The sequence below is a fragment of the Salmo trutta genome, chromosome 38 (genome assembly GCF_901001165.1).
Source record: "Salmo trutta chromosome 38, fSalTru1.1, whole genome shotgun sequence".
In the NCBI taxonomy this organism is placed as follows: domain Eukaryota; kingdom Metazoa; phylum Chordata; class Actinopteri; order Salmoniformes; family Salmonidae; genus Salmo; species Salmo trutta.
Genome location: NC_042994.1, coordinates 2,557,531 through 2,626,767, shown reverse-complemented (window position 1 = coordinate 2,626,767; position 69,237 = coordinate 2,557,531). Strand labels below are relative to the sequence as shown.

At 42.1% G+C, this 69,237-nt stretch overlaps 3 protein-coding genes and 2 long non-coding RNA genes across 16 annotated transcripts in view; 4 read left to right on the top strand and 1 right to left on the bottom strand.

Annotated features, from left to right (window-relative positions):
• LOC115177755 (zinc finger protein 239-like) overlaps positions 1–1,592 on the top strand; it is a 3,966-nt gene extending 2,374 nt beyond the window's left edge. Inside the window, exon 3 of the mRNA XM_029738727.1 lies at positions 161–1,592. Within this exon, the coding sequence (XP_029594587.1) occupies positions 161–1,143 (983 nt within the window). The 3' untranslated portion in view covers positions 1,144–1,592. The remainder of the gene's footprint in view (positions 1–160) is intronic.
• A 12,124-nt stretch (positions 1,593–13,716) lies between these two features.
• Positions 13,717–56,166, top strand: LOC115177750 (zinc finger protein 883-like). 3 transcript variants are annotated; one of them, XM_029738718.1, is made up of 3 exons: positions 13,717–13,739; positions 46,360–46,525; positions 54,457–56,166. In XM_029738718.1, exons 1-3 carry the CDS (start codon positions 13,731–13,733, stop codon positions 55,938–55,940), a joined length of 1,659 nt encoding a protein of 552 aa, XP_029594578.1. In that variant the 5' UTR covers positions 13,717–13,730; the 3' UTR covers positions 55,941–56,166. The 3 variants fall into 3 exon arrangements, with proteins under 3 accessions (XP_029594578.1, XP_029594579.1, XP_029594577.1); XM_029738719.1 differs by lacking the exon at positions 13,717–13,739 and adding an exon at positions 46,054–46,137 and having other exon boundaries at positions 46,360–46,513; positions 54,457–56,160; XM_029738717.1 differs by lacking the exon at positions 13,717–13,739 and adding an exon at positions 46,054–46,137 and having other exon boundaries at positions 54,457–56,160.
• On the top strand, positions 14,157–17,704 carry LOC115177764 (uncharacterized). 8 transcript variants are annotated; one of them, XR_003872475.1, is made up of 9 exons: positions 14,157–14,394; positions 14,513–14,560; positions 15,016–15,828; positions 15,922–16,058; positions 16,144–16,237; positions 16,376–16,714; positions 16,802–16,985; positions 17,224–17,346; positions 17,568–17,704. It is a non-coding gene; the product is annotated as an uncharacterized LOC115177764 (long non-coding RNA). The 8 variants fall into 8 exon arrangements; XR_003872480.1 differs by having other exon boundaries at positions 14,164–14,394; positions 15,686–15,828; XR_003872474.1 differs by having other exon boundaries at positions 14,157–14,560.
• On the top strand, positions 22,079–28,604 carry LOC115177749 (sialoadhesin). Of its 3 annotated transcripts, none has more exons than XM_029738716.1 (8): positions 22,079–22,098; positions 23,831–24,085; positions 25,682–26,026; positions 26,151–26,360; positions 26,744–27,085; positions 27,187–27,517; positions 27,630–27,693; positions 27,806–28,604. In XM_029738716.1, exons 2-8 carry the CDS (start codon positions 23,872–23,874, stop codon positions 28,031–28,033), a joined length of 1,734 nt encoding a protein of 577 aa, XP_029594576.1. In that variant the 5' UTR covers positions 22,079–22,098; positions 23,831–23,871; the 3' UTR covers positions 28,034–28,604. The 3 variants fall into 3 exon arrangements, with proteins under 3 accessions (XP_029594576.1, XP_029594574.1, XP_029594575.1); XM_029738714.1 differs by having other exon boundaries at positions 26,121–26,360; XM_029738715.1 differs by lacking the exon at positions 22,079–22,098 and having other exon boundaries at positions 23,606–24,085; positions 26,121–26,360.
• On the bottom strand, positions 45,957–47,866 carry LOC115177774 (uncharacterized). The gene is made up of 2 exons (XR_003872491.1): positions 47,815–47,866; positions 45,957–46,471 (listed from the first exon to the last, which is right to left on the bottom strand). It is a non-coding gene; the product is annotated as an uncharacterized LOC115177774 (long non-coding RNA).
• Positions 56,167–69,237: the final 13,071 nt, after the last annotated feature.

Here is a 69,237-nt window from a genome sequence, read left to right as displayed (position 1 = left end):
TCTTTCATAGCATGTCAATGATTTAAAATGTAATACTGGTGCACAATTTATACTGGAAAAATATGAAAGGGAAGCAAAAGGCATTCATTTCATGGAAGGACCCATCTGTTTATGGACCCATATTTGCAAAACCTAACTATTCAATGTCTTTGTTTCACAGGGGACATCCCTAATCGTTGCTCTCTTAGTGGGAAGAGCTTAGCATCTGGGGAGCCTCAACAACATCATGATGCTGACAAGAAAGAGAAGAGTCTCTCCAGATCAGAACACCTCAAGAAACACCAGCATAGAGGTATAGGGAAGAAACCTCACCAATGCTGCTCTGACTGTGGGAAGAGTTTGGCTAAACAAGACTTGACAATTCATGAGCAAATTCACACTCTAGAGCATGCATCTAAAACCTTAACATCTCATCAGAGAATTCATTCAGGGAAGGGACCTTATACCTGCTTTGATTGTGGGAAATACTTAAATCAGTCAGGAGCCCAGACTAAACACAAACACACAGGAGAGAAACCTTATAGCTGTGATCAGTGTGGGAAGAGCTTTGCTCGAGTTTTCACCCTGACTACACACCTGCAAATACACACAGGAGAGAAGCCTTTTAGCTGTGATCAGTGTGGGAAGAGCTTCAATAATTCAGGAGCCTTGACTGCACACCAACGCATACACACAGGAGAGAAGCATTATAGCTGTGATCATTGTGGGAAGAGCTTCAATCATTCAGGATCCCTGATTATACACCAACGCATACACACAGGAGAGAAGCCTTTTAGCTGTGATCAGTGTGGGAAGAGCTTCAATAATTCAGGATCCCTGATTGCACACAAACGCATACACACAGGAGAGAAGCCTTATAGCTGTGATCAGTGTGGGAAGAGCTTCAATCACTCAGGAGACCTGACTAAACACCAACGTATACACACAGGAGAGAAGCCTTATAGCTGTGATCATTGTGGGAAGAGCTTCAATAATTCAGGATCCCTGATTACACACCAACGCATACAAACTGGAGAGAAGCCTTACTCCTGTCTTTGTGGCAAGAGCTTCAATCACTCAGGGTCACTGATAAAACACCAGGAAGCACAAACATGTTTTCTTTATCTACTTCCTCTCCGGCACCAGTTCCAGATCCCTAAATAAAGGTTCAATTGAAAACATCTTGTAAAGAGTCATATATCTTCCATTCTCTAACAGTTTACTAAGTCTGATTACAATGGTAACCTGTGTAGCATAATATGCATGTCTGGATCCACATGTATCAAGTGTGTTGGAGTAGAAGTGCTGATCTAGTGCTATGTGGGATGGGGGTTTTCAGAGCCATTAAATAATGTAGAATAATGTTTCAACAATAGTAGGTGTATAATCATGTGTCGGGGAAATGTTTATTTCTGAGGAGATTCATTTTAAATCTTGTCTTATACAATCATTGGTTCCTGTAGGTGCTGGGTAGAGATATGAGGGGGAGACGGTCATAACCCCCTCAGACCTTGTGGCAGAATGCCCAGAATATGTTCTAGTGCCTAATTCATTTATTTCAATTGACTGATTTCTATATATGAACTGTAAGTCATTAAAATCGTAGAAATTGTTGCATGTTGCGTTAATATTTTTGTTGAGTGCAGTAATAATTGAAGAATCTAATGGAAGAAATGATTGGTCCTACTACTGTTTTAGGTGTTCTGGGTCAGAACTGCTTCAACGTGACTTACACCCATCAGAGTATCTGTGCTATGAAGGGCTCAACAGTGGAACTGCCCTGCACATATCAACATCCAAGTTATCATGTAGTCTCAGAATCAAACTGGTATCTCCAAGAGAAATGTAAAAAATCCTGAGCTCGTTCCAGAGTATGCAGGTCATGCTGAGTACCTTGGGACAAAAGGAAAGACTGCACCCTGAGAATCACAGACCTGAGAGAGAGGTTCAGCTGAGTACAAGTTCAGATTTAAAACACAGTATGCAGAATGGGGGTACAGCTTCCATGGAACAATCCACTGTCACATGTAATATATAATATCAAATTGTAATCAAATCAAATTTATTTATATAGCCCTTCTTACATCAGCTGATATCTCAAAGTGCTGTACAGAAACCCAGCCTAAAACCCCAAACACCAAGCAATGCAGGTTTAGAAGCACGGTGGCTAGGAAAAACTCCCTAGAAAGGCCAAAACCCAGGAAGAAACCTAGAGAGGAACCAGGCTATGAGGGGTGGCCAGCCATCTTCTGGCTGTGCCGGGTGGAGATTATAACAGAACATGGCCAAGATGTTCAAATGTTCATAAATGACCAGCATGGTCAAGTAATAATAATCACAGTAGTTGTCGAGGGTGCATCAAGTCAGCACCTCAAGAGCTTCAAGTTCCTTGGTGTCCACATAACCAACAAACTAACATGGTCCAAGCATACCAAGACAGTCGTGAAGAGGGCACGACAAAACCTATTCCCCCTCAGGAGACTGAAAAGATTTGGCATGGGTTCTCAGATCCTCGAAAGGTTCTACAGCTGCACCATCGAGAGCATCCTGACAGGTTGCATCACTGCCTGGCACGGCAACTGCTCGGCCTCTTTAATTATTCGTTTTTTTAGGTATTTTTTCTACACCTGTTGTATTCGGCACGTGACCAATTACATTTGAGTTGATAAGAGACAGAAGAGACACCGGTGAGTCTGTTGACTGAGAACTACAGCGGTTCTATTTTATTACGAGAGCGAGAAAGAGAGAGAGAATTGCTCCAGAGGTGTCAGGATAGAGGGCTCTCTGTAGAATGGTGTCCAAACCTGTAGTCAGCACAGACACAGTACACAAGGTTGAAGATATCAAAGGATAAGCCAACACAATAATTCAAATGATCTACAGCCACTTTATCACTAGATTTCTTGACCGCTGGTCACATTTTCAATGCTAATCCTGTAGAATCAGCAACGACACTGGTCCAATTAATGTATTTATAATTATTACATTTTCTTAACCTGAATTTTTCATCCTAGCTCAACCCCAGAAACAGGATGTCCAGTACGCTGCTGTGGAATTCAGCCTCCCCATTGCTGCTCCATAGACTGTGTTTGAGTCAAATGAATGGCTGTTGTTGGTTTTAGTGTAGCTGGTGAGACATACGGAAGTACAGAGAAACAATAGGCCTATTAGTATGGTCAAAATATGTTGCATTTACTTTAAAGTATTTTAATGGGGATATTTTCCAACATTCCTTCTATTATAATAAGTGTGCTCCAAAAAGATGTTCACATATTGTTTATAAGCCATTTACTGACGTGTTGGTTGTCAGGAAGAAGCATCATGAGGACAGGAAGCCAGCTGTGCATCAACATCTTAGCCCCTCAGTACATCTAGTTGGTGTCAACCACAGAACAAACACTCTGTTTCACATGGCCAATAAGGTCTCTTACTAAACTCCTTTCTTCACATCACTAGTTATCTTGCATCAAGCCTCTTTGGGTTTTAGAAGTCCCATGTATAGTTATTATTATTATTATAATTAATATAAGTAGACTGAGTCAAAAAAGACAGATTTGCATCACCATCTTAGACCCTCAGTACATCTAGTTGGTGTCAACCACAGAACTCACACTTCTGTTACACACAGCCAGTATAATGTATCCTATCAAACTCCTCTCTTCACTCTGGAAGTACACTTGATATTACCTTTTACATTACAATTCTAATTTGTTCTTGGTGGTTTGTTCTGCAGAATGAATGTCAGCATGTCAGTCTCATAGTAAAACCTTTGTTCTTTGTGATTTGGTCTGCAGAATGAATGTTTGCATGTCAGTCTCATAGTAAAACCTTTGTTTGTTTTGCATCGGTTCTATATTTGTTATGTTTTAGCACGTAATAAAAAAGTAGGTGATTATGTTAATTGCCTAATACCTGACACTGACCTGTAGCACCATCTGTACTCTAAATGACAACCCCAAACTCAACTACATCTGGTATAAGAACGGACAACATCTTACTAATTCAAAGACTCTAGATAACTACCTGATCGTAGATTCAGTCAGCAGTGAGGATGCAGGCAGATACTCCTGATCTGTAGAAGGCTACAAGAATCTCTACTCTCCTGAAGAGACTCACTGTCATTTGTGAGTATTTGTAAATGAATGACAGTTTTAAACTTCACTTGTACTGTGTGTGCTCTTGAATCGAGTTGAGTTCTTTAAACTCCTGAACTTGAAATACCCCCAAACCGCACAATGAATTTCCTCACTTTTTGGTGACAGAGATTGTTAATAGTTTAGAGGGATGTCGCATGTGTTTGCAAGACAGAGAATCTTAGATCTGATCTCCTTGTGATGCAGTGTGATGTTGGTTACACTCTCCTTACCATTTTACCAGCAGCACACCACCCTGCATCCCACTGCTGGCTTGCTTCTGAAGCTAAACAGGGTTAGTCCCAGTTGTTCCCTGGATGGGAGACCAGGAAGTGGTGTTGGAGGGCCAGTAGGAGGCACTCTTTCCTTTGGTCCGAAAAAAATATCCCAATGCCCAGGGCAGTGATTGGGGACATTACCCTGTGTGAGGCGCTGTCTTTCAGATGGGACGTTAAACGGGTGTCCTGACTGTCTGTGGTCACTAAAGATCTATTGGCACTTATTGTAAGAGTAGGGGTGTTAACCCTAGTGTCCTGGCTAAATTCCCATTCTGGCCCTCATACCATCATGTCCACCTAATCATCTCCAGCTTCCTATTGGCTCATTCATCCCTTCTCCCATGTAACTACTCCCTAGGTTGTTGCTAAAAATGAGAATGTAATCTCAGTCAATTTAAATGACAAAAATTAAACCCTCCTTTCATTCTCAACACCAGATCCTCCAAGGAACACCTCAGTTTCAGTCAGTCCTTGTTGTAGTGAAATAGCGGAGGGCAGTTCGGTGACATTGACCTGCACCAGTGATGCCAGCCCACCTGTGGACAAATACACCTGGTACTTCAAAATAGGACTTTACCAAATGGATTTGAACAGATCAACAACATCACCAACTTCAGGTCTGAGGCAGTGGACATTACCACTGTGAGGCCTGGAATAAAATGGCATCTAAGAACTCTACAGCTCTGATGATTATTATAACAGGTACAGTTTAATCAACAATGGTCTGTATTTACATAAAAATAAACATTTCAAGCTCATTATTTGCTCATAGTCATAACATTTAAAGCTCAGTGAGAAACATTTTAAGCATAGTATTTCTAGGCTTATAGCAATGTATTTTTCTTGTTTTAAATTCATTAGAACATCTATGTAGTAATTTCCTCCACATTTTTCTTTAGTGAAACAAACCTCAGTTATGACTGTAGCTGCAGGAATCATAGTGGTTGTTCTGTTTCTCATCCTCTGTCTCTCTGGCTTCATGTGGATCAGGTGAGAATCTTTCTAAGACTTATCTTTCACTTGGTAATTTTCATTCATCCATTCATTCATCCATCCATTCATTAATTCATATAAAACAGGAAGGACTCCAAATCCACCTCTGACATTAAAGACACAGCAGACGAGGCAGGTGAGTTCAGATCAAATAGTATTTGTTTTCTATCAGATTTATTTCATTGGTTGAGTAATCTTGCCTGGTACAATAGAACCAATGGAATAGTCCCCAGGTCTGCTTATCTTGTCTGTCCTCTCTCCATCAGGGAGACTGTAGTCCCATGTATGACAACATCTCAGGCGTGGCCATGACCCCTACTGCAGCACAGAGAGCAGACAGAGGCGAGCAGGATGACAGTCACTACACCAGCGTCCACTTCTCTGGCTCCAATAATCAGGAAGTGCCTCTGTACTCCATTACAACATCTCAGATCATTTCAAAATTAGATGGTTCTAGTGCTTGACAATTAGGAATGTATACAAGACTTGTATGTTAAGCAGACCATTAGTTGTTTAGTTTAAATGTATTAGCATCTATACAGACAGTGCCGGAGGAAGGCCCCATCCTCATCAAGGACCCCACACACCCCAGCCACGAGCTGTTCACACCCTTACCGTCGGGTATCGGAGCATGAGGTCTGATACCAATCGGCTCAGAGACAGTTTCTATCTACAAGCCATCAGACTGCTTAACTCTTGAACTGGACTGACCAGCTGCACTGTTTCTTGGCACCTTAGAACACATGAACTCACTCACTCACGCACACACTCACGCACACACTCATGCACACACACATACATTCATGCTACACATCACAACTGCTGCTACCAGACTCTTATTATGATTGTTAAATACTGCACAATTGAACCACTTGCCCCCCCCTCCCCAAAACAAAAGAAAATATAGGACTATTAATCATCTCCCTGTATTATACTTATGCCACAATGTTTATTCTTCTGAGACATTTTCTTTATGTTCGTATTGTTATCTTTTATGATGTCTTATTGTTGTTGCATTATTGAGAAGGAACCTGCCAGTAAGCATTTAGTTGGACGCTGTATACCATGTGTCTTCTGTACATACGACTAATAAAACTTGAAACTTGACCTTAAATGAGACCCCAGAAGTGAGGATTGATGATGACATGTTGCATCTCCTTTCTCATCAGACCTCTCTCACAGGTAGCTGAGGAGGTCTCCTCTGTGTTCTACAGAACAGTTAACAAACCCAGAACCAAGAAGACCTGAACACAAGATCTTTGTTGCGTCCCAAATGGTACCTTGTTCCCTCTAGTGCACTATGTAGTCGTGGGCTCATGGCTTGAGACTGAGCTTTGCTTTGTATATCTGAAAGGGAACAAGACAATACCAAACTTGTCATTAAGCAGTTTTTCTTTAGCTCTTTGCGTGTGTTTTAGCGAGAGGAAAATGTTGCCCATAATGTTTTAGGTCGTCGTGGGTGATGGCACAACAAATTGGGGAATCATTACTGTAGCTTCAATACTGTTAACGATTAATGTACAAGACTATACAGCCACACTGTTATTCACTTTAGAACCTATTCAGACTTTATTTAAGTTGACTTCACATGGACATAAGTCAGAATATGTTGAGTCTACTTATCTCAAGTCTGAATTGGGCTCTTCATACACATCTTGCTATTAATATTGTTAAAAAAAATGTAAATGATTTTGTAAAATGCTCAATTAAAATGACTTTCATTTAGGGTTGAACTATCCTCTTGAATAAAAGTATATGATAAAACTGGGCTTGATTTCACCCCCCAAAAATGTAACCTTTATTTAAAACCTGTTGGGGGTAGGGGGCAGTATTGACACGGCCGGATAAAAAACGTACCCGATTTAATCTGGTTACTACTCCTGCCCAGTAACTAGAATATGCATATAATTATTGGCTTTGGATAGAAAACACCCTAAAGTTTCTAAAACTGTTTGAATGGTGTCTGTGAGTATAACAGAACTCATATGGCAGGCAAAAACCTGAGAAGATTCCATACAGGAAGTGGCCTGTCTGACAAGTTGTTGTTGATCTTGGCTCTTTTTATTGAAGACTGAGGATCTTTGCTGTAACGTGACACTTCCTACGGCTCCCATAGGCTCTCAGAGCCCGGGAAAAAGCTGAATGATATCGAGGCAGCCCCAGGCTGAAACACATTTACGCTTTTGGCAAGTGGCCGATCAGAGGACAATGGGCTTAGGCGCGTGCCCGAGTCGACCCCATGCTTTATTTTCTTTCGTCTGTTTACCTAAATGCAGATTCCCGGTCGGAATATTATCGCTTTTTTCCAAGAAAAATGGCATAAAAATGGATTTTAAACAGCGGTTGACATGCTTCGAAGTACGGTAATGGAATATTTAGAAATGTTTTGTCACGAAATGCGCCATGCTCGTCACCCTTCTTTACCCTTTCGGATAGTGTCTTGAACGCACGAACAAAACACTGCTATATGGATATAACAATGGATTATTTGGGACCAAACCAACATTTGTTATTGAAGTAGAAGTCCTGGGAGTGCATTCTGACGAAGAACACCAAAGGTAATACAATTTTTCTTATAGTAAATCTGACTTTGGTGAGTGCTAAACTTGCTGGGTGTCTAAATAGCTAGCCCTGTGATGCCGGGCTATCTACTGAGAATATTGCAAAATGTGCTTTCACCGAAAAGCTATTTAAAATTGGACATATCGAGTGCATAGAGGAGTTCTGTATCTATAATTCTTAAAATAATTGTTATGCTTTTTGTGAACGTTTATCGTGAGTAATTTAGTAAATTCACCGGCAGTTTTCGGTGGGAATGCTAGTCACATGCTAGTCACATGCTAATGTAAAAAGCTGTTTTTTGATATAAATATGAACTTGATTGAACAAAACATGCATGTATTGTATAACATAATGTCCTAGGGTTGTCATCTGATGAAGATCATCAAAGGTTAGTGCTACATTTAGCTGTGGTTTGGGTTTATGTGACATTATATGCTAGCTTGAAAAATGGGTGTCTGATTATTTCTGGCTGGGTACTCTGCTGACATAATGGGAGGACCAAGCCTGGCCTGTTGAGGAGTGACGGACTCCATCCTAGCTGGAGGGGTGCTCTCATCTTATCTACGAACATAGACAGGGCTCTAACTCCCCTAGCTCCACAATGAAATAGGGTGCAGGCCAGGCAGCAGGCTGTTAGCCATCCTGCCAGCTTAGTGGAGTCTGCCACTAGCACAGTCAGTGTAGTCAGCTCAGCTATCCCCATTGAGACCATGTCTGCGCCTCGACCTAGGTTGGGCAAAACTAAACATGTCGGTGTTCCCTTTAGCAATCTCACTGGAATAAAGACCTCCACCATTCCTGCCATTATTGAAAGAGATTGTGATACCTCACATGTCAAAATAGGGCTACTTAATGTTAGATCCCTCACTTCCAAGGCAATTACAGTCAATTAACTAATCACTGATCATAATCTTGATGTGATTGGCCTGACTGAAACATGGCTTAAGCCTGTTGAATTAACTGTGTTAAATGAGGCCTCACCTCCTGGTTACACTAGTGACCATATCCCCCGCGCATCCTGCAAAGGCAGAGGTGTTGCTAACATTTATGATTGCAAATTTCAATTTACAAAAAAACTGACGTTTTTGTCTTTTGAGCTTCTAGTCATGAAATATATGCAGCCTACTCAATCACTTTTTATAGCTACTGTTTACAGGCCTCCTGGGTCATATACAGCGTTCCTCACTGAGTTCCCTGAATTCCTATCGGAGCTTGTAGTCATGGCAGATAATATTCTAATTTTTGGTGACTTTAACATTCACATGGACAAGTCCACAGACCCACTCCAAAAGGCTTTCGGAGCCATCATCGACTCAGTGGGTTTTGTCTAACATGTCTCCGGACCTACTCACTGCCACAGTCACACTCTGAACCTAGTTTTGTCCCATGGAATAAATGTTGTGGAGCTTAATGTTTTTCCTCATAATCCTGGACTATCGGACCACCATTTTATTACGTTTGCAATCGCAACAAATAATCTGCTCAGACCCCAACCAAGGATCCTCAAAAGTCGTGCAATAAATTCTCAGACAACCCAAAGATTCCTTGATGCCCTTCCAGACTCCCTCTGCCTACCCAAGGACGTCAGAGGACAAGAATCAGTTAACCACCTAACTGAGGAACTCAATTTAAACTTGCACAATAACCTAGATGCAGTCGCACCCCTAAAAACTAAAAACATTTGTCATAAGAAACTAGCTCCCTGGTATACAGAAAATACCCGAGCTCTGAAGCAAGCGTCCAGACAATTGGAACAGAAATGGCACCACACCAAACTGGAAGTCTTCCGACTAGCTTGGAAAGACATTACCGTGCAGTATCGAAGAGCCCTCACTGCTGCTCGATCATCCTATTTTTCCAACTTAATTGAGGAAAATAAGAACAATCCAACATTTATTTTTGATACTGTCACAAAGCTAACTAAAAAGCAACATTCCCCAAGAGAGGATGGATTTCACTTCAGCAGTGACAAATTCATGAACTTCTTTGAGGAAAAGGTCATGATCATTAGAAAGCAAATTACAGACTCCTCTTAAAATCTGTGTATTCCTCCAAAACTCAGTTGTCCTGAGTCTGCACAACTCTGCCAGGACCTAGGATCAAGGGAGACACTCAAGTGTTTTAGTACTATATCTCTTGACACAATGATGAAAATAATCATGGCCTCTAAACCTTTAAGCTGCATACTGGACCCTATTCCAACAAAACTACTGAAAGAGCTGCTTCCTGTGCTTGGCCCTCCTATGTTGAACATAATAAACGGCTCTCTATCCACCAGATGTGTACCAAACTTACTAAAAGTGGCAGTTATAAAGCCTCTCTTGAAAAAGCCAAACCTTGACCCAGAAAATATAAAAAACTATCGGCCTATATCGAATCTCCCATTCCTCTCAAAAAAAATTGAAAAAGTTGTTGCACAGCAACTCACTGCCTTCCTGAAGACAAACAATGTATACGAAATGCTTCAGTCTGGTTTTAGACCCCATCATAGCACTGAGACTGCACTTGTGAAGGTGGTAAATGACCTTTTAATGGCGTCAGACTGAGGCTCTGCATCTGTCCTCGTGCTCCTAGACCTTAGTGCTGCTTTTGATACTATCAATCACCACATTCTTTTGGCGAGATTGGTCTACACGGACAAGTTCTGGCCTAGTTTAGATCTAATCTGTCGGAAAGATATTAGCTTGTCTCTGTGGATGGTTTGTCCTCTGACAAATCAACTGTAAATTTCAGTGTTCCTCAAGGTTCCGTTTTAGGACCACTATTGTTTTCGATATATATTTTACCTCTTGGGGATGTCATTCGAAAACATAATGTTAACTTTCACTGCTATGCAGATGACAAACAGCTGTACATTTCGATGAAACATGGTGAAGCCCCAGAATTGCCCTCGCTGGAAGCCTGTGTTTCAGACATAAGGAAGTGGATGGCTGCAAATGTTCTACTTTTAAACTCGGACAAAACAGAGATGCTTGTTCAAGGTCCCAAGAAACAAAGAGACCTTCTGTTGAATCTGACAATTAATCTTGATGGTTGTACAGTTGTCTCAAATAAAACTGTGAAGGACCTCGGCGTTACTCTGGACCCTGATCTCTCTTTTGACGAACATATCAAGACTGTTTCAAGGACAGCTTTTTTCCATCTACGTAACATTGCAAAAATCTGACATTTTCTGTCCAAAAATGATGCAGAAAAATGTATCCATGCTTTTGTCACTTCTAGGTTAGACTACTGCAATGCTCTACTTTCCGGCTACCCGGATAAAGCACTAAATAAACTTCAGTTAGTGCTAAATACGGCTGCTAGAATCTTGACTAGAACCAATTTTTTTATCATATTACTCCAGTGCTAGCCTCTCTACACTGGCTTCCTGTTAAGACCAGGGCTGATTTCAAGGTTTTACTGCTAACCTACAAAGCATTACATGGGCTTGCTCCTACCTATCTTTCCAATTTGGTCCTGCCGTACATACCTACACGTACGCTACGGTCACAAGACGCAGGCCTCCTAATTGTTCCTAGAATTTCTAAGCAAACAGCTGGAGGCAGGGCTTTTTCCTATAGAGCTCCATTTTTATGGAATGGTCTGCCTACCCATGTGAGAGACGCAGACTCGGTCTCAACCTTTAAGTCTTTATTGAAGACTCATCTCTTCAGTAGGTCCTATGATTGAGTGTAGTCTGGCCCAGGAGTGTGAAGGTGAACGGAAAGGCACTGGAGCAACGAACTGCCCTTGCTGTCTCTGCCTGGCCGGTTCCCCTCTCTCCACTGGGATTCTCTGCCTCTAACCCTATTACAGGGGCTGAGTCACTGGCTTACTGGTGCTCTTCCATGCCGTCCCTAGGAGGGGTGCGTCACTTGAGTGGGTTGAGTCACTGACGTGATCTTCCTGTCTGGGTTGGCGCCCCTCCTTGCGTTGTGCCGTGGCGGAGATCTTTGTGGGCTATACTCTGCCTTGTCTCAGGATGGTAAGTTGGTGGTTGAAGATATCCCTTTAGTGGTGTGGGGGCTGTGCTTTGGCAAAGTGGGTGGGGTTATATCCTGCCTGTTTGGCCCTGTCCGGGGGAATCATCGGATGGGGCCACAGTGTCTCCTGACCCCTCCTGTCTCAGCCTCTCGTATTTATGCTGCAGTAGTTTATGTGTCGGGGGGCTAGCGTCAGTCTGTTGTATCTGGAGTATTTCTCCTGTCTTATCCGGTGTCCTGTGTGAATTTAAGTGTGCTCTCTCTAATTCTCTCCTTTCTTTCTTTCTTTCTTTCTTTCTTTCTCTTGGAGGACCTGAGCCCTAGGATCATGCCTCACGACTACCTGGCATGATGACTCCTTGGTGTCCCCAGTCCACCTGGCCGGGCTGCTGCTCCAGTTTCAACTGTTCTGCCTGCGGCTATGGAACCCTGACCTGTTCACCGGACGTGCTACCTGTCCCAGACCTGCTGTTTTCAAGTCTCTAGAGACAGCAGGAGCGGTAGAGGTACTCTCAATGATCGGCTATGAAAAGCCAACTGACATTTACTCTTGAGGTGCTGACTTGTTGCACCCTCGACAACTACTGTGATTATTATTATTTGACCATGCTGGTAATTTATGAACATTTGAACATCTTGGCCATGTTCTGTTATAATCTCCACCTGGCACAGCCAGAAGAGGACTGGCCACCCCTCATAGCCTGGTTCCTCTCTAGGTTTCTTCCTAGGTTTTGGCCTTTCTAGGGAGTTTTTCCTAGCTACCGTGCTTCTACACCTGCATTGCTTGCTGTTTGGGGTTTTAGGCTGGGTTTCTGTACAGCACTTTGAGATATCAGCTGATGTAAGAAAGGTTATATAAATACATTTGATTTGATTATAATGCCTAAAGAGTTTACAGTTGTTTTAGTCTCCATTCCCTCAGGTGTTGCTTTATTATTCAGGATCAGACCCTCAGAACCTACCTTCAATTACCCCTGTTGACTCAATAGTAGTAAAGATTTGTTTTTGTTTTGGTCCGTTCAACAACAGAGCGATACTTGCCTTGTATCAACAGGCTTTTGTATCTATCTATATACCTTATGTCATGCCTTATTGGAATCGTTTTATTGACAATATCTGTGTCACAGGTATCTTCGTCTTCTGACGATATAACGAAATCATCGTCGGAAAAGGATGACCAATACGCAGCAGAGTCGATATATTCCATCTTGAACATTTAGTTAAATCAACACGAATACAAAAACAATAAACAAGAAAACGAACGATAAACTGACAGTCTGCAAAGCATAGGCTCAACACAGAACAATCACCCACAAATACCAAACACAAACACACCCTACTATATGGGACTCTCAATCAAAGGCAGATAGACAACACCTGCCTTCAACTGAGAGTCCCAACCCCAATTAACCAAACATAGACATACACTTACTAGACTCCACATAGAAATACTTAAACATAAACCAAAACCCGGAATTACTAAATCAACCACCCTTTTAACAAAACACACCACCCTCAACCACATAAAACAAATACCCTCTGCCACGCCCTGACCAAACTACAAAAACAATTAACCTTATACTGGCCAGGACGTGACAATCTGTTGTCTCACACATACATACTTACTAATACAACTAAGGAAGATTATTATAAAATGTTTCATTAATATTAGCCTGCCAACCATATATGAAGAAGTAAAAAAAATAGGTACATTCAAATTGTACCTTTTGTAATGACCACCCAGAAACAGTGGGTGGTCTTTACTGTACTGTTGTAGCTGAAAACATTTCATAACAGACAAAGAAACAGTAGCTTCCACAATGGATCAGGTAAGTCTGGTTTTAACAGTATAGGTCTGCTGTGTTTTATAAAATGTTTAGGCCTAGTTTTTATCATCTTTTTACCTCCACATTCCTGTGTAGTTCTGTTTGGGGCGGCAGGTAGCCTAGTGGTTAGAGCGTTGGGCCAGTAACTGAATCTCTGAGCTGACAAAGTAAAAATCTGTCGTTCTGTCCCTGAACAAGGCAGTAAACCCACAGTTGATGGGCAGTCATTGTAAATAACTGACTTGCCTAGTTCAATCATTTTTTTTTTTTTTTTAAGTAGCCTACAACTATATCATTTGTATTTATTATGGATCCCCATTAGCTGCCAAGGCAGCAGCTACTCTTCCTGGGGTCCTGCAACATTTAAGGCAGTTCATACAATCATGTTTAGGAATCTGTGACTACACAGCAAAAATTGGAGTGTTGAAATTTCAGGGTTAAACATTTCCGAGTTGATTTTCACTCCCAGAGTGTAATTTTAACACATTCTGATTTAAATGGTGTTCAGTGTTGGAGTTATTTGACAGAGTTGATCCGGTCAGTGTTAACCCAACTCCGCAGAGATGTAATTAAGCTCCGCCCATGCATTTCACTTCGTCGGTTGGAGACAGAGGAGACAAGTCGGCGCCATTTTCTCCCTCCCATGCAGTACTACACGGTAAGTGCAATTAACTCAAACTTACTGAAACAATTATAAATTGATGCTGAGAATTTCAGTATGAACAATGAAACATCTACAGAGAATATATGCCTAACAAAACCGTGTTTGTTGCCAGGTCTGAGCAGCAAATTTGTCCTGGTGATTAGCTAGCTAGAAGTGTATGGTAAGATAGCTAACAGTTTGTTACTTAAACCGTCTCCAACTTTATCAATGATGATTTATTGAAAGGAAAAACAAAGCGTTATGTTTTTTTACTGTATAAAATCTTGTTTGAGGCAGGAGCTAACGTCTTTTCCCCCCCTTCACCAGTTAATTGTACTGAAATTACTAAGTTAAAGCTAAAGTACAAAATTAGCAGAAAATCGGGCTGTGACTGATATTAAACATTTATTAAACATTTAAGTGCTTCATTAAATACTGATGAGTCAATGCATAAGCAGCATTTTAATATCTCAGTCACAGCGCGATTTTCTGAAAATTAGTACTTTTTCCAACAGTGCGGGTCACAGAATCTGATGGGTCACCAAAAATGGTGTAACACTGTCGACTTAGCTTTAATCTTTATCGTTCTTCCTTTAAATGTTTATTTACTTTGTCAAACTTCCTTGCATGTCTCAGTCAAAATGCTGGTCCAGGTGAATTACAGCCAACAGCAGAAATATGTGAAGCTGGATGAGGATGAAGGACGGTTTGACTTTATGCAATTCCATGAAAACGGTTAGCATGGCTTTAAAAACTCGTTGTGCAAGCTCCTTAATGTTGTCGATTCTGATTTTCATTACATGCCTTTATCAGACTCTTTTATACGGTAAATGGGGTTAAATTGCTAATCATTTTCAGTTCTGTAATGTGTGCTTCATAGAGTGTAAAGTATTAATATACACCAAAACAGTCACGAAAAAAAGCCAATCATCAATTTGGACTTAAGAGGGAATGGGTTATGTGAGGGAAAATGCTCTAGGTCTATTTAAGGGTTATACAGTGTGTATTCAACGTGAAGAGTTATTGGCTGTGAGGCAAGAAACAGTGCTGACTTCAAAGGCACATTCAGTTTGACCTTACTATCTTTTCCAGTCATGGAGAGATTTTGCCTGCCACCTGATGCAAAAGTTATATACAAGGATGCAACAGGGACAGAAGTTGATGCAGAAATATTCAGCGACCTCGTTGGACAAGGCAATGTGGTGCTGACACTATTCTCAGATCAGGGTGAGATATCAAGGCAGGTATAATAAAGAACTTTACACCTTACATAATATAATTATTTGCATTTTTTCTATTCCTTTAGAATTCTCTGATTTCTCCTTGTCTTCTGCTTCTGAGACGTCTGACTCAAGCTTCAGCTCAAGTGCATCAACTATAATCCTAGATGATGTCCCTAGCAAGAGACAAAGAATTGAGGATACACATGATGCTGTGTCTGCTGAACAGGTTTCTTAATGCTTTCACATTTTTTCACTCTGAGTCTCTAGAAAAGCTATTTATCACCATGTTTTGTATTGTAATGTTTTTGTTTTGTATTAGTTGATTGAAGCTGTGCTAAGAGGCAAGTCTGGGGGTGAAGAAGTACTACAGGAGTACCAAACAACAGAAACCCTAACAGATGCTGCAAGAAGAAAAATGGTTAACATCCTGGTGGCTTACATGATTGACAATCATGGGTATGTTTGTTTCACATTGTTTTTATTTGTACCAGATAACTGCATGGCCATTGCATAAATGTACTAATTTAATATCTCCTCTCAGGCACTGCCCCACTAAAGCAATCAGAGAAGATTATGCGCGTGGGATAGTGATGTTGTTCCCTTCCCTCAAGGATCCATACTCCAAGAAGGGCTATGTAATAGGCATTATTATTGTTAACTCTTTCATGTCATGTTGTGACACAAAACTGTGGATGACATTGATATTTGAATTCCGTGAGATTTCTCATGAGCCTGGTATGACAACGCATTTATTTTCTTTTTTTCCATTTCAGGAACACTTCTATGATGCTGCAAGCAGCACAGGATACATTTCTGGCATCTGAAAACAGTCCAGAGGAAGATTCGTCGAGGATCTGCACTGCTACCAAATAGCCCAATTGACTTTTCTCCAGGGGGCCCAAATTTCCAAAGGACTGTTAATGTTGAAAGGCAGCTTGATGGTGATGCTTGCCAAGAGGCCATGTCTTTGCTCAACCATACCACAGACAATTCCCTGATTTTTCCAGAAGATGAGAGAGACCTTTCAGCACCGTCAGAATCTCGTTAATGACCCAGGCAGAAGTGTTGATATCCTCTCCAGCTTCCCAAGATTCCTGGATACAAAAGGATTGGTAAGTTTGGGATGAGATGTTTAGAATGGCTTGAAATTTGAAAGTATTTCCTGAAGTAGTAGTAGATGAATATCTTCTTTCTTAAAGGTGGACCAAGACTTCACTCTCCTATTTGATGGCGACACATCCTCCAGGCTTCTTCAGAAATGGGATTTGTTCTTCAAGCCAAATGTCATAAAAGAGGCTAAGCGGCTCACCTCAACACCAGAGTTGCGTCGCTTGGTGCAGTCAGCAGAAAGTCCCCCAGGAAGTGATCTTGATGAGCCAACAAGTGAGTTTTTATTTTATTTTAATAAATTTGCTATAATTGCAGTTAAATTATAACTGCAATAATATTTCATTTGTTTATTCTGTGTATCTCTGAACGTTGATCTGATTTTTGGGATAAATGTGACTAATAGATGGATGACTGTTTAAAACGTTCTCATAATGCCTCCCTGTTCTCATTCAAACTTTAAAAGTATTACATTTGAAGAGTTTTCAGTTAATTCTTGTGAGACTGTCCTCAGCCTACGACCAAGAAATGGCTTCCCTGTTGTTGCTGTTACATCTCCTTCCACCACCTCCAGGGGGACTGAAGTCTCCAAAAATTAGTGCATGTGATGCAGTTGAGACTTGTTGTCTTTCATAAGGTAATTATATTATTAACGTGATTATAATAATTTGTCACGTCACCTTCTTAGCCACATATGTAAATGAGGGTTGTTAAAAAGTGGATGGAATTGTAATTAAGTCTTCATTCCCATCTTGCACTAGCCAATGAAAGCTGTTTGAATAATCACTTCTATAATGTAGTTTTCTCTGGCTGCACATTATTATTGTCTAATTTTCAGTTTTCTGATCTCAACCCTAGTCATGCTGCAGTTTGGAGGAGCATCTCCGCAACCAGCAGGATCGGCAGCCGTACCTCCTCGCTGTTGGGCGTCAGAAGAGCAAGATTGAGAGCTTCTACATCACAATGGATAAGCGTCTCATCCCATTTAAGGCAAACCGTTTAATTCATTGAAGTATTTCCATGTTTGTAATAACTATTCATTTGATATCATGCATGATCTTCTTGAGGGTGTGGTTCAGTGTGAGATCAAATTGCTTTTTGGATATCTCGCGCAACACTATGTCAGAACAGGACTTGCTTTCCAGGATTTATTGTTTTGATTATGGATTTTTAGAATGAAAAAAATCTTCCTACAAAGATTATTTTGGAGAGTTTTGGCAATGGCATTGGTTTGAATTCTATTCAGACATTGTCTTGTGAAAAACATCCCACTGTTTGACATTATTCCTGCAGGAAACAAAAACTGGAATTTGTTACTGTTGTTACTTCAAATAATGAACATAGTTTTTTCACCTTCTCTCACTCTAGGTATGACAATATATTTAAAGCATTTGATTGTTGACCACCACAAACTATTTAAGCACTTGTATCCACATAGAAACTTGATACCTAAGCATCATTTTATGATCCATTACCCATCTTCTATAAGGAAAATTGGCCCCTTATTATATACGTGGTGTATGAGGTTTGAGGCCAAACACAAGCTGTTTAAAGATTGTTTTAAAAATTTCAAAAACATAACCAAATCGCTTGCTAAAAAGCATCAGATGGCCATTGCTTATCACTGGGAAACCTTCACCCTCAAACAAAATGAGTATGGGCCAATTAAATCTTTTCTCTTCAGAGATGAGAATGTCGTCAACAATGAAATGCTTGAAACGATCTTGTCAAAAGATGTTTTCTCAACTAGTTGGGTTAAAGTTGATGGTGTAGAATATAAAGCTGGACTAGTTATTTGCAGTGCAATGGAAGAAGACATGCCAGTCTTTTGTCAAATAAGTGATGTACTTTTGGTTGAAGATCTTTTTTTTTTTTTGACAAACAAGCTATTTACAGAGAATTTTGATGACCATCATCATGCATTCAGAGTATTACGAAGTGTGGAAAGATGTCTACTAAAAATGTCTGAGCTTAAATTTCATAAACCGTTTGATATTCAAAGCTCATACAATGTTTCAGATGAAAGTATGTACATTATACCTTCATCACAATGTTTTAATTCAACTGACTGCAAGGGAGAAGGCACAAATAAATGTTTTTGACAATGATTGTTTATTGTGATTCATTATTATTATTATTATTATTATTATTATTATAAGTATATATTTAATTAAATAATATTGAATAAATTAACAATTCATTTTAACATTTTTTCAGTGTAGATAATTGACACTTTAGGGAGTGAAATTAACACTACCCAAATAGTTAATAAAAATTAACACTACCCAAATAGTTAATAAAAATTAACTCGGAGCAGTGTTACTTTAACTCTGTTTTGCGAGTTAAAGAAGGAACTCTGGCAGAGTGTTAAATCTTTAACTATTTTGAAAGTGTTAATTTAACTCTGGAGAGTGTGGACCTATATAAACCCTCAAAAAGTGTTGAAATCAACTCTGTGGGAGTTAATTCAACACTGGACTTTTTGCTGTGTATAACCTAATTTTCTCTTTCCTCCCGAAGTGTGCACATGTTCACATTCCTTCACTGATATCTTACACATTAGCCATTATTTGACCAGATATTCAAGTGGCCGTTCTAACAAAGAAAAGAAATGGCTGCAGTCCAAATATGTTGTTTTTCCCTCGCGGGGTATCCCCATTGAAACCGGATGTAGTTTGATTGTCATCTTAAGGGAGGTCCAATTCCCTAACGTTGGCCCTCGATTTAGCTTGAAGGAGCGAGTGAACAACTTTGGTCACTTGCGGGGTTGATATGACCCACGTTTCAATGCAAACTGTAGTCACATGTCAAACTCTGGTGGCCGTGAAGTGTCAAATTTAATCAACAACCTGCACTTTCGGCATCTCAGAAAAATACGATTTTAGCTTCGGCAAATTAGCTTAGTTTCATAGTGAGGAGTGCAATTCTGAAATGTAATGGAATAAATTACCAAACTATGGGTAAATGTAGCTAGCTACCTGACAGTGCTAACTCAAGTGAGTGCTGAGTGCTAACTCAAATCAAAGTTTATTTGTCACGTGCGCCGAATACAACAGGTGTAGACCTTACAGTGAAATGCTTACTTTCAGGCTCTAACCAATAGTGCAAAAAAAGGCTGTGTGTGTGTGTGTGTGTGTGTGTGTAGGTTAGTAAAGGTATTAAACAACAGTACAAAGACATTTGAAAATAACAGTAGCAAGGCTTTATACAGACACCGGTTAGTCAGGCATATTGAGGTAGTATGTACATGAATGTATAGTTAAAGTGACTATGCATATAAGATAAACAGAGAGTAGCAGCAGTGTAAAAGAGGGGTTGGGGGGGGGGGGCACACAATGCAAATAGTCCGAGTAACCATTTGGTTACCTGTTCAGGAGTCTTATGGCTTGGGGGTAAAAACTGTTGTGAAGCCTTTTTGTCCTAGACTTGGCATTCCGGTACCACTTGCCATGCGGTAGTAGAGAGAACAGTCTATGACTGGGGTGGCTGGGGTCTTTGACAATTTTTAGGGCCTTCCTCTGACACCGCCTGGTGTAGAGGTCCTGGATGGCAGGCAGCTTTGCCCCAGTGATGCCTTGCGGTCGGAGGCCGAGCAATTGCCGTACCAGGCAGTGATGCAACCAGTCAGGATGCTCTCGATGTTGCAGCTGTAGTACCTTTTGAGGATCTCAGGACCCATGCCTAATCTTTTTAGTTTCCTGAGGGGGAATAAGCTTTGTCTTGCCCTTTTCACGACTGTCTTGGTGTGTTTGGACCATTCTAGTTTGTTGTTGATGTGGACACCAAGGAACTTGAAGCTCTCAACCTGCTCCACTACAGCCCCGTCGATGAGAATGGGGGCATGCTCAGTGCTCCTTTTCCTGTAGTCCACAATCATCTCCTTAGTCTTGGTTACGTTGAGGGAAAGGTTGTTATTCTGGCACCACCCGGCCAGGTTTCTGACCTCATCCCTATAGGCTGTCTTGTTGTTGTCGGTGATCAGGCCTACCCCTGTTGTGTCGTCTGCAAATTTAATGATGGTGTTGGAGTCGTGCCTGGCCATGCAGTCATGGGTGAACAGGGAGTACAGGAGGGGACTGAGCACGCACCCCTGGGGAGCTCCAGTGTTGAGGATCAGCGTGGCAGATGTGTTGCTACCCACCCTCACCACCTGGGGCGGCCCGTCAGGAAGTCCAGGATCCAGTTGCAGAGGGAGGTGTTAAGTACCAGGTTCCTTTGCTTAGTGATGAGCTTTGAGGGTACTATGGTGTTGAACGCTGAGCTGTAGTCAATGAATAGCATTCTCACATAGGTGTTCCACATAGGTGTCCAGGTGGGAAAGGGCAGTGTGGAGTGCAATAGAGATTGCATCATCTGTGGATCTGTTTGGGCGGTATGCAAATACTAGGTACATTAAATGTGCAATAGGTTTTTCAACAGTTTGTCATATGCTTGGTTAGTTTAGAATAAGAGTAGAATAACAGGCTCTAATTTTAACTAGTAACACCAAACCCAACACCAAACTCAATTGGGGAAGGGAAAGTGACAAGAGAAAGTTAGTAAACAGACACTGCATGCTGTCCGGGTCTTCACAATTGATGCATTGCTGAATCTACGACTAGGCCTAGTTCGTTGAGTTGTTGATCTCTAAACACCTGATAAGCCGGACGAGGTCGCCTACTAGCATTAGCTAGCTATCGCGTCCGACGTGTTAGCTACCTTGGCAACAGGCTGTTAAACAACAGTTAATCAACATTTTAATTATGAGGCAAATCTGTCTAAAAAAACTGTTTGTCCCCTTTGCGTCTAAATATTTGATTAAACAAAATCTAATGTGCTGGGGCAAATGTCGCCTTGCCACACGTTTTTTTGTCAGCCGTGATGCAACTTCTGCAATGTGTTCTGCCTGGAAACCGTCCAATCATAGTTGTCTTCTTGCATGAAAAGGAAGGAAATTACAGCAACTTGTGCCCTGACTACATCATGTGTCAACCAGTCACTTACTTCTCGTTTTCATACTGCCAGTGAGTTGTCTTACAAAACCTCTCCACTTTGCTCTGTAAGTACACTTGAAGATACCTTATAAAATAGTGTTTGATAATATGTTTTTAGTGATAAACCATATTCTTCTGGCTAATGATAATAATAGGGACCCATGTCTCAATGCTGTAGGATTGTAAGAATGAAACAGATTTTGAGCAATAAATTGATTATTATGTGTATACAGTGCTATAGACAGGTCTGTTCAATAAGTAATTGTTTACCTCTAAATTGATTTATAAGGAGTAGTTATTCACCAGCTATAGAGTGAGTTGTTGTTTATGTTTCTAAGACTGCAGGGTGGGAGATGCAACAATGGCCTTGAGAACAGCAGGAAGTGTGTTGGTGGTCTTTCTCTGGTCTGTGGCAGGTACTGTATGGTCACGTTCTTAGATTTGTAAGTCTTCTTATGATAGGTATCCTTGTTGCTATTAAATCAACAGACAATTACAAAATGCCATGAGACAGTTCAGGACAACATGATTATGAATATTCTGGTGTGTTCAGGGGTCTTTTAGGCATTCCCATTTCCCTTCAGAAGCTGGGTTGTTCCACCAATTCGGTGCCTTCTGAGAAGTGGATCTTGGTTAAAAGATTATTCAGATTTCACCTAATTTTAACATTCTGTCATAAAGAGCACGTGTTCAACTTAATAAAACATGTGTTTTCCCATCTCAAGAGGTTCAATAAAAAATGACTATAGTAAGTGTCTATTAAGTTCCAAATAAAGTTACAGGGTTGACGATTTCATCTTAAATCCGCCGTTAATCCCCTTGTGATAAAGGGGAATGGAAGGTTGTTGTGTGCAACAGGGAGTTGCATTCGAAAGCAAGCTTCACATAATTGTTTTAATTGTTCAAACATTTCTAGCCTGTCTATCTATGGGTAACAGGGTTGACGTGTTATTCTCGTCCCGCTCAGTTTTCCACCACAAAACACCAGAAAATGGCTAAAAAGTGTAGAACCAGCTCACCTGCTTTTACACGATGATTTAACTATTAGATGTCCGACTTACCTACATGTAATTGTTTTAAGAACGTCATACCAAGGATCATTTTACTACTTGATTTTGAATTCTAAGACCCCTTAAAGCATCCCCCCAAAATTAAATAAATCCCTTACAGCTGTTAGCCCATACAATCGCATTGAATAACAGATTCACTACATAGAACAACAGATCATTTCAAAAACAAATCTAAAGGAAGTTTGTTCTGAAGTATCTGACCTACAGTACCATTCAAAAGGTTGGACACACCTACTCATTCAAGGGTTTTTCTTTATTTGACCTCTTTTCTACATAGTATAATAATAGTGAAGACATCAAAACTATGAAAAAACACATGGAATCATGTAGTGACCAAAAAAGTGTTAAACAAATCCAAATATAGTTTATATTTGAGCTTCTTCAAAGTAGCCACCCTTTGCCTTGATGACAGCATTGCACACTCTCATAGTTTTGATGTCTTCACTATTATTCTACAATGTAGAAAACAGTAAAAATTAAGAAAAATCCTTGAATGAGTAGGTGTGTCCAAACCTTTGACGGGTACTGTATATCTGAGAGATCAGGATTATTATTATTTTTATTTTTTTTACATGTATTTAGCTCCTTATTTTTGGCACTAAACAGTGTCCATATATACTTCCATTCATTTTTAACTGGTACGGGGGACCTTCAGACGAGTCTTGTGAGGCCTGTGGACTTCCTAGACCGTTCGGACGCTACAGACGATTTTGTGAGAAGACACCGCTCTAGCTCGGTCACCTTTCACAGCAGATGCGGAAGTGCGAGATAGGCAGATACGGTGGATTGAGACGCATCCAATGCAAAAAACAGATAGAGATATCTTAAATAGATGGATTTTTGTATTGTGCTAATTAGATTTCCGCAGGGCGCGGACATTGACCTTAGGGGTAATCAGATTTATTGAATTCTTCGTGTTGTCTATATTAAAGGGCACTTCATTTACTATAACAGGCTTTTAAAATTCAATATTGCTACACAAAGGGAAGCAAAAGGCACTCTACGTGGAATGACTCAGCTGTCTCTCACACATCACTAAGTTATACTTATCTACGGTTTTCATTTACACTCAACTCAGCAAATACAGCAACAAAGTGTGGACAACAAAGCCAGGTGATAATGCCTCCCACCAATGCTGCAGAGGGACAGAAGACACTGACCTGTAGCACAACCTGTACTCTGACTGACAACCCCAACCCCACCTACAACTGGTACAAGAATGGACAACGTCTAGATGAGCACATTTCCCAACAATATTCTATCCACATTTACTATTCAGACATTTACTCCTGTGCTGTAAAAGGCTATGAGGATCTCCTCTCTCCTGCAGTGTGTGAGTATGGATTCACAGTTTTAAAGTTTATTAGGTTATTACTAAAGTTGTATTGTTCAGTCCTAAATCAGCTGATAAGAAAATATACTGAACAACAATATAAACGCAACATGTAAAGTGTTGGTCTCATGTTTCATGAGTTAAAATAAATAATCCTAGACATTTTCCATATGCACAAAAAGCTTATTTCTCTTCAATTTTGAGCACACATTTCTTTACATCCCTCTTAATGAGCATTTCTCCTTTGCCAAGATAATCCATCCACCTGACAGGTGTGGCATATCAAGAAGCTGATTAAACAGCATGATCATTACACAGGTGCACCTTGTTCTAGGGACAATAAAAGGGCGCTCTAAAATGAGCTTTTTCACACAAAACAACGCCACAGGTGTCTCAAGTTTTGAAGGAATTGTGCAATTTGCATGCTGACTGCAGGAATGTCCATCAGAGCTGTTGCCAGAGACTTGAATGGTAATTTCTCTACCATAAGCCACCTCCAACAGCGTTTTAAAGAATTTGGTTGTACGTTCAACTGGCCTCACAACCGCACACCACGTGTCACCACCCCAGCCCAGAACCTCCACACCCGGCTTCTTCACCTGTGGGATTGTCTGAGACCAGCAACCCGGACGGCTGATGAAACTGTGGGTTTACTCAACCAAATAATTTCTGCACAAACTGTCAGAAACCATCTCAGGGATACTCATCTGCGTGCTCATCGTCCTGACCAGGGTCTTGACCTGACTGTGTTGTAACAGACTTCAGTGGGCAAATGCTCCCCTTCGATGGCCACTGGCATGCTGGAGAAGTGTGCTCTTCACGGACGAATCCCAATTTCAACTGTACCGGGCAGATGGCAGACATCCATCAGTATTGCGTCATGTGGGCCAGCGGTTTGCTGATATCATCATTGTGAACAGAGTGCCCCATGTTGGCAGTGGGGTTATAGTATGGGCAGACATAAGGTACGGACAACGAACACAATTGCATTTCTATGATGGCAATTTTAATGCACAGAAATACTGTGACGAGATCCTGAGGCCCATTGTCGTGCCATTCATCCGCCGCCCCACCTCATGTTTCAGCATGATAATGCACAGCCCCATGTCGCAAAGAGCTGTACACAAATCCTGGAATCTGAAAAATTTTAATTTCTTCCATGGTCTGCGTACTCACCAGACATGCCACCAATTAAGCATGTTTTGCATGCTTTGTATCGACATGTACGACAGCGTGTTCCAGTTCTCGCCAATATCCAGCAACTTCGCACAGCTACTCCACAGGTCGCAATCAGCAGCCTTATCAACACTATGTGAAGGAGATGTGTCACACAGCATGAGGCAAATGGTGGCCACATCAGGTACTGGGTACCTTTTTAAAGGTATCTGTGACCAACAGATGCATATCTGTATTTCCAGTCATGTGAAATCCATAGATTAGGGCCTAATTCATTTTCTTCAATTGACTTATTTCTTTATATTGACTGTAACTCAGTAAAATCTTAGAAATTGTTGATTGTTGTGTTTCTATTATTGTTCAGTGTAATAATAATAATTGAAACGAATTGAATAAATAATGTGCCTACGACTGTTTTAGGTGTTCTGGGTCAGAACTGCTTCAACGTGACTTACACCCATCAGAGTATCTGTGCTATGAAGGGCTCAACAGTGGAACTGCCCTGCACATATCAACATCCAAGTTATCATGTAGTCTCAGAACCAAACTGGTATATCCAAGAGAAATGTAATGAGGCGCCTAAAATGCTGAGCTCGGTGCCAGAGTATGCAGGTCGTGCTGAGTACCTTGGGACTAAAGAGAAAGATTGCACCCTGAGAATCACAGACCTGAGAGAGAGAGATTCAGCTGAGTACAAGTTCAGATTTAAAACACAGTATGCAGAATGGGGGTACAGCTTCCCTGGAACAACTCTGACTGTCACAGGTAATATATAATATCTACTACAACTACTTATACAAATATATTATTTGTAATCCAGTACAATTTCATATTGCAAGTTCTAATAATTATCATTCAGACCTAGAGGTGAAGGTGTCTTCCTCCACAGAGGAAAAGAAGAGAACACTGACCTGTAGCACCACCTGTCTTCTGACTGACAACCCCAACCCCACCTACATCTGGTACAAGAACGGACAACATCTCCATGACCCTACTTCCCAACAATACTCCTATAATACTCTAGTGGTCTGGCGTTACTCTACAGACAGTTACTCCTGTGCTGTAAAAGACCATGAGGATTTTCTCACTCCTACAGTGTGTGAGTCTTGACTCACCTATAATAATCATCTTAAGTATCAATCATTAAGAGCTGTGGACCAATAGTAGAACATGTGGGAAAAAACAGACAATTCAGTGCACTCTTGGATAGTAACACTAGTAGAAATTATACAGTGTAATATACAAGGTAGAAAATGTTATCTTATTATACTGTTTTAGAATTATAATTTTTTTGATCCATTTTAGAATAAGTCTGTAACATAACAAAATGTGGAAAAGGTCAAGGGGCCTGAATACTTTCCGAATGCACTGTATGTGTCTATATATGTTATTCATGTTACATGAACCAGTCCAATACATCTAAAACACTTGAAAATCATCTCATTATTGTTTGAGGATTTGATCAGATACATTTTGTTTCAGGTGTTTATGGTCAGAGCTGTTTGAATGTGACTTACACCAAGAGGAGTATCTGTGCCTTGAAGGGGTCAACAGTGGACATTACCTGCACGTATAGACATCCCAGCTGGAATAACATCACAGAAGTATCCTGGTTCAACAAATGGGAGTCTGGAGTTACTACAGATCTAAGCCAGGACCCAGAGTATGCAGGTCGTGTGAAGTACCTTCCAACTACAGACAAGGACTCCACCCTGAGAATCACAGACCTGAGAGAGAGTGACTCTGCTGAATACAAGTTTAGATTTACAACAACTGCGGTAAAATGGGGATACAGCTTCCCTGGAATAACTCTTAATGTCACAGGTAATACTGTCCTTACAGTATTATATAATCTAGTCTGTCATTATATTATTGGTAGAAATAATGATGATTGTGTTATTTTGTCTTCATTTACTCCTTTTCAGACATGCAGGTGAAGGAGTCTCCTGGCACAGAGGAAGGGAAGGTGACACTGACCTGTAGCACCACCTGTACTCTAACTGACAACCCCACCTACATCTGGTACAAGAACGGACAACTTCTCACCAACCCAAACACCCAAGATAACTACCTGATCCTAGACCAAGTCAGCAGTGAGGACGCAGGAAGCTACTCCTGTAGTGTTAAAGGCTACGAGAACCACCGTTCTCCTGTTACGTTTGTTGGGGAACCAAAGTCTTTGAAGAATGCAGTTGTAGGAATCATAGTGGTTGTTCTGATTCTCATACTCTGTCTCTTTGGGTTCATGTGGTTCAGGTGAGTGAGATGAATTGATCCTTTTTCACATTCTGTGGTATAATCAATCAAAATATGTATATTGCTCTATTAATTGTTTATTTATTAATTGATTAATTATTTCACAAAACAGGAAGAAGGCCTCCAAATCCACCACTGACACAAGAGACAAAAGAGACACAGCAGAGAATGGAGAGGTGAGTATTATAGTCAGTTGACTGAGAACTGCAATCATCTGTGTATAGATGGACTCAATGACTGTGGTAATATTTTTCACCCCTCATGTTGTCTGTCCTCTCTCCCAATCAGAGAGACTCTAATCCAGTGTATGACAACATCTCAGGCATGGCCATGACCCCTACTGCAGCACAGAGAGCGATCACAGACGAGCAGGATGGCGTTACCTACGCCAGCATCCAACACAGAAACCAGGAAGTGCCTCTGGACTCCACCTTCCCACTGTCTCACCCCCAGAAACAGGACGAGGATTTCCAGTACGCTACTGTGAAATTCAACAGCCCCAGTGCTGCTCAATAGACATTGGATTCAATCCAATCATATGTTATAGGCATTGTTGCTTTCAATGTAGTTCTTCTTTTTTGAAAAAAATGGTTTTGGAAAATGCTATATATATCCTCAATTAGAATGTCTTTAATTTTGGCTTGAATTATCCCTTTAAATTAAAGTATAGGCCAAACTGTTCAGTCCATATTCTACTGTTCTATTATGGTCAGAGGGGATAAAAACGGTTCATTTTTTACAGTAACTTCTTTGTTGTCATATCTCAAACGGACAGTTTCAGCATTAAGGATGCCAGCTTTAAATAACACAATATAACCAACTTTATTCATGAGGTCTTATAGTAAATGTACTATAAATCACAGTAATTTAAACATCCCATCCATACACCACACTAAACCTACACGTCTGTGTCTGAAATGTCATCTTATTCCCTACATACTGCCAGGTCACATTTCAGACACAGATATCCTCTTTAACTGTTAAGGGCCAAACAAATGATACCAGTGTAACAGGTTGAAGGTTGTAGCTGCTATGACACCTTGTTTAATGAGGTGAGGTCCTCAATAAATGACTAAATACAACTAAACACAGGTTCTTTACATCAGGGGTGGAGCATGGAAATGACAGAGACGCTGCAATAGAAAGCTTCTGTTTATGTTTTGTATCTTGGCAACAATATATAGCAGCCATAAATCATTAACCAATGGAGCGCTCCACACAAACAAAACAATCTTCGGCGCTGTCGCTCATACAACAAGCTGTGTTCCAATAATTACAAAAGTGTATAGTTGAGGAAGGTGTGCTCAGGAAGACAGAGAGGATCTGGAGGGAGATGCCAGTTAGGTCTCCTCCCAAACCTCTCTCTCTTCACCATGTAACACTTGATAATACATTATACCTCACCATACACTTGATAATACATTATACCTCACCATACACTTGATAATACATTATACCTCACCATACACTTGATAATACATTATACCTCAACATACACTTGATAATAAACTCAGCAAAAAAAGAAACGTCCTCTCACTGTCAACTGCGTTTATTTTCAGCAAACTTAACATATGTTCATACAAATATTTACACAACAAGATTCAACAACTGAGACATAAACTGAACAAGTTCCACAGATCTGTGACTAACAGAAATGGAGTAATGTCTCCCTGAACAAACAGGGGTCAAAATCAAAAGTAACAGTCAGTATCTGGTGTGGCCACCAGCTGCATTAAGTACTGCAGTGCATTTCCTCCTCATGGACTGCACCAGATTTGCCAGTTCTTGCTGTGAGATGTTACCCCACTCTTCCACCAAGGCACCGGCAAGTTCCCGGATATTTCTGGGGGGAATGGCCCTAGCCCTCACCCTCCTATCCAACAGGTCCCAGACATGCTCAATGGGATTGAGATCCGGGCTCTTCGCTGGCCGTGGCAGAACACTGACATTCCTGTCTTGCAGGAAATCACGTACAGAACGAGCAGTACGGCTGGTGGCATTGTCATGCTGGAGGGTCATGTCAGGATGAGCCTGCAGGAAGGGTCCCACATGAGGGAAGAGGATGTTGTCCCTGTAACGCACAGCGCTGAGATTGCCTGCAATGACAACAAGCTCAGTCCGATGATGCTGTGACACACTGCCCAAGACCATGACGGACCCTCCACCTCCAAATCGATTCTGCTCCAGAGTACAGGCCTCGGTGTAACCCTCATTCCTTCGACCATAAATACGAATCCGACCATCACCCCTGGTGAGGCAAACCACGACTCGTTAGAGAAGAGCACTTTTTGCCAGTCTTGTCTGGGTCCAGAAATGGTGGGTTTGTGCCCATTGGCTACGTTGTTGCCGGTGATGTCTGGTGAGGACCTTCCTTACAACATGCCTACAAGCCCTCAGTCCAGCCTCTCTCAGCCTATTGTGGACAGTTTGAGCACTGATGGAGGGATTGTGCATTCCTGGTGTAACTCGGGCAGTTGTTGTTGCCATCCTGTACCTGTCCTGCAGGTGTGATGTTCGGATGTACCGATCCTGTGCAGGTGTTGTTACACGTGGTATGCCACTGCGAGGGCGATCAGCTGTCCGTCCTGTCTCCCTGTAGCGCTGTCATAGGCATCTCACAGTACGGACATTGCAATTTATTTCCCTGGCCACATCTGCAGTCCTCATGCCTACTTGCAGCATGCCTATGGCACGTTGAAGCAGATGAGCAGGGACCCTGGTCATCTTTCTTTTGGTGTTTTTCAGAGTCAGTAGAAAGGCCTCTTTAGTGTCCTAAGTTTTCATAACTGTGACCATAATTGCCTACCGGCTGTAAGCTGTTAGTGTCTTAATGACCGTTCCACAGTTGCATGCTTATTAATTGTTTATGGTTCATTGAACAAGCATGGGAAACAGTGTTAAATCCTTTACAGTGAAGATCTGTGAAGTTAGTTTTGGATTTTGGATTTTTACGAAGTTTTGGATTTTTACGAATTATCTTTGAAAGACAGGGTCAACTTTGTTCCAAGTTGCTGTCAGGTAAAAGTAGACGATTACAGACAACAGTATTCTTAGTGAAAGGGGTGTTGTTGAACGTTTTTTCTTGACTTTACGCAACTTTTATAGATCAAGTAAAATCTTATCCAGGAACTTTCTGAAGTAAGATTAGCCTACATGAGATGTGAGAAGTGATTTTGTCATAACGTAATTGAGCTGCATATTTAAATAGATGTTTGATTGCTCTGGTCTTGGGGAGTGTCAATTGCTGCCTTGAGACTGGAATTCTCCCCTAATCCTTATTTGAACACTGTGACAACAAAGTAACTGTACACCTACACATTTCTTGTCTGAGTAAGAAACGCTCGAGAAACAATAGCTCCCACGATAGATCCGGTAAGTCTGGTTTCCTTTTAACAGTATAGGTCTGCTGTGTTGTATAAAATGTCTAGGACTAATTTGCATCATCTTTGACCCTCCACATTCCTGTGTTCAGTTTAAACAGCAGTTACCGCTCTGTCTCTGGCTACTGTCTCCTGTACCACTTCTCACCACCCTACCACCTTGCTCTGGATTTCACTCACCACCACCACCACCTTGGATTCCCCTCCGGACCGGTTTACCCTGTTCAACTCAGTCAACTCCAACCTCACTCTACACTTCGGGTTTTTCTGCAACTCATCTGAGCTACCCCGGTTCTGCACTCCATATCTCTCTGTGTACAATAAACATTTTGGTTCATTCATCCCTGTTTCCGCATCTGAGTCCGCTCTTGGGTTCCCCTGTGTTCGCTCCGTGTAACAATTATTAGGGAGACAGATAGCTGCCAAACGGTTGAACATACATATCGTTAGGATCGTACGCTCTAAAAAGAAAAGGTTCCTGGAGTATCCTTTAGGGGGTTTTTAAATTTAAACTGGGGGAACCCCTATAAATTCAAATAAGCCCTTTTTTATGGATTCTCAAATAACTACCCCCTCCCCCCACCCCTGTTATTATTAATAATAATATGCATAACAATAACAACAAAAATACCGTATTTTAGTTCTCAGTGTTTATTATGATTTTAGTGGCAAAGCAGAATAAAAAAATCTAAATATGAGGTAAACTCCAGCAGAGCCCCAAGTCCAGTGGGTATATCCTCTGTCCTGTTGATGTGCTCTGTATCCTCTGTCCTGTTGATGTTAATGTGTTGATGTTAATGTGTTGATGTTCTCTGTATCCTCTGTCCTGTTGATGTTAATGTGTTGATGTTCTCTGTATCCTCTGTCCTGTTGATGTTAATGTGTTAAACCAAATATGTTTAATATTTCTTGCTGCCAAGAGGACAAAGCTAGCCCGTTCCCCTCTGCCCTCCCGGAGTCCCCAGGTCAAACGTCTCCCGGTACTGCTTTACTGCTGTGTGTGGTCGACTGCAGGAAAACACCGGGGCAGAGTGGAACTGAGAGAGGAGGAGGAGAAGATAAGGAAGATGGAGATTTGTTTTCATTAAGTAAGAACCATGGTGTGTAGATTAGACTACAGTCTGCTTCTGTAACAATAGCAGAGGTGCATAAAGATGGCGGCCCGCATGTACTTACCACAAATTACTCCTTTTGCTGAGTTCACTGTATTCTACATTGCTCTCCTTTACTGTTGGAATGGTCATTAGCACAGTAAACATGATCCCAATTTTAACTTCAAGACGCTGGCAATTTAAAAAAACGAAAAAGATAAAATAACGGTGCATAGATGCGACAAGGAATACATCGTGGCTGCTATGAAAGTGAATTGTATCTACGCGTGATCAGGGATGTGTTCGTTCTGCCAATTCTGTTAAAATGTTTCCTGAACAGAAACAAACGGAACAAATCTGTGATGAACATACCTGAAGTTGTTTGCAAATGTTCGTCTAATGATTACACCCTATAGATAATTAGCAGCGCCTGTTAACTGTCCTGTTGCGTAATAATCACATTTTGGAACAGTGAGAGCATTCTGACATCACGTGCTTAAAACAACTCACGCTGGGGCGACCTTTAGAGATATTTGGAATGTTTCATTACACCCGTTTTTAAAAGTGTTACTTGGTCCAAAAATATTTTTCACCTAATTTTAGCATTCTGTCAACTTAGGAAAACATGTTTATTATCTCAAGACATTGAATTAAAATATGACTATACTATGTGCCAAATAAAGTAACAGGGTTGACAGTAACAGGGGACTACTGAAAACAACAAAACAAAGTTACCATGGTTATGTGAGCTATATGGATATCTCCAATATATTGGTATCACTCCGCGGCGGAGGGATACATCCAAGGTGAGGACTTACAGATTCACTCCCGTGTACACCTGTGTCACGCCCCCAAATATAGAACCCATGGCCGCAACACACATTCTCTACATAATTTTTGAAACGTAACCTTTGATATCCTCTCTGGGCTAGGTGGCACCAAATCGTCCCACCTACGTAACAGCCAGTTGAATCCTGTGGCGCGATTTTCAAATACCTTAGAAATGCTATTACTTCAATTTCTCAAACATATGACTATTTTACAGCATTTTAAAGACAAGACTCTCGTTAATCTAACCACACTTTCTGATTTCAAAAAGGCTTTACAACGAAAGCAAAACATTAGATTATGTCAGCAGAGTACCCAGCCAGAAATAATCAGACACCCATTTTTCAAGCTAGCATATAATGTCACAAAAACCCAGAAGACAGCTAAATGCAGCACTAACCTTTGATGATCTTCATCAGATGACACATCTAGGACATTATGTTATACAATACATGCATGTTTTGTTCAATCAAGTTCATATTTATATCAAAAAACAGCTTTTTACATTAGCATGTGACGTTCAGAACTAGCATACCCCCCGCAAACTTCCGGGGAATTTACTAACAATTTACTAAATTACTCACGATAAACGTTCACAAAAAGCATAACAATTATTTTAAGAATTATAGATACAGAACTCCTCTATGCACTCGATATGTCCGATTTTAAAATAGCTTTTTGGTGAAAGCACATTTTGCAATATTCTAAGTACATAGACACCCAGCAAGTTTAGCCTTCACCAAAATTCAGATTTACTGTAATAAAAATGTTATTACTTTTCCTGTTCTTCGTCAGAATGCACTCCCAGGACTTCTACTTCATTAACAAATGTTGGTTTGGTCCCAAATAATCCATCGTTATATCCAAACAGCGGCGTTTTGTTCATGCGTTCTAGACACTATCCGAAATGGTAAATCAGGGTCGCGCGCATGGCGGATTTCGTGACAAAAAAAATCTAAATATTCCATTACCGTACTTCGAAGCATGTCAACCGCTGTTTAAAATCAATTTTTATGCAATTGATCTCGTAAAAAAGCGATAATATTCCGACCGGGAATCTGCGTTTCGGTAAATAGAGGGAAAAACAGAAAGGCGGGGGCGGCCAGTGCATGAGCCTAAGCCCTTTGTCCTCTGATAGACCACTTAGCAAAATCGCTCGTGTGTTTCAGCCAGGGCTTTGAATTACGTCATTCAGGTTTTTCCCGGGCTCTGAGAGCCCATTGGAGCCGTAGGAAGTGTCACGTAACAGCAGAGATCCTTTGTAATGGATAGAGATGACAAAGAAGGCCAATAAATGGTCAGACAGGCCACTTCCTGTAAAGGAATCTCTCAGGTTTTTGCCTGCCATATGAGTTCTGTTATACTCACAGACACCATTCAAACAGTTTTAGAAACTTTAGGGTGTTTTCTATCCATATCTAATAAGTATATGCATATTCTAGTTACTGGGTAGGAGTGGTAACCAGATTAAATCGGGTACGTTTTTTATCCGGCGGTGTAAATACTGCCCCCTAGCCCTAACAGGTTAAGTTTCACTATATTGGATCACTCCAATATATTGGTATACCCGTACCAGATTTAGTCGGTGCTAGAGGGACCTGGCCAGCCAGCGGCGAAGTCCCAGCGCGGGACCGAGACGCAGGGGCCGTCAATGTGGAAGGTGGGTCCCGGCACAGTCCCCGGAAGGGGAGGTGATGCCCAGGACCACTGAACCAACTGCAGATGAAGGTGCCACATTTACCCAATAGTACCTAGCAAAGGTGCAAGAGGAAGCCCAGCTGGCAGCAGCAACGATATCAGCGAGGGACTCTCCTCTCAGTAGAGCCCAGGATACAGCCACACCTCTTGTTGACTGTGCCACAACAGATCCCAGCACTGGCCTGCCAGCCAGGCGGTATGCTGTCATAATTGCCAGGCGGTATGCTGTCATAATCCAGTGAGAGAGCCTTTGCTTTGATAACAACGCCCCTAGGACTGTCTCACCATAGCAGAGAGCTGGTCTGTTGTTCTCACTGCCCGTGTCCGCTCCACATAGGCAGCCTGTGCCCGCGCAGGGCACAGCATGCAGGAGGGAGGGCCAGACTCTTCCGCCACTCCCGGGGGGTTGTAAAGCAGACAGGATAAAAGGGATGTTCACATGCCTGTCTGACAGAACTTTCGGGAGGAATGAAGAGTTGGGGCGAAGAGATATTCTCCTCCCACCGGGGTCCATCCGGTAGCACTCAGAACTTACTGAAAGAGCATGGAGCTCACCCACCCTCATCATGGAGCTCACCCACCCTCATCATGGAGCTCACACACCCTCTTCATAAAAGTAATTTCTACCACAAAATCCACCTTCGTAGAGAGATGTTTCAGGGAGGCAGACTCCAACGGTTCGAAAGGCGGCTTTGCCAAAGCTGCCAAGACCACATCCAAATCCCAGCTCGCCATTGAGAGCGTCCTAGCTGGACGCAGGCGACAAACCCCCTTCATAAACCTGGAGACCAAGGGATGGCGCCCCACTGGCCTGTCCATCCACCCCACATGGCAGGCAGATATAGCGGCCAAATACCCTCTCAGTGTAGAGGCTGCCAAGCCCTCATCCAAGTGAGACTGCAGGTATTGGAGGACATTCTGCACCCCGCGTGACCTCAGTTGCATAGCCACGTTGGTAAAGCGGCCAAGAGAGCAGAGGGACCCATATGTGGCTTTCAAGTCCGCATCAAAGACCCTGGGGGGTCCCGGCTTCAGTTGCGGGTTCCGCTCTATAATCTCCTGGTCCGGGAGGACCATGGCAGCTATCATGGTGTGGAGGCCGAGTGACACTACGTCCACAACATAACTCCATGGTCCAGTCTCTGTTGTGAGTCGGAGAGCCTCCTGGCAGAGGTCCAGCTCTCCTGCAAGGCCTCACGGAACTCAGCAGAGATGGGGACAGATGAAAGTCATCACTGTCCACCAGTTTGATGTCCAGAGCAGTGGCTACCTGAGTGAGTAGGCTCTGTGATGAAGCCCTGCTGAAGGCTTCTGATGGCCTGTCAGCCTCGTAGCCCTGCCCACGGGGGTGAGCAGTGCCAGCATCGTCCTCCAGGAACAGCCTATCACTGGCCAAAAGGGAAAACCTTTCGTCGCCATCGACTCTATCAACCTCCTGACGCAGGGCACGCGCCCTCTGTTCAAGGTGGCCCCAGCGGTCCGATTCCTGCCCCCGTCCAGGCCTGGCAGCAGATGGGCTCTGCCTGTGGTGGCTCCGGCCACGCTTCCTGGGAGGGGTACTGGACCCAGTAGAGGGAAGAACAGCTCGCTGCCGCACAGCTCCTGAGGGAGGGAGCTCGTCCCCAGCCTGAGCCCGAGCCTGGCCGAACCACTCGTGCGTGGCCTCCAATCGCACCAGGCGCAGGCGTTCTGAGAACACCACACAAAACAGATATCCAGTAGGGAGCTCCACCGCCCTCTCCGCGTGGCTCAAACCCAGGTAGTGCATACATGAGGTATGCGGATGTCCAGGGGGGACGCCTCCATCACACCTGTCACAAAGGGAAGCCGTAAGCTCAGCCAAGCCAGCAAGGCCATGGAGCAGAGGTCCGACGCCCTGGAGAGCTATGTCGTGATCCGCATGGAGGAATAGGAACCCGACGAGGGATAAATTACCCAGTACCTCTGCAAAGAAATGGGGAAGACCCTTGTGGGAAAAACAGGCAGACAAAAAACATCAACCAAGTAATGGATTTGATTTATTTGTTTTTTTTGTTTTAGGCCAACTGCAATATTACCTAGCCGGTTTAATATCCAAGCAGTAAAAACAGCACCATATGGAGTAACGTTGTTAAGGAACTCCAAAGTTAATGTCTCAACGTAGTGGAAAGCCCACCATGATACTCTTACACTCTGCAGGGGAAAGAACAAGAAAAAAAACCAGCAGGGTAATTAGCAGAGAACCTGGCGTGGGGAGCAGCATGTTAAATCAATTCACAACACACACATAGTACAAGCCAGTGGGGAAGTTGTGTAAGGTAAATACAGTTTGTGTCAGCAAGAGCCACCATACTAATGGATGCACACTGAGTCGTAGTGTAACACTAACGAAACAAGTACGACAAACCAGGGCCAGAAGATACAGATCAACCACGCGCAGCGAGTGGAGCAATCAAGAGGAGAGGCGGCCATGTGACCAGCTGCTCCAGGCTGCAAACAGCCAGTGAGTTTACTTCCACGCAAGATATTACGCTTAACAGTGACTTACCAAGTGAACTTCAGAAAGTTTGTACCTCAAACCATACGGACGTCCGCCGAGAAAATGAAAGATGTAGATATAGGGGCGGATCCCAGACTTGACACAGGTGTGCACGGGAGGGAATCTGTAAATCCTCACCTCGAATGTATCCCTCCACCACGGAGTGACACCAATATAGTGAAACATAACCACCATGGGTAAAATAGTCAATTAAAATGAACCATAAAACTGCTTATGACAGGGGAATGGAAGGTTGCTTTGTGAAACAAGGAGTGACAATTGAATGCAATCTTCACCAAAAAATGAAATTGTAAAACATTTCTAGCATGTCTATGTATGGGGAGAGGGATGACTTGCTCAGTTTTGCACCACAAAGCAGTAACTTGATAAAAAGAGTAGAACCAGCTCACCTGCTTTTACTCTGATTTGACTATTAGATGTTCAATGTTTCTTTTGAAAACATATTTTTTAAGGAATAGTTTCACCATATTAAAACGAGAGTTCAGTTCATGTAACAAGGTTGACCTTAAAATGAGGGTCACTAATCACATTGACAATAATCTTCAGAAAGGACTTTGTCAAAGCAACAAAATATCTATTTCTCCTACAATGAGTGTGTTTACATGCACACTCATCATTTGACATTAAACTAGCTATGGCAGTAGGCCGAGTATGGCATTAGTCACGTAAACACCTTACTCTGCTTATCTTAATTGGCTTAAGTTGACAATCAAAGTGACGCTGTTAAAAACACCTGGTGTTCTGAGCAATTTTTCAATATATTAGGACACGTAAAGGCCTTCATCAGATTCATAGAGGCATATTTAATCTGCATATGTTCTAGCACAAGCATCGCAAGATTCCTTCTTTTGCTCGAGTGCAGTGAGTTCAGGAAAACTGAAAGTATGCATCTTAGAAATAGTTTTCACATACAAACTTAATATGTCCAAAAAAGAATCAAATATGCTAATCAAAAATAACATGGATGCTGTGGTAGTACGTTTATTTTGATAGGCAGTTTTCTGTATTTATCAAGGTCCCATCAGTTAACCTGCTATTCATTATCTTTGTTTCACAGGGGACAGCCCTAACCGTTGCTCTCTCAGTGGGAGGGGCTTATCATAAGGGGAGCCTCAACAACAACATGATGCTGACAAGACGTCTCTCCAGAAGTGTCTCTCTAGATCAGAACGTCTCAATAAACAGTAGCAGAGACTTATAGGGAAGAAACCTCACCACCGCTGCTCTGACTGTGGGAAGAGTTTTGCTAAACAGAGAAAATTGGTCATTCACCAGCGGATTCATGCTGGAGGAAGCCTTATAGCTGTGATAATTGTGGGAAGAGTTTTGCCCGAGATTTCACCGTGACCAAACACCGACTTATACACACAGGGGAGAAGCCTTATAGCTGTGATCAGTGTGGGAAGAGCTTTAATCAATCAGCAGCCCTGAGCACACACCAACGCATACACACTGGAGAGAATCAGGAGTTAGGTGTATGTGGAAAGAGCTTTGCTCAATCAGGGTCACTGAAAAAACACCAGAAAGCACAAACATGTTTTCTTTCTTCTCCCTCCACTCAGTCACCGGTTCAAGATATCTAAATAAAGTTTGAACAGAAAACATGTTGTAAAGAGTCAGCTCTGGAACCATACGTATCGAGCTTCTTGGAGTAGGAGTGCTGTGGGTTGTTGGTGGGGGTGTTCAGAACTGTTTCTTATTTCAGTAACTCCTATTATCCATTAATTAATTGTATAATGTAGAATAATGTTTCAACAATACAAGGTGTGTATTCATGTATTCAATAGATCAATAAATTAAATCCATTATCTGCTCAACAATGTCTGCTTATTACATTAATTATGTTTTTTTAAATCTAATAAATTTTTAAAAGGACCATAGTCCTCTTGTATAATTCGTTTGGTCCTAAAAGGTGTTCACATATTTATTTTTAAACCCTTCACCAGGTTTTAGTGTAGCTGATGGGACATACGGAAGTACAGAAGACATAGGACTATTAGTGTCATCAAATTATGTTGTTGAATTTATTTTAAAGGATTTTATTTGTGATATCTTTTAACTTTCCTTATTGTGTATTAAGTGTGGTCCAGAAAGATGTTCACACATTTCATTGTGAATCGAATGATGTGTTGGTTGTTAGGAAGAGGCACCATGAGGGCAGGAAGCCAGCTCTGCCCATCAGTACTTATAGGTAATGTCAACCACAGACCTCACACTCTTCTGTTCTCTCACGGCCAGTAAGGTCTCCTACCAAACTCCTCTCTCTTCATTCTGGAAATACACTTGATAATATCTTATACCTTACCATTCTACTTTTTATTGTGGTATGTTATGTAGAACGAATGCTTGCATGTAAATGTCATTGTAAAACATACATACAAATGTGGTTTCATGTTTTCTTGTTTTGTTTTACATTGCTGATTGCATATACATTTCTTTTTAAATATGTATTTTTTAAATGTTTAGTTGAATTATGTAGAAGAGACCAGGATATGTTGTTGCCCTGTGTCCCAATACTCAATGTTGTAGTCATGGTCCTGAGAATGAAACATGTTTTAAACAATCAACAGAGTTTCACGTGTCTTACAGTGCTACACATCTGTTATAATAAGTGCTTTTTCCTGCTTAATTTAAGTATCAGGTGTAGTTATTCGGCAGTTATAAAGTGTGTTTGTTATCTCTCTTTATGTTTCTATGGCTACAGGGAGGGAGATGCAACAATAGCCTTGAGAACAACTGGACTCAAATAGAACTCTGTTCCAAGTTGCTGTCAGGTAAAAGTAGACGATAGCAGACAACAGGATACTTTTGGAAAGGGGTGTTGAATGGTTTCTTGACTTTACTCAATCTGTATAGATTAGGTAAAATCTTATCCAGGAACTTTCTGGAGTAAGATTAGCCTGGGGCAGCAGGTAGCCTAGTGGTTAGAGCGTTGGGCCAGTAACCGAAAGGTTGCTAAATCGAATCCCCGAGCTGACAAGGTAAACATCTGTAGTTCTGCCCTCTAACAAGGCAGTTATTCCACTGTTCCTAGGCCGTCATTGTAAATAAAAATGTGTTCTCATCTGACTTGCCTAGTTAAATAAAGATGTGAGATGTTATGCTGTCATAATGTAATTGATGTTGGATATTTAAATAGATTTTAATTGCTCTGGTCTAGGGGTGCATCAGTTGTAGCCTTGAGACTGGAATTCTCCCCCGGCAACCCCCTAATCCTTATCTGAACTCTGTGACAACAAAGTAATTGTACTGTAGCCTACACATTTCTTGTCTTAGTAAGAAACGCAGAAGAAAACAATAGCTTCCACGATGGATCCGGTAAGTCTGATTTCCTTTTAACAGTATAGGCCTGCTGTGTTGTATAAATGTCTAGGTGTAGTTTTCATCATCTTTGATCCTCCACATTCCTGTGTTCGGTTTAAACTGCTGGACAAAATTAAACATGATTGTAAAACTTGTTAGGATATTTTTTCCGTCAGCAGAGTAGTCTACAACTATATCATGTTTGGAAATCTGTCATATTATCTAATTTTTCTCTACTTCCTCCCAAACTGTGCACTTGTTCACCTCCACTGATTTGAAAATCATATTATCCATTATATGACCAGATACTCACTCTGACAGTGAATATACATATTCTTCTTTGGGGTTTATTGGTGGTTGGCATCCAACTTTATGGTACATTACACCACCTAATGTACTAGTGTGTGGGCCAACAACAGGGATTGATGAACTAAATCCTATCTACTTATTAAACTAAATTCCTGCTCACACACACTGGAGAGAATCCTTACTCCTGTCTTTGTGGTGTCAGAGAAATTCTATAGGAAGAGAGACTTCAAACAACATATTTATTATAAGATTTGCAAAAATTAAGCAATCAACCATCACTAACAATAGTCAGTGTTGAATGCTCAATGAACAGAGCTGTCTTTCACCTTTTATCGAAAGTACATCCTTTTATATTTGACAGTTCGCAGGTGTGCAGAAATAGGCACTGGAAAGAGAGTTGTAAGAAGTAATTTAGCTCGTCTGTGTAGATCAAGATGGCTGATATCGGCACCACTCTGTTCCTCCCAGCACTTCCCACATAGCTATATTTCTGCCGATTGTAAACACAGGAGGTCACATATTGCGGTAGCACCCAAGCAGCTCATAAATCTGTACGCTCAGATTTATGACTAAGTCACACAAAACAAGCCTGTATCAGCAAATAATATTAGCATATAACAATAGACAATTCTCTCAGTAAAATAGTAACATATAACAATAGACAATTATCTTAGTAAAATAGTAACATATAACAATATACAATTATCTAAGTAAAAACAGTATAGTATGTCTAATTTAACAGTATAGCAGAATAATATTAAAATATAATATTAAAATGTCCACCACAATGGAAAGAGATTTGCTCATTCAGGGTCACTGATAAAACACCAGAAAGCACAAATGTGTCATCTTTTATCTCCCTCCTCTCCGGCACCGGTTCCAGATCCCTAAATAAAGTTTCAATAGACTACTCTTTACAAGATGTTTTCTATCTCTCATTCTCAAACAGTTTATTAAGTCTAATTACCATGGTAACCTATGTATCATAATATGCAGCTCTGGATCCATATGTATCAAGTGTGTTGGAGTAGTAGTGCTGATCTAGGATCAGGTCCCCTATCCATGTATTCTCATTTTGATCTAAATGGCTTAATGTCATCATGGAAAATGTCATGGTGAACCTGTTTGTGTGTAAAGGGGATGTTGAGGTGGGTGGGGGTGTTCAGAGCTGTATCTTATTTCAGTAACTCCTATTATCCATTCAATAATTGTATAATGTAGAATAATGTTTCAACAATACTAGGTGTGTATTCATGAATTCAGTCGATCAGTATATTAAATCCATTATCTGCTCAACGACATCTGCTTCTCACTTCATTTAAGTGTTGTTTTTTACATGGACCAGAGGCCTCTTCTAGAATAAGTTTTCTCCAAAAAGATCTAGATATATTTATTGTAAAACCCTTTACCAGGTTTCAGTACAGCTGATGGGACGTACAGAACAATGCAGCTATAGGAATTGTAGTTGGGATTCTCACCCTCTGTCTTCATGTGGTTCAGGTGACCATCTTTCTAAGACTTATCTTGCACTTTATCATTTCGATTTGTTACTAACTTTGTTTTCTTTCAGATCTTTTAATCAGTGCTCAATTAATCTTGCCTGGCACAATGGAACCAATGGAATTGTCCCAAGGTATGCTTATATTGTCTGTCTTTTCTCCTCCAGGGAGACTCAGTCCAGTGTATGACAACGTCTCAGGCATGGCCATGGCCCCAACTGCAGCACAGAGAAGCAGGTTGACGTTCACGACGCCAATGTCCACCTATCTTGCTCCAATAACCAGGAAGTGCCTCTGTACTCCACTGTCCAACCTCCTCAACCCCAGAAAGGGGATGAGGATGTCCAGTACTATGTTGTGAAATCCAAACCCCCCCAGTGCTGCCACCCGGTGAGCAGGTCCAGCCATTACAACATCTCAGATCATTTCAAAATTAGATGGTACTTGTGCTTAAAATGAGAACCCAAAGTGAATATTGTAAACTGTGTACACCCAAAAGAATCATCCTCCTTACTTTTGCCATTGCTCTCAGCAGCAACAACATACTGTGTCTGACCTGCTCTGCGGTTCCTACATGCAGAGGCAATGTGTCCAACTTTAGAACAGACATGCATTTCTCATTTTTGAATCTGCAACCACGAGCAGAATGTTTTCCTCTGCACCTGTAGCATGGTTGCTGACCAGAATTATCTTGCCTTGTGTCATTTTTTTATACTGTTTCTCTCCATTGTAATTTCTGCCCTTGAACCGTCCTTTTCCTCTCCTGGGAAATGTTTTAGCATTTTATTCACTGCATTTACTGATTGAGCCTCTTTTTTTACTCTGAAATCTCCCTGGTGTTATTAGAAGCTAACTCCATTGACAATGCCATCTCACATGCCTTTCTGAATGTTAGATCCTTCTCTGCTAGCATCTTGTGCTGCAAAGCTTCAGAGCACAGTCCACTTACAAACTGATCTCTCAATGCCTTTCCTAGATATGGACCAAAAACACAATTGGCTGACAGCTATCGCAAAGCCATCGCATAATCAGACACATACTCTCCTTACTTTTGGTTACGTTTTTTCAAATGAAATTGCTCCGCAATCACCAGAGGTTTTGGTTTGTAGTGAGCTAGCAACACTAGCTTCAATTCCTCATACTGCAAAGTACTTGGTGTATCAGGTGTGATCAGTCTCTTTAATAGTCCATATGTCTCTGCACAGATCACAGAAAGAAACACACTGACATTATTGTGGTCTTTAATGTCATTTGCAAACATCCAAAGATGGCTTTTTAAATCCTCCCGCGATTCTTTGTACTCGTCCACTTTTCCGTCTTGCATAGTAGCCATTTTCCATAGCTACTGTTCTCTTGGCTGATATCCTCTGCGATAGTTCTGTATGTTCTTCCTGGCAGGTGCATGGCTGCTCCATTTACAATCCACACGTTCGTTCTTTTGAATCCATCTGTAGTATTTTAGGGTTTATCACCTATAGAATAACTAATAATAACTGGACAGGAGAGAGGAGCTCATTTGGGAAACTTTACTAATTTAAAAAATGGTGTACAACATCGGCATGTTTGAGGCAGCACGTTCTATAAAAGTTCAGAGATCACAGGATTAAATGTAAGAGGCTTAATACAGTTGTTTTCCAGCCACTAGGGGGTACTCGGGTGAAGCTCATGGGAAATAAATAAGAAAAGTTTAAGTGGACTGGGGAAGAGGAAGAAAAATGAACAAAAAATGCTGTAAATGGCTGTTTCACCGTGCTGACATGATTACCATTCAAGTAAACAGTACCTTTCATGTAGGTGTTTATATTATAAGCTCATAAAAAGGGTAACAACCATTCAGGTAAGTGATAATTGTATCTAGGCAGATTACCATGTTCATTTTTTGAAATATATATATTTTTAACCTTTATTTAACTAGGCAAGTCAGTTAAAAACAAAATCTTCTGTACAATGGCGGCCTACCCCGGCCAAACCTGGGCCAATTGTTTGCCACCCTATGGGACTCCGCCGGATGTGATGCAGCCTGGATTCAAACCAGGGACTACAGTGACGACTCTTGCACTGAGGTGCAGTGCCCTAGACCGCTACGCCACTCAGGAGCAATCTATTACACCATCCATCCACCAGACTAGAATAGACCTACACATAGTCTGTGTCTGAAATTGCATCCTATTCCCTATATACTGTCAGGTGACATTTCAGATGCAGCCATCCTCTCTAACAGTTATAAGCCAAACAAATGATGTCAGGAACTCCAAATGTCATTAAGTCACAATTGGGGATTGTTGATGCAATGACATCTCACAAATCATCATCGCCATTGTGATGCTCCATGACATAATTTATTTGGACGGTTGAAGTGTTGTAGAGGTGTCACGTCCTGACCAGTATTTAGGTATTATTTGAATTATATTTGGTCAGGGCGTGGCAGAGGTATGTTTTTTTTTATGGTGGGTTTTTTTTGTGTGTGGTTTAGAGGGGTGTGTTATTTATGTGTTCCGGGGTTTTGGGTGTATGTTTCTGAATTAGTATGTTCTAGGTTAGATTTCTATGTGTAAGTTTGGGTGCTGGACTCTCAATTGGAGGCAGGTGTTTCTAGTTGCCTCTGATTGGGAGTCCTATAAGTAGGTGTGTGTTTGGTTTGTCATTTGTGGGTAGTTAGATTTTTCACTGCTAAAGTATTATTTGATTTAGCCTGTGAAACTGTCCTTCGTCCTTGTTTTTTTGTGTATGCTTTATTCTAATTAATTAAAAGATGAGCATCCACATTCCTGCTGCGTATTGGTCCTCCCTTCAACACGACGGCAATACATGTGACAAGAGGAGTGGGCGTAGCAGCACTACACTCTTAGAACAAAAGGTGCTATCTAGAACCTTAAAGGGTTCTTTGGCTGTCCCCATAGGATAACCCTTTGAAGAACCCTTTTGAGTTTCAGGTAGAACTGATAATGGAATTTATATCTTTAAGGTAATGCCTAAATGATTCCACCCTGAAAACGTATAACTGAGTGATTATAAGACTAATTCACTAAATGTGTGTGCATAGGACAAGCTAAGACTTTACTATTTAGCAATGTAAGTGAGACATTCAAGGAAAAGAGTAACTGTTAACAGACAACTTGTGACCACTGAAACTGATAACAGGAAGAAGGTCTCCCCACCCAGGGAGGGGAGAAACCGTTAGGTTTACAGTAGATTATGTAACATGTTGCAGGATATGATAAGCAATGTATGTGTTGTAGAAAACTTGTAAACAGCATTGACAGTGTTAGAGAGGGGCATTAATATGACCAAATGTGAGGTATAAAAGGCTGTGTGCATTGTATGTATCACTACTACACACCTTCATCTGCTCATCATTATCTGCTCATCTATCACTCCAGTGTTAATCTGCTAAATTGTAATTACTCTGCTACTATGGCCTATTTATTGCCTTTCTTTTCTTTCTATTGTGTTATTGACTGTACGCTTGTTTATTCCATGTGTAACTCTGTGTTGTGGTTTCTGTCGCACTGCTTTGCTTTATCTTGGCCAGGTCGCAGTTGAAAATGAGAACTTGTTCTCAACTAGCCTACCTGGTTAAATAAAGGTGAAATAAAAAAATAAAAAAAATAAAAAAAATTGAACCAATTCTAATGACCACCCAGAAACAGTGTTGCATCTTTTTTCTAAATGGTATTCATGTAAAGAATCTGTGGCAAGACATCAGTAGATTTATAATGGAACAAAATCATGAAGATTTGACACAATTATGGAGAGATGTACTGCATGAATTCTTTACCTACGATATAAATATTTTGGATGGATATTTTTATTTGTTGTTCACCCGCCGTACAGTAGGTGGCGGCAATATGGCAATAGGTGTAGTCTGCCATAAAACCCTAAAGAAGAACAAGACAACAGAAAGTTGTTGACGCGGACAGCTAGCGACGAACAGTTCATATCATACAAAGAAACAGCTTCCACAATGGGTCGGGTAAGTCTGGTTTTAACATTATATGCCCGCTGTGTTGTATAACATGTCTAGGCCTAGTTTTCATCATATTTGAACCTCCACATTGCTGTGTTCTGTTTGGGCAGGCAGGTAGCATTTCCGCTAAAAGGAGATATTCGAGGGATGCACCCAAATCAGAGGTTCAGACTGAATTAATACAATATTTGGTTTAATGATCAACTGTAAACTTCTTGTGGCCAACAGGACAAAGCTAGTCCGTCCCCCTCCACCCTCCAGGAGTCCCCAGGTCCACCGCCTCTCCGTACTTTACTGCTGGTTCTGGTCGACTGTAGGAAAACACCGGGGCAGAGTGGAACTGAGAGACGAGAAGAGGAACATGGAGATATGATTTCATTAAGTAAGAACCATGGTGTGTGGATTAGTCTGCTTCTGTAACAATTAATTGGTAAATTATACTGTTAAAAATATTTGGTAGTTCCACCCAATTTTGAGAAGTGTAACTTGGTCCCCCCCAAAAAGCGTTTGATTTCACCTCATTTTAACGTTCTTTCATGAAGAGCACATGTTCGATTTCATAACATGTTTTCCCATCTCAAGAGGTTATATGAAAATACATACTGTAGTAAGTGTCGATGTGCTAAATAAAGTAGCAGGGGATTACTGAAAACAACACAACCACCAGATTACAGTGGTAAAATAGTCCTTTAAAATCAGCCATAAATTTGCTTATGACAGGGGTAATGGAAGCTAGTTTTGTTCCACTGGGAGTGAGAATTGAAAGCTTGCTACCAAAAAAAAATATTCTGCCATATTAATTTCTGGGTAAAATGGTTCACTTGCTCAGTTTTCTACAAAAAACACTAGAGAATCGATAAGACTACAACCAGCAAACCTGCTTTTACTCTGATTTGACATTCAATGTATCTTTTGCCCAAAAAATGTGAGGAACAGTTTCACCATATTAAAACATGGGTTGATCTTAAAATGAGGGACAGATGTAAATGAATCACTAATTACATGAAATAAATAATGTTCAGAAATGACTGTCAAAGTCACCAAATAACTAGGGCTTTACATTCACAGTAATAATTTCCTATTAAACTGATTATACCATAATCAGTTTAATAGGATATGATTAGTGTGCATGTAAAGCCCTAGTTATTTGGTGACTTTGAGTATGGCATTAGTCATGTAAACACCTTACTCTGCTTATCTTAATTGGTGTAAGTTTATAACAGAAGTAAGCATACCCCTTTAAAAACACCTGGTTTTCTGAACAATCTTTAGAATGATTAGGACATGTAAACACTTTAAATCAGAGTTAGGTGTATTTAATCTGTGCATGTGCTAACACAAGCAGCGCACGCTAACTTCTTTTGCTCGAGTGCAGTGAGTTCAGAAAAAAAACTGAAAGTACGCATCTTAGACATAGTTTTCACATACAAACTTCATACTGCTTAAAAAAAAAGTCGCTGTGTTAGAACGTTTATTTTGACAATTTTCAGCATTTATCAAAGTCCCATCAGGTAGCCTTATTTCAGATGTGTCCATGTAAACAGGTTTATTCGGGAAATTCTTCTTTCATAGCATGTCAATTGTGGCAAACCTCTTCAAAGTTAGGAGCGTTTGCCACAAATTAAGTGGGAAACTGTCACCAAAGTCAGCCCAGAATGAAAGTTCTTTCGAACATGACAGTACCTGTGTGTTTGTTTCTCTGTCCTGGTCCACCCAGGCCGCAGGTAGGGTCAAGGATAGCAGGGTTCAGTACACAAATCTGGTTCTCGGTAGGTCCAGGTCTAAACGCCAACAGGTAAGTCCAAAACAGTCCAGCTCGTACACGGTAAATCCAGACAATGTAGATTGTCTCTTTCTCTATGGTTCATAGATCCTTCCCGCCCTCTCTCTCTCTCTTCCTGGTTTTTCTTGACCTTTTATCTGTGGGTCGGCTCCACCTTCTGAGGGTTCCCCTTGCTTCTGGGAATTGTAGTTTTGGCAGTCGGCCACTTTGTGATCTGTAGTTCTGATCGGGGTGGCCATTTTAGTGATCGGGCAGAGCCCGTTTATTAGTTCTGCCCTCACATATCTGACATTTATCACTCGACCCCCTTCTTTGCCACACAATGTTGAAATCAAACTCTTATACTACTTGACTATTCACAATGAACGTATTATTCTGCGCTTGTAACTTTACTCAACGATTGTAAAACTTGGAGAAATTATTGTATTAGGTGTTAACTTGAAATGACACAACGACAAGTTTCCAGTTTAACAAAGTTTACTATACCGTATGAACACACTACAAGGTAGCCATTCCACTCAAGGCTAGGTCCATCAACCACAAGACTTCCCACGCAGGCGCACTCTTGACTGAGTGATAGCCCCGTAATAACAGAAATATAGAGATACTTAACAATCTCCATCTTTTTCTTTAAAGACAAATAAAACATCAACAACATAATTAAATGTCCAAGTATTATTCAAGTTCCCCATTCCAAATGGGTTGTGTGACACAGTTTTTATTTGTATTAATCAAGCTCCCACTTTCCATTACTGAGAGCCTGTAGGAGGAGAGCCTGTAGGAGCCCAAGACCGGATGCTCCTTTTTTAGTCACAGTCAGCAAGCTGTTCCTTTGTGGTCGACCACAGAATCCGCTGTGCTTGAATAAATTCCTTGATGCTGCTTATCTCAAGACAAAGTTTTTTCTCTGTGACAGACTTGGTTGACTTCACAGCATCAACTAAACTACAGGTAGAATGTGTCGTTTTGTCTCACCAGTGGTAAGCTCTGAGAACAGAGTTGCATGAAAGATAGCATTGTCAATTCCATCCGCAAGAGCAAGGGTTTCTCCAGCAAGTGTGCTTCGGACAACCCTTCTGATCCTTTTTGACTGCCAACAGATAGGTGAGAATCTTCCTCCTTCACCCATTAACACGATTAGATGTCCACCTTGTGTACCTCCATCTGTAAGGTTCCCCAGGGAAGCATCACTGAAGACAACTAGTTTCAAAGAGTCATCTTTTCCAACATGCTGAAACTTTAGTCACTTGTGATTTCAGTTTACGGACAACTTTGTTTGCCTCATGAATGGTTTGTACAGTGGCGTGTTTTGTGTTAGATGCCAAGTTGCAGCCATCAAACATTACATCAGGACTACTCTGTCTAGCAACCCATATAATTTGACCTATCTTTGACCTCAATTGATCAGCTTCAATTCCACAGAGAGGTGAATCCCTTTGTACGACTCTTGAAGAATCCATGTGAATGGGTTGAAGATTCTTGATATAGCTCTCCTGTTGCATCAGTATTGTTCCATCAACTGTAATAAACTCTATGCCAGCATAACAAAAATGATCATGCTCCTCACGGCCGACCTGGAAAACAGCTTTGAGGTGTGGAATCAGTTGTAGCAAAGGTCTGTGAGCCACCCCAGATAAAGTCTTCAACATGACAGGCAAGTACTCCAGTCACATTGCAGTCTTGATCAAGCCAATAGAAGACGGCAGGATCCACTTGTGACATTTTTCCACCTGTATTCAGCATTGTTGCCTTGACTTTGTTATACCAGTAGAGTGATGCATCTGCCAGTCCATACACATCATTTTTTGTTTCCAGTGTTCCATCGCTCTTAGCTTCAGGCGGAGGTTGGATGTGAATGTCTCTTGACAGCTGTTCCCTGCAAAAATGCAGATTTGATGTCTATGGAATTAAGTTTCCATTTTTTTCTGGCAGATCACTGTCATGAGTGACTCTGAGGTGCATGTCGGTGAGTCTTTTGGGAGTTGTTTAGCAGCCAGCTCCTCAAAACCTCCAGCCACTAGATGTGGTTTAGGCACTATTCCAGTTAAGGATTCTTTAAGGGTACACACCCACCTTGTTGAGACACATTTTTGGCCAATGTCTTTGACTTCCTCAAACATTCAATTTTTCCTCCAATTACTGAGCTCATCAAGCTTAGCTGAGTCAAATGACACATCCTTTGTTTCTGGTACATCATCATTTTGAATGGCATTCTGTTTTTCTCGATTTTCCATTGGTTCAATTCTGAGATGATCTACAAGTGACAGGTCAGCTGACCCCGTTGTACCAGAAAGTGTAGCTGGTTCAGAGTACTGCAAGTTGTACCAGTTCTGGTGTTTTACTTTTCCTGCTCGTCCAATGACGGTTGCTGTATGTGGAATACCACGTTCTCTGTCCATGTATTTAACAGTTTGTCCAGTTTTCAGATTGGAACAACCATGTTGTCTTAACACATGTGGCTGTTGAATGTTTTCCTCATTTGAACGCTCAACAGTATTACCTGTGTCATGGTTGTCTCTGCTCCATTTCCTGTGTCAGTTTCAATGTCCATATCATTGGATGTGACATCTGGTAGGTTTGTGTCTGTTACTGTGTCCTTTTTGTCATTTTCATTAGGAGACTGATTCTCAGCATCAGCCCCTCTATCTTGATCATTTAATTTCCGCAATCTTGAGTGATGCACCCTGACAATGGTGCCTCTGTGCCTCACAAATATCACCATGCCATCTTGGCCAATGACTACTCCCGGTCCTTTCCACTCTTGACAGTCAACTCGTTTGTAGTACACTTTGTTTCCAGTTTCGTACTTCTCATAGGTGGGTCGTAGCTGTTTACGCAGAGCCCTGCGAATTCTTTCTGAGCACTCTGCTTCAGTGAACGCTTTTCTCGCTGCATGTAGTGCTGACCGGTGCTGTCCCACCCATGCACTCACACTGGCCCCTTCTAGTGCTGGTGGCTTGTCAACCAGTACAGAGGGAAGATTAGGGTTATGCCTGAACACTAGTTGGTATGGGCTGTTGCCATGAACATTGTGCATTGAGTTTTTTGCCATCAAAGCCCAATCTAGGGCTGTTTTCCAGTCACATCCATTGTCTTGCTTCACTTTCAGCATGATCTCTGTGAGTGTTTGATTATGTCTCTCCAGAATGTATGCAGCAGTTGTCTTTACTTCCATGTTGAATTTCTCTGCCATTTCTCTTATTTCATTATTATTGAATTCTCCTCCATTGTCACTAACATTTCTGCAGCGGGCCATGCACACATATCCAGGAATGAATGAAGTGCTTGATGATGTCACTGGGTTTCTTTGTATTCACAATGCTTCCAGCGCTGAAGCGTGTGAAGTGGTCGATTATGTGAAGGTACCACACACTTGGTGCTAACTCATGTAGATCTACAGCCACTGTTTCATTGTACTTGGAAGACAGTGGCAAACCAACAGCTGGTTTGGCCTTAGGTTTACTGTATTTTTGACATGTCTCACAACTGTTAACTATCTGCTGTAGAATGGAAATACTCTCATCATCATTATTCCCTGAACTGCAGAGTAACTTCTGACGTCTGTCAACTGTAGCATGTCCAAACTGTTTGTTGAAGTTTCTTTTGTGTTCATGTTTTCTGTGACTGTCAGAATCTCATTTTTACATGGACTCTGTGTGATGTATTTGTCTAAAATGTTTACACAATAGTGGTCTGAGGTAGTAAGTTCAAGAGTCACTGGTTGTTTAAACATCATTGCCTTGTCATTTTTATGTCTAGTACAGCGCCTGCCTTCTTGAGGGAAGCTTTGCTTAATAGTAAGGGGACATCTGTAGGGACCACCTCTGTTCCAATGTGACACTTAGTCTGACCAATTTTTGCTGGTATCTTAACTCTCTTGGTAGAATGGATGATTCTCCCATCTCCAAATTTGAAAGCTCTGTTGCTTGGTGTGTCAATCATATTTTGTACTTCTTTCATATTTAGTTCACTGACATAACTATCAAGCCATTTTGCACCACACACTGTCCGTGTACATGCAGTATCAATCACAGCAGATCCTAAGGATTCAACTATAAAAAAATCTCAGTATCAGAAGCAGATTTGTTTGAAAACAGTGTAATGTTACACTCCTCTATCTCTGTGTTTATATTTTGCTCTGTTAGTTTAACTTGTTCATTTTTATGAGGATAGTCTAACCCAATGGTAAGTGCTTTGACAAATAGCACATTTTGATCTCCTTCCATATTTGTCCAGTGGATTTGTGCCGGGCAATGGCGCCCTCTTCTGGTTGTTTTGAGAACGTGACTTGTTGGCACCTTTTCTCTGCTGCTCAGTGTGATATGCTGCGTCACCTGCAATCCATCTGTTATTGGCGCGACCGACGTCTTTTCACCAAAAATGATTTTTAGTGCCGACTTCATTGATGCAAAAGTCAGCAGAGCACAAGCAGTCAAAGCCAACTGTTTCTCCCTACCATCTAGACAGGCAGTATATACTGTTAGGGTTTAACCAACTATTTGTTAGCATAACCTATATAAAATAACAGAGAAGCTATGCCACAATATTAAGTATATAAACAATAGACAATTGAATACTGCTATATGTTAGAGAAAGTGGCTCATGTGATGGTGGGTCATGTGGACAGAAGGCTGATGCTTCAAAACAGGGTTTTGCAAGAGATTTTTGCTGAACAACAGCAATAACAAGATAATGGTTGCAATGTAGGGGTTTTAGAGAACTGTGCATTGTGTAACAAGGTGTAGGCAGCTGACTTAGTGATAGGAGGTTGTGAAACCCATCACAAGGGGAGCATGTAAGGAACAGGTAGAGTGGAGAAACAACAGTATAAGTAAAATCACTGGGAATTGAGTGGTTGCTGACTCTTGAGTATACACTAAGAAGATAAGATCAAACGCCTGGCAACATGTGATGCGTCACGAGGTTGGGACCAACCTGCACGCCAACGATAGGCTGGAGTAAGTCTAAACCACACCCAGTCTCTACTCTGACAGGCCCAGCAAGGAGGGGGAACTAAGTCTGTCAAGAAGTATTTAAAGAAGAACTTGTGATGACATTTCAGTTCTCTGTCTGCCCTGCGTGGTGTTTCAGTGAGCCCGTATATACGAACGACATATTTACCATTCAAGAGTTTGCATTAATTAAAGTACAAAGAAATGAGTAGTTACTCTGCTGACTATTTTGTTCCGACACCAGATTTGAATTGACGCGACCCGACACTAGCAACTTGAAAGCTAACACTGCATCCGGGAGAACCATGTCGTACTTGGGCATCCTATTGTACCTTTGTTCGAAATCAATGATGTAGTCCGTCATTGCAACCGAAATATCTCTCGTAACACTGTCAAAGTTTGAAACAGCCTCGTAGGCACGGTCTTAAGACTAATTTAAGAAATACAGAATCCAGTGCCTTGATCAGAGTTCCCATACCATCATCCTTGTTCAAATCCTCAACGGATATTTCCAGTGCTGTATCTCTCGCGCTTCCTTCGAGCGATAATACCACCGCAAGTGCTTGCTTTTTCGCGTCCAGATTAGTAACCCGTGTCCAGATTCCAAGTTCATTTTTCTAACTTTTGTACGACCTCTTCTCGTCAAAGCGAGGGGGCACATTGTAGTTATTAAATCAAATCAATTTTATTTATATAGCCCTTCTTACATCAGCTGATATCTCAAAGTGCTGTACAGAAACCCAGCCTAAAACCCCAAACAGCAAGCAATGCAGGTGTAGAAGCACGGTGGCTAGGAAAAACTCCCTAGAAAGGCCAAAACCTAGGAAGAAACCTAGAGAGGAACCAGGCTATGAGGGGTGGCCAGTCCTCTTCTGGCTGGGCCGGGTGGAGATTATAACAGAACATGGCCAAGATGTTCAAATGTTCATAAATTACCAGCATGGTCAAATAATAATAATCACAGTAGTTGTCGAGGGTGCAACAAGTCAGCACCTCGAATAAATGTCAGTTGGCTTTTCATAGCCGATCATTGAGAGTATCTCTACTGCTCCTGCTGTCTCTAGAGAGTTGAAAACAGCAGGTCTAGGACAGGTAGCACGTCCGGTGAACAGCTCAGGGTTCCATAGCCGCATCCTCTGCAACCAATGTTAACTCGAAATGACACAACGACAAGTTTCCAGTTTAACAAAGTTTACTATATCGTATGAACACACTACAAGGTAGCCATTCCACTCAAGGCTAGGTCCATCAACCACAAGACTTCCCACGCAGGCGCACTCTTGACAGAGTGATAGCCCCGTAATAATGGAAATATAGGGATACATACAACATGAACTTAACATTAGGTGGGTTAAAATCGTTCTAGAAGTTACACAGGGTTGATGGAGGGACTTGTCAAAATTCAGAATTGTCACTTTAGCACGTCTTTATTCATATGATTTAATAACAGATTTAAAATGTAATACTGGTTCACAATTTCTACTGGAAAAATATGAAAGGGAAGCAAAAGGCCTTCATTTCATGGAAGGACCCATCTGTTTATGGACCCATATTTGCAAAACCTAACTATTCAATGTCTTTGTTTCACAGGGGACATCTCTAATCGTTGCTCTCTTAGAGGGAGGGGCTTATCATCTGGGGAGCCTCAACAACATCATGATGCTGACAAGAAAGAGAAGAGTCTCTCCAGATCAGAACACCTCAAGAAACACCAGCATAGAGGTATAGGGAAGAAACCTCACCACTGCTGCTCTGACTGTGGGAAGAGTTTTGCTAAACAAGACTTGACAATTCATGAGCAAATTCACACTCTAGAGCATGCATCTAAAACCTTAACATCTCATCAGAGAATTAATTCAGGGGAGGGACCTTATACCTGCTTTGATTGTGGGAAATACTTAAATCAGTCAGGAGCCCAGACTAAACACAAACACACAGGAGAGAAGCCTTATAGCTGTCATCAGTGTGGGAAGAGCTTCAATCACTCAGGAGCCCTGACTACACACCAACGCATACACACAGGAGAGAAGCCTTATAGCTGTGATCAGTGTGGGAAGAGCTTCAATCGATCAGGACAACTGACTACACACCAACGCATACACACAGGAGAGAAGCTTTATAGCTGTGATCAGTGTTGGAAGAGATTCAATCACTCAGGAGACCTGACTAGACACCAACGCATACACACAGGAGAGAAGCCTTATAGCTGTGATCAGTGTGGGAAGAGATTCAATCACTCAGGAGCCCTGACTACACACCAACGCATACACACAGGAGAGAAGCCGTATAGCTGTGATCAGTGTGGGAAGAGCTTCAATCGCTCAGGAGCCCTGACGAGACACCAACGCATACACACAGGAGAGAAATCTTATAGCTGTGATCAGTGTGGGAAGAGCTTCAATCACTCAGGACACCTGACTAGACACCAACGCATACACAAAGGAGAGAAGCCTTATAGCTGTGATCAGTGTGGGAAGAGCTTCAATCATTCAGGAGCCCTGACTACACACCAACGCATACACACAGGAGAGAAGCCTTATAGCTGTGATCAGTGTGGTAAGAGCTTCAATCACTCAGGAACCCTGACTACACACCAACGCATACACACAGGAGAGAAGCCTTATAGCTGTGATCAGTGTGGGAAGAGCTTCAATCACTCAGGAGCCCTGACTACACACCAACGCATACACACAGGAGAGAAGCCTTATAGCTGTGATCAGTGTGGGAAGAGCTTCATTCACTCAGGAGCCCTGACTACACACCAACGCATACACACAGGAGAGAAGCCTTATAGCTGTGATCAGTGTGGGAAGAGCTTCAATCACTCAGGAGCCCTGACTACACACCAACGCATACACACAGGAGAGAAGCCTTATAGCTGTGATCAGTGTGGGAAGAGCTTCAATAATTCAGCATACCTGACTACACACCAACGCATACACACAGGAGAGAAACCTTACTCCTGTCTATGTGGAAAGAGCTTTGCTCATTCAGGGTCACTGAAAAAACACAAGGAAGCACAAACATGTTTTCTTTCATCTCCCTCCTCTCTGCCACCTGTTCCAGATTCCTAAATAAAGTTTAAGTGGATAATAAACCTGTTATCCATCTCCCATTCTCTAACAGTTTACTAAGTCTGATTACCATGGTAACCTGAGTAGCATAATATGCAGCTCTGGATCCATATGTATCAAACGTTTTGGAGTAGGAGTGCAGTGTGTGTGGTGGGGGTGTTCAGAGCTGTATCTTATTTCATTAACTCCTATTTTTCATTAAATAATGGACAATAATATATCTCCACTAGTAGGTGTATATTCATGTGTGAGGGAAATGTTGTCTGAAGAGAGAGCTTTGAATTGTAAATCTTGTCTCATACAATCATTGGTTCCTGTAGGTGCTGGGTAGAGATGTGAGGGAGAGACGGTCATGACCCCCTGAGACATTTTGACAGAACGTCCAGAATATGTTCTATAAGTTACATGCAGGAACCAAACGTTACTGATGAATAATGTAAATCATGCAAATATAACTTGTCTGTGTAAGCAGTGTATAAGAGAACTAACGGGACTTCCCCGAAAGAGCTCCTGATGGACCTGTACTATGGTGCATTAAGTTTGTTGGAACATCTCCAGCTTGCTGATATAAAGGAATGATTCATTTATGTTTGACTTTGATTCCCTGCTGGTAATTTCCATGACATATTCAATACATCAATAAATGAAATCCATTATCTTATGTGAAGGAGATGTGTTGCACTGTATGAGGTAAATGGTGGTTACACCAGACACTGACATCCTTAAGGTATCTGTGACCAACAGATGCATATTTGTATTCCCAGTCATGTGAAATCCATAGATTAGGGCCTAATTCATTTATAATATTTGCTTGATTTCTTTATATGAACTGTAACTCAGTAAAAGTTTAGAAATTGTTCAGTTTATATTTTTGTTGAGTGCAATAATAATAGAAATTAATTGAATAAATGATTGGTCCTACTACTGTTTTAGGTGTTCTGGGTCAGAACTGTTTCAATGTAACTTACACCCATCAGAGTATCTGTGCTGTGAAGGGCTCAACAGTGGAACTGCCCTGCACATATCAACATCCAAGTTATCATGTAGTCTCAGAACCAAACTGGTATATCCAAGAGAAATTTAACGAGGCGCCTAAAATGCTGAGCTCGGTGCCAGAGTATGCAGGTCGTGCTGAGTACCTTGGGACTAAAGAGAAAGACTGCACCCTGAGAATCACAGACCTGCGAGAGAGTGATTCAGCTGAGTACAAGTTCAGATTTTAAACACTAAAATGTATTTTAGAATAAGGCTGTAACGTAACAAAATGTGGAAAAAGTCAAGGGTTCTGAATACTTTCCGTTTGCACTGTGTCTATATATTTCATTCATGTTACATGAATCAGTCCAATACATCTAAAACACTTGAAAATCATCTCATTATTGTTTGAGGAATTGATCAGATACATTTAGTTTCAGGTGTTTATGGTCAGAGCTGTTTGAATGTGACACCAAGAGGAGTATATGTGCCTTGAAGGGGTCAACAGTGGACATTACCTGCACGTATAGATATCCCAGCTGGAATAACGTCACAGAAGTATCCTGGTTGAACAAATGGGAGTCTCGAGTTACTACAGATCTAAGCCAGGACACAGAGTATGCAGGTCATGTGAAGTACCATCAAGTGTTATAGTCATGAGAATAAAACAGGTTCAAAACAATCGACAGAGAACCACTTTACTTACAGTGCTACACATCTGTTAGGATAAGTTATATTTCCTGCTTAATTAGATCAGGTGTAGTTATTCACCAGTTATAAAGTGTGTTTGTCTATCTTTACGTTTCTATGGCTGCAGGGAGGGAGACGCAGCAACTGGCTTGAGAACAGCAGGAATAGATACATAGGCCTGTGGTTTACACACATCTCTCAGCAACTGTGAACATACTGCTACTGACTGATTTTTTATTTTGTTTATTTTATTTAACCTTTATTTAACTAGGCAAGTCTATTAAGAACAAATTCTTATTTACAAGGACGGCCTACCTGTCATGGGAATTCTGTTCCCAATGTTCATAAACCAAACTTCAATTAAACTACTCAGTCTGCCCCCCAGAGGGTGTAAGATTCTGGTTGAATGAAGCAGACGGAGACCCAGCTTACAATTGGTCAGAATGTTTATTTACGAGAGCTCTGAATATCATACAATGACACAGCCTTTTATACCTGACATTTGGTCATACCATATGTCATACCCCTTACAAATGCCCCTCTTCTTTAACACTGTCAATGCTTATTTACAAGTCTTCTCCATCTCATACATTGCTTATCATATCCTGCCCCATGTTACATAATCTACTGCAAGCCTAAAGGTTTCTCCCCTACCTGGGTGGGGAGACCTTCTTCCTGTTATCAGTTTCACAGTAGTCACAAGTTGTCTGCTGTCTGGTAACAGTTCCCCTTTTCCCTTGAATATCTTGCTTACATTGCTAAATCATTAAGCTTCAACTTTTCCGACACACACACATTAGTACATTCATCTTATAATCACTCGGTTATAGCTTTTCAGGGTGAAATCATTTAGTCAAACCTTTAAAAGGCCTCCTGCGGGGACGGGGGCTAGGATTTATATATATATATACACGACAAAACACACATCACGCCAAGAGACAACACAACACTACATAAAGAGAGACCTAAGACAACAACATAGCAAGGCAGCAACACGACAACAACATGGTAGCAACACAACATGGCAGCGGTACAAAACATGGTACAAACATTATTGGGCACAGACAAAAGCACAAAGGGCAAGAAGGTAGAGACAACAAAACATCTCGTGATGCTTCTCCATGGTTGTTATTCACACTGAACTCAGCAACTACGGTAACAAAGTGTTGACAAACTGTTTCTGTGTGAGCTAATAGGTTTGTGCCAAATTAATATCCTTTTGATGTGTGATTGTGTTGCAGTGATACTGGGGCAGGATGGCTGGAGTGTGACTTACACTACTCAGATTATCTGTACCGTGAAGGGGTCAACAGTGGACCTGTCCTGTTCTAACACATATCCCAGAGGTCATGCAGTCATAAAAGCATCATGGTCCTATAGATGGTCTGGTGTGAAACCTGAGAATGGTGGTCATTCATAGTACTATGGGGATAGAGTGAGTCACTCCACCCTGAGAATCACATATCTGAGAGAAAGTCAACAAGTACAGGAAAAAAATGTGAGATTCAAATATAAGGATATTTCATTTCAAGCTCCACTATATGATAACATGTGTCATATCATCCACCTTTTTGTTGAACCTTTAGAGAAACAGACCTCAGTTATGACTTCAGCTGTAGGAATCACAGATTCTCATACTCCGTCACTCTGTCTTCATGTGGTTCAGGTGAGAATCTTTCTAAGACCGTCATTTCACATTATCATTTTAATTTATTAACTTGATTATTCATTCATTCATTTGTTGACGTGTAAAACAGGAAGAAGGCCTCCAAATCCACCTCTGACACAAGGGACACAGCAGACGATGGACAGGTCAGTTAAGATCACATAGTATTTTATTAATTAAAGCTCCAGCAGCACTACACCCTGGTTACACCTCCACACCTGGTGACATTAATTTACTACATCACTACACCCTGGTTACACCTCCACACCTGGTGACATTAATTTACTACATCACTACACCCTGGTTACACCTCCACACCTGGTGACATTAATTTACTACATCACTACACACTGGTTACACCTCCACACCTGGTGACATTAATTTACTACATCACTACACCCTGGTTACACCTCCACACCTGGTGACATTAATTTACTACATCACTACACCCTGGTTACACCTCCACACCTGGTGACATTAATTTACTACATCACTACACCCTGGTTACACCTCCACACCTGGTGACATTAATTTACTACATCACTACACCCTGGTTACACCTCTACACCTGGTGACATTAATTTACTACATCACTACACCCTGGTTACACCTCCACACCTGGTGACATTAATTTACTACATCACTACACCCTGGTTACACCTCCACACCTGGTGACATTAATTTACTACATCACTACACTCTGGTTACACCTCTACACCTGGTGACATTAATTTACTACATCACTACACCCTGGTTACACCTCTACACCTGGTGACATTAATTTACTACATCACTACACCCTGGTTACACCTCTACACCTGGTCACATTAATTTACTACATCACTACACCCTGGTTACACCTCCACACCTGATGACATTAATTTACTACATCACTACACCCTAGTTACACCACCTCACCTGGTGACATTAATTTACTACATCACTACACCCTGGTTACACCACCCCACCTGGTGACATTCTGAAATTATGGAAAGGATGATCGGAGAGAGAGAAATCGCCATCAGAGTAGGCCTGCTGATCTGGGATCAGTTCGACTCTGTCCATATAACACTCGTATTCATTATGATCTGACCTTTGGTAAATTCTTAGTCTGGATTGTTGTCTTGTGTCAAAATGGACCTTGTATATTAATGAAATATGATTATTAAAGGAGGGTTCACCTGCTAGCACTGTGGTAGTACCTAACACATATAGAATACTTGTACCAGCTGTTATAGATACATTTTATGATGATGAGCTCCTACATTTGCTCCAGTATTAAAGTTGCCTTGCAGTGGCCACCACCACTCCTCCAGCCACATCTGGAACTACAAGACAGACAGACAGAGAGACATGCACACAGAGTCTGAGAGCTGGGAAAAATAGACAAATGTAAAACAAATGTTGGTTATTCATAGGTTGCACCTCAGACAGTGGGTCACGTCATGTCAATTGTTATGAATGTTCTCCAAGCTTCCCCCTGCTGTTGGTGCTATAGACGTGCACAAAAGTCGCGATGGGTCAAAGCTAACGACTATATAATAACAAACCTTTTTTTCTTTTTCTTTTATCCAACCACAGGAGCTCACTCTCAATGTTCAAAACACACCAGAGAGCATCATTTAGCAACAGAGGACCAATAGTTAAAAAAAAAAACTGTGGATTAAGTTTACATTTTATCACAAGCACATACAGGTAAGCCCTTTCTCAACAAAAAAAACAGTACAAAAAAAACAAAAAAAATTATGAAATGTATGCACTCACTACTGTAAGTCGCTCTGGATAAGAGCGTCTGCTAAATGACTAAAATGTAAATGTAAACAATGCATAGTTAAAAGTTTTTTTTTTTTAATTGCCAAGGAAATAGTAACACTAAATAACAATAACGAGGTTATATACAAGGAGTACCGGTACCAAGTCAATGTGAAGGGGTAAAAGGTAGTTTAGGTAATTGTGGTAATATGTACATGTAGGTAGGTAGGGGTAAAAGAGACTAGGCAATCAGCACGTGTGTAATGTTGAGATGGAATTGTATACAAAGAGTATACTTCCTAACATCCTGCCAAATGTATGACCATATTAGAGACACATATTTCACTCAGATTAAACAAACCCACAAAGAATTTGAAAACAAATACAATTTTGATAAATTCACTTATCTATTATGTGAAATACCACACAGTGTGTCATCACAGCAGCAATATTTGTGACCTGTTGCCACAAGAAAAGGCCAACCAGTGAAGACCAAACACCATTGTAAATACAACCTATATTGATGTTTATTTATTTTCCCTTTTGTACTTTAACTATTTGCACATCATTTCAACACTGTATATAGACATAATATGACATTTGAAATGTCTTCATTCATTTGGAACTTTTGTAAGTGTAATGTTTACTGTTCATTTTTGTATTGTTTATTTCACCCATTGTTTATTATCTATTTCACTTGTAAACATATGATTCCCATGCCAATACAGCACCTTAAATTGAAATTGAGAGAGAAAGAGAGATAAAGAAAAGAAAGAGAGAGAGCAAGGTTGTACACTGAGGTTAGATGGGAATTCAATACGTACATTCCAAAATGGTGACAAATACTGACATTTAATCAATTACAAATTATATGACCCTCCCCTGGAATAAATTTAAAAAACACTAAACCCTCCCCCTGACTGAAATTGAAATAGAATGACCCTCCCCCATTTTCCTCCGTGAAATACAGTAATTGCATACATTTCTGCCTGTCCCTAAAGCATAATCAAATCAAATCAAATGTATTTATATAGCCCTTTGTACATCAGCTGATTTCTCAAAGTGCTGTACAGAAACCCAGCCTAAAACCCCAAACAGCAAGCAATGCATGTGAAAGAAGCACGGTGGCTAGGAAAAACTCCCTAGGAAAAACTCCCTAGAAAGGCCAAAACCTAGGAAGAAACCTAGAGAGGAACCAGGCTATGAGGGGTGGCCAGTCCTCTTCTGGCTGTGCCGGGTGGATATTATAACAGAACATAGTCAAGATGTTAAAATGTTCATAAATGACCAGCATGGTCAAATAATAATAATCATAGTAGTTGTCGAGGGTGCAACAAGCACATCCGGTGAACAGGTCAGGGTTCCATAGCCGCAGGCAGAACAGTTGAAACTGGAGCAGCAGCACGGCCAGGTGGACTGGGGACAGCAAGGAGTCATCATGCCAGGTAGTCCTGAGGCATGGTCCTAGGGCTCAGGTCCTCCGAGAGAAAGAAAGAAAGAAAGAAAGAGAGAAAGAGAGATTTAGAGAGAGCATATTTAAATTCACACAGGAAACCGGATAAGACAAGAGAAATACTCCAGATGTAACAGACTGACCCTAGCCCCCCGACACATAAACTACTGCAGCATAAATACTGGAGGCTGAGACAGGAGGGATCAGAAGACACTGTGGCCCCGTCCGATGATACCCCCGGACAGGGCCAAACAGGCAGGATATAACCCCGCCCACTTTGCCAAAGCACAGCCCCCACACCACTAGAGGGATGTCTCCAACCACCAACTTACCGTCCTAAGACAAGGCCGAGTATAGCCCACAAAGATCTCTGCCACGGCAAAACCCAAGGGGGGGGGGGGGGGCGCCAACACAGACAGGAAGACCACGTCAGTGACTCAACCCACTCAAGTGACGCACCCCTCCCATGGACGGCATGGAAGAACACCAGTAAACCAGTGACTCAGCCCCTGTAATAGGGTTAGAGGCAGAGAATCCCAGTGGAGAGAGGGGAACCGGCAAGGCAGAGACAGCAAGGGCGGTTCATTGCTCCAGCCTTTCCGTTCACCTTCACACTCCTGGGCCAGACTATACTTAATCATAGGACCTACTGAAGAGATAAGTCTTCAGTAAAGACTTAAAGGTTGAGACTGAGTCTGCGTCTCTCACATGGGTAGGCAGACCATTCCATAAAAATGGAGCTCTATAGGAGAAAGCCCTACCTCCAGCCGTTTGCTTAGAAATTCTAGGGAAAATTAGGAGGCCTGCGTCTTGTGACCGTAGCGTACGTGTAGGTATGTACGGCAGGACCAAATCGGAAAGATAGGTAGGAGCAAGCCCATGTAATGCTTTGTAGGTTAGCAGTAAAACCTTGAAATCAGCCCTTGCCTTAACAGGAAGCCAGTGTAAGGAGGCTAGCACTGGAGTAATATGATCAAATTTTTGGGTTCTAGTCAGGATTCTAGCAGCCGTATTTAGCACTAACTGAAGTTTGTTTAGTGCTTTATCCGGGTAGCCGGAAAGTAGAGCATTGCAGTAGTCCAGCCTAGAAGTAACAAAAGCATGGATTAATTTTTTTGCATCATTTTTGGACAGAAAGTTTCAGATTTTTGCAATGTTACGTAGATGGAAAAAAGCTGTCCTTGAAACAGTCTTGATATGTTCTTCAAAAGAGAGATCAGGGTCCAGAGTAACGCCAAGGTCCTTCCGTTTTATTTGAGACGACTGTACAACCATCCAGATTAATTGTCAGATTCAACAGAAGATCTCTTTGTTTCTTGGGACCTAGAACAAGCATCTCTGTTTTGTCCGAGTTTAAAAGTAGAAAGTTTGCAGCCATCCACTTCTTTATATCTGAAACACAGGCTTCTAGCTAGGGCAATTTTGGGGCTTCACCATGTTTCATTGAAATGTACAGCTGTGTGTCGTCTGCATAGCAGTGAAATTTAACATTATGTTTTCGAATGACATCCCCAAGAGGTAAAATATATAGTGAAAACAATAGTGGTCCTAAAACGGAACCTTGAGGAACACCGAAATTTACAATTGATTTGTCAGAGGACAAACCATTCACAGAGACAAACTGATATCTTTCCGATAGATAAGATCTAAACCAGGCCAGAACTTGTCCATGTAGACCAATTTGGGTTTCCAATCTCTCCAAAAGAATGTGGTGATCGATGGTATCAAAAGCGGCACTAAGATCTAGGAGCACGAGGACAGATGCAGAGCCTCGGTCTGACGTCATTAAAAGGTCATTTACCACCTTCACAAGTGCAGTCTCAGTGCTATGATGGGGTCTAAAACCAGACTGAAGCGTTTCGTATACATTGTTTGTCTTCAGGAAGGCAGTGAGTTGCTGCGCAACAGCTTTTTCAATTTTTTTTGAGAGGAATGGAAGATTCGATATAGGCCGATAGTTTTTTATAATTTCTGGGTCAAGATTCGGCTTTTTCAAGAGAGGCTTTATTACTGCCACTTTTAGTGAGCTTGGTACACATCCGGTGGATAGAGAGCCATAATGGATTTATACTATAGGATTGGGGGCGGTAATGCAAGATATTGGATGCCAACCACTAATAACGTACACTGAAGAAGAACAACAATTTCGTCTTTGCAAATATTTTCCGGTATGTGAGAAAATGTACTTGTTCTCTGTAATATCGCATAGGTTTGGATTCGTGACATTATCTACTGTGGAGGAAAATATGCAGGTTTCTCGACTCATACCCTGACTATTCGTTTAGCAACCGCGTGACCCAGCATGACAACGTGAACCAGATTGTTCAACAGTCTGCTGGGTGAGGCGATATATGTTCCTCCATTCATTAACGAATGGGGTTCCTATATTCTCCTTTCTTTCAAATGCGGTGGTCACTGGATAAACGAGCTCTGAGGTGAACATATGTCAGAAAACGAACTAGTAGCCAGTTGTTGTTGCCCATGGTGGAATCATATCAAACCCACAGGCTCCTGAAGCACATATGTCCCCACCCGAACTCCCGAGTCAGCTAGAGTCGCGAACTATCATTTCGCTAGCTAGCTAAGCTGTTATTTGACAAAACGGATGATATGAATCAAACACTGACGTTAGCTAGCAAGCCATCCTCGGCGACAATGTTATTGTGGCGCATGAATGTCATATTTGTGTTTTAACTTGATGTTAACTGTCATTGAAGTTGATGCTTACTATTAGGTTTCAAATCCGAAGTATGATAAATTGTCCGTTATGTTTTGTGTTTCGTTAAGGACTCAGAATTTCGACTCCCGGAACACTTAAAACAAAGTAACTGTACTACTGCAGCCAACACACTTCTTGTCTAAGACAAGTTGTCTGATGAAGAAACAATAGATTCCACAACGGATCCGGTAAGTCTGGTTTCCTTTTAACGGTATAGGCCTGCTGTTGCTATATAAAATGTATAGGCCTATGTAACAGGTGTAAAATATACGCAAATCCCTCATATTTATTTTAAGGTTATTTTGAGATACTATTTTATTGTAATTATTTTCTAAATTGTGTTAATGCTGTGATGTCATCAACGGGAGCCATTATTTTACTTCTCAGTTTACTCAGTGTTGCATTGCTGTTTATATCAATATATATTAATGTGAATGGGGATAATGTTTGAGTGCAACTTTGCAAGGCTAACCCAGCTACTGTTAGCTTTGTTGCGGGAGAGGGTCTCTTTCAGGTGCAGACATCTCGAGTTGTCTGATGATTTTCTCAGGGCATTCTGCACTGTCTTTTATCAGGCAAATATACTTGTATGGGAGTCCAGACGGCATCATTAACTTTTGCATTGTATTTGTATCCATTCCTTGCAGGTATGTTGTGAAATGTGACGATTTTGTATTTTATGTTTAATGTGCCTAGTTAGCTGTCGTTCATTTTGTTACCTGTCCGGTCATGTAAAAAACCGTGTTGTTGCTTCATTAGTATGCCTCAGGTATAATGGTACAATAGTACACTCTAAGAAATATTTAGCACTTATTAGCAAATTATTGGTGTACAACATTTAAAACGAAATGTGAGTCTTTAAAAAATATGAACATGTATATGTGCCTTACGGCTATTGTGTTTGCATTTATTATTAAAACACTGTTGCTCCGGCACTCTATCTCCTGCTCCTGATTCCACATCTCCACTGGTCCTAGACAGCCATGACAGAATCCCGCACCATCTATGGAGTCAGCAGGAGCAGAAGCGCCGTCCATGGCTGAGCAGGTCTCTCACCACGCCAGCCTCCTCCACCGCCTAGGCTCGGCCATGGACCAGGTGTTGGCCCGGTTGGAGAACTGGGAGAGAGGTGCTTCCCCAGCTGGACCAGCTCCGGTCCCTCACCCTGCGCCCCTACCCACACCCACTGAAGCGGGCGCCGGCGGTATCCGGATTACTCCTCCCCGGGACTTCGATGGGACGGCCGCTGGGTGCAAGGGGTTCTTGCTCCAATTGGAACTATACCTGGCGACCGTCCGCCCCCCTCCCTCCGACGAAGAGAGGGTGAGCGTCCTCGTCTCGTGTCTCACGGGTCGAGCCCTGGAATGGGCCAATGCGGTCTGGGATGGCCCAGACTCGGCTCGGGGCGACTACCCTGAGTTCACCCGCCGCTTCCGGGCGGTTTTCGATCATCCCCCGGAGGGCAGGGCAGCGGGTGAGCGGCTATTCCATTTGAGACAGGAGACGAGGAGCGCTCAGGATTTGGCCCTGGAATTCCAGACTCTCGCCGCTGGATCGGGGTGGAACGAGAGGGCCCTGATAGACCACTATAGGTGTAGCCTTCGCGAGGACGTCCGCCGGGAGCTGGCTTGTAGGGACAACGCCTCCACCCTAGACCAACTGGTGGATTTGTCCATTAGACTGGACAACCTGCTGGCTGCCCGGGGACGTTCCAGTCGGGGCCTGTTCGTTCCGCCTCCCAGTCCTCCCGCTCCACAGCCCATGGAGATAGGGGGGGCTGCGTCGAGGAGGACCGGAGGGGGGGGGGTCTCTCCTGCACCCGCTGTGGGCGCAGAGGAGACACTGTGGACCGGTGCTGGAGAGGTCCACCCGGGCGTTCAGAGGGCAGGCAGAGCACTACTTCGACCCCCCAGGTGAGTCCACACCAGCCACACCCAGAGCCCCCTGTCGACCACATGTACACCTCCGTTTGTTTTCCTGATTTTTCCCCTCACTTCCAGTATAAGGCACTAGTTGATTCAGGTGCAGCTGGGAGTTTTATGGACCGTGGGTTAGCGAAGAGGTTAGGGATTCCCCTGGTTCAGCTGGACCACCCCTTCCCCGTGCACGCCCTAGATAGTCGACCGCTAGGGTCAGGCCAAGTAGGGGAGGTCACAGTGCCACTGGTTATGCAGACGTGGGGGGGTCATGAGGAGCGTATCAGCCTGTTCCTCATTGACTCCCCAGCGTTTCCGGTGGTACTGGGAATCCCCTGGCTAGCCACGCACAGCCCTCAGATTTCGTGGAGGCAGAGGGCTCTTACGGGGTGGTCGAGGGAGTGCTCAGGTAGGTGCATAGGAGTTTCCATCGGTGCGACTACGGTGGAGAGTCCAGACCAAGTCTCCACCGTGCACATTCCCTCAGAGTATGCCGATTAGGCTATCGCCTTCAGTAAGACGAAGGCGACTCTATTACCCCCCCATCGACGAGGGGATTGTGCGATAAACCTCCAGGCCGACGCGGTTCTTCCTAGGAGTCACGTGTATCCTCTGCCTCAGGAGGAGACCGTGGCTATGGATACATACGTCACTGAGTCCTTGAGACAGGGATACATTCGGTCATCTAAGTCCCCCCGTCTCCTCAAGTTTTTTTTTTGTGAAGAAGAAGGAGGGAGGTCTGCGCCCGTGCATTGACTATAGAGGTCTAAATGCTATCACAGTGGGTTTCAGTTACCCGCTACCTCTCATTGCTACGGCAGTGGAGTCATTTCACGGGGCGCGCTTCTTCATGAAATTAGATCTCAGGAGCGCGTATAACCTGGTGCGTATCCGAGATGGAGACGAGTGGAAAACCGCATTTAGTACCACATCGGGCCATTATGAGTACCTCGTCATGCCGTATGGGTTAAAGAACGCTCCCGCTGTCTTCCAATCCTTTGTGGACAAGGTCCTTCGGGACATGCTCGGGCAGGGTGTGGTGGTGTACATCGACGACATCCTGATCTGCTCCGCCACACGCGCCGAGCATGTGTCCCTGGTGCGTAGAGTGCTTGGGTGGCTGCTGGAGCATAACCTATATGTCAAGGCTGAGAAATGTGAGTTCTCCAAACGAGCCGTCTCATTTCTAGGATATCGCATTTCCACCTCGGGGGTGGAGGTGGAGTGTGACCGCGTAACGGCTGTGCGTAATTGGCCAACCCCAACCACTGTGAAGGAGGTGCAGCGGTTCTTGGGATTCGCTAATTATTATCGGAGGTTTATCCGGGGTTTTGGCCAGGTGGCGGCTCCCATTACCTAACTGATGAAGGGGGGGCCGGTGCGGCTACGATGGTCAGCAGAGGCGGACAGAGCCTTCCATCGTCTGAAGGTTCTGTTTACCAACGCACCTGTTCTGGCGCATCCGGACCCCTCTTTGCCATTCATAGTGGAGGTGGACGCGTCCGAGGCTGGGGTAGGAGCTGTGCTATCGCAGCGCTCGGGCGTTCCTCCGAAGCTCCGCCCATGTGCATTCTTTTCTAAGAAGCTGAGCCCGGCGGAGCGCAACTATGATGTGGGGGACCGGGAGCTGTTAGCCGTGGTCAGGACTTTGACGGTGTGGAGACATTGGCTTGAGGGGGCACGTCACCCTTTTCTCATCTGGACTGACCACCGTAACCTGGAGTATATTCGGGCAGCGAGGAGGCTTAATCCCCGTCAGGCAAGGTGGGCCATGTTTTTTACGAGGTTTCACTTTACCCTCTCGTACATTCCAGGTTCCCGGAACCGGAAGGCTGACGCACTTTCGCGTCTCTACGACACCGAGGAGCGGACCATCGATCCTACTCCCATACTTTCCGCCTCCTGTCTGGTGGCACCGGTGGTATGGGAGGTGGATGCGGACATCGAGCGGGCGGGTCGGTCAGAACCCACTCCACCGCAGTGTCCCGTGGGCCTGAAATACGGTCCGCTTGGTGTTCGCGATCGCCTGATCCGATGGTCCCACACTCTACCCTCCTCGGGTCATCCTGGGGTGGAACGGACAGTGCGGGGCCTGAAGGGAAGGTACTGGTGGCCCACCTTGGCTG

Excerpts from the sequence above, each read along its gene's own strand:
- LOC115177749 (XM_029738714.1), top strand. The coding sequence starts at position 23,872 with ATGCCTCCCACCAATGCTGCAGAGGGACAGAAGACACTGACCTGTAGC. Across the intron at positions 24,086-25,681 it reads TCTCCTCTCTCCTGCAGTGT|GTGTTCTGGGTCAGAACTGC; the intron begins GTGAGTATGGAT and ends CGACTGTTTTAG. Across the intron at positions 26,027-26,120 it reads AACAACTCTGACTGTCACAG|ACCTAGAGGTGAAGGTGTCT; the intron begins GTAATATATAAT and ends ATTATCATTCAG.
- LOC115177750 (XM_029738718.1), top strand. Across the intron at positions 46,526-54,456 it reads TTCATTAAGTAAGAACCATG|GGGACATCTCTAATCGTTGC; the intron begins GTGTGTGGATTA and ends TTTGTTTCACAG.